Raw genomic sequence first — 72,089 nt, 5'->3', positions numbered from 1 at the left:
CTTACTTTTGGGTTAATGACAGGACACAAACACCCCATAAATAATATTCAGGAAGGATCGATGAGTTTCAATGACTGCGAAGAGTAAATATAAGCACTTCTTAACAATTTAACTTACAAACATGCAAATATTATGAATTAATTTTGTATTCAGGACTTTAAGTAAACTATGCATACTGTAAACTGTGAATTTATGCTGAGTCATCATATCTAAGGCCCAGGATTCTATCAATCTTCATGAAATATTTATAAAACTTCATATTTGAGTTAATTTCTTTAAAATCTGTGAGATAAAGAAAATTTGGTTAAATTCTGAATGTTCTCTTTTTTCACCCTATATACACACATTTATTCAAATAGGAAACTCTCTAAAATCAGTTTTTCTCACATTAATACTCAATTATCAGAATTATAGCCTGAAAGAAATCACTGTGTATACTCTAAGTTTTTTTTTACTGAACATTTTATACCCCTCCCCTGTTTCAATTTTTAAAAGAATTTGAAAACAAGACTTTAATTATTGCCAGCTTACCCTATTTGCATATTTTCTGATATAAAATGCCTAGAACCTGTTTAAAACTGTTTTGATAACATATTGAAAGCATATCAGAATACTATAAATGTTATGTTTAGCAGTCAATCATTAAAACATTCAAGATTATATAAAATATCCAATCCTGCCTCTGTCTCCAGTCCACATCTTACTGTATGCCTATTTGTCAATTAAAGTTCACATTTTCTACCTCAAATGGTCAATTTGGAATTCTTGTCACAACAGTATCATATGTAACCATTTATCTGACACAATTTACCTAATAAATATACTAGAAGTGTTCAAACAAAGCCATATTTGCAATAGTTGTATGTATGCAGATACCAGTCTGAGATATAAATTCACTTAAAATGTTATAGAGATGACTGCTAACATCTGATTTTTGCATAACTTCCAAGCATAGTTATTGTTTTCTATATCAAGAACTTAAAAATCATAAAATCATAGCATTTACAGGTTAAATTATCTGTTTTATGACCCAGGGGGTAGGCAATTTTCTATGTTTTTTGCCCCTGGGGCCTCAAATTTCCTAAATTATTCTGCTGTTTCTAGTAATTTGGAATATTTAGTACATATTCAGGATAGAACACACTATTGTAAGTTTTGTTGAGATATTTTTGTATTTCTAGCTTGTATTTTTTATGCCGTGGTGACAAAAAAGCAGATTTAGGTGTTACGGCTTACTTTTGGGTTAATGACAGGACACAAACACCCCATAAATAATATTCAGGAAGGATCGATGAGTTTCAATGACTGCGAAGAGTAAATATAAGCACTTCTTAACAATTTAACTTACAAACATGCAAATATTATGAATTAATTTTGTATTCAGGACTTTAAGTAAACTATGCATACTGTAAACTGTGAATTTATGCTGAGTCATCATATCTAAGGCCCAGGATTCTATCAATCTTCATGAAATATTTATAAAACTTCATATTTGAGTTAATTTCTTTAAAATCTGTGAGATAAAGAAAATTTGGTTAAATTCTGAATGTTCTCTTTTTTCACCCTATATAGGTTGCATTTCTGTAAATATTGGCAATGCAATTTTCCATAGGAACTCCTTTTACGGCTAAAACTGTACCACTTTTACTATGAAGTTTTGAACAAAATCTTATCCTACAATTGAAAGTTCATATGCACTACAATTTTTTTCAAAGGTCAAAATATAGGGCTGTGCGGCATATTTTCAACGTTTATATGCCCTGAACTTTTCAGAGTTTAAACTAACACTAATTTTCTTAACTACCCCTACCTCGAATGAAGGGTTACCACAGATTTCAATGTAAACAATATGCACATGTATATTTACTGGTAACATTCCCAAGTTATGTCTCTATGAGATGGAACACAGAGAGCATAACTGGGAACCAGTATGTAAACAAAATTAATTTTCTATGAATATTCTAAATCTCCCCAAAAGAGGCGTGGTTTGAGAAACAGCTGTATTTACAAAGTGCAACCTATACACACATTTATTCAAATAGGAAACTCTCTAAAATCAGTTTTTCTCACATTAATACTCAATTATCAGAATTATAGCCTGAAAGAAATCACTGTGTATACTCTAAGTTTTTTTTTACTGAACATTTTATACCCCTCCCCTGTTTCAATTTTTAAAAGAATTTGAAAACAAGACTTTAATTATTGCCAGCTTACCCTATTTGCATATTTTCTGATATAAAATGCCTAGAACCTGTTTAAAACTGTTTTGATAACATATTGAAAGCATATCAGAATACTATAAATGTTATGTTTAGCAGTCAATCATTAAAACATTCAAGATTATATAAAATATCCAATCCTGCCTCTGTCTCCAGTCCACATCTTACTGTATGCCTATTTGTCAATTAAAGTTCACATTTTCTACCTCAAATGGTCAATTTGGAATTCTTGTCACAACAGTATCATATGTAACCATTTATCTGACACAATTTACCTAATAAATATACTAGAAGTGTTCAAACAAAGCCATATTTGCAATAGTTGTATGTATGCAGATACCAGTCTGAGATATAAATTCACTTAAAATGTTATAGAGATGACTGCTAACATCTGATTTTTGCATAACTTCCAAGCATAGTTATTGTTTTCTATATCAAGAACTTAAAAATCATAAAATCATAGCATTTACAGGTTAAATTATCTGTTTTATGACCCAGGGGGTAGGCAATTTTCTATGTTTTTTGCCCCTGGGGCCTCAAATTTCCTAAATTATTCTGCTGTTTCTAGTAATTTGGAATATTTAGTACATATTCAGGATAGAACACACTATTGTAAGTTTTGTTGAGATATTTTTGTATTTCTAGCTTGTATTTTTTATGCCGTGGTGACAAAAAAGCAGATTTAGGTGTTACGGCTTACTTTTGGGTTAATGACAGGACACAAACACCCCATAAATAATATTCAGGAAGGATCGATGAGTTTCAATGACTGCGAAGAGTAAATATAAGCACTTCTTAACAATTTAACTTACAAACATGCAAATATTATGAATTAATTTTGTATTCAGGACTTTAAGTAAACTATGCATACTGTAAACTGTGAATTTATGCTGAGTCATCATATCTAAGGCCCAGGATTCTATCAATCTTCATGAAATATTTATAAAACTTCATATTTGAGTTAATTTCTTTAAAATCTGTGAGATAAAGAAAATTTGGTTAAATTCTGAATGTTCTCTTTTTTCACCCTATATAGGTTGCATTTCTGTAAATATTGGCAATGCAATTTTCCATAGGAACTCCTTTTACGGCTAAAACTGTACCACTTTTACTATGAAGTTTTGAACAAAATCTTATCCTACAATTGAAAGTTCATATGCACTACAATTTTTTTCAAAGGTCAAAATATAGGGCTGTGCGGCATATTTTCAACGTTTATATGCCCTGAACTTTTCAGAGTTTAAACTAACACTAATTTTCTTAACTACCCCTACCTCGAATGAAGGGTTACCACAGATTTCAATGTAAACAATATGCACATGTATATTTACTGGTAACATTCCCAAGTTATGTCTCTATGAGATGGAACACAGAGAGCATAACTGGGAACCAGTATGTAAACAAAATTAATTTTCTATGAATATTCTAAATCTCCCCAAAAGAGGCGTGGTTTGAGAAACAGCTGTATTTACAAAGTGCAACCTATACACACATTTATTCAAATAGGAAACTCTCTAAAATCAGTTTTTCTCACATTAATACTCAATTATCAGAATTATAGCCTGAAAGAAATCACTGTGTATACTCTAAGTTTTTTTTTACTGAACATTTTATACCCCTCCCCTGTTTCAATTTTTAAAAGAATTTGAAAACAAGACTTTAATTATTGCCAGCTTACCCTATTTGCATATTTTCTGATATAAAATGCCTAGAACCTGTTTAAAACTGTTTTGATAACATATTGAAAGCATATCAGAATACTATAAATGTTATGTTTAGCAGTCAATCATTAAAACATTCAAGATTATATAAAATATCCAATCCTGCCTCTGTCTCCAGTCCACATCTTACTGTATGCCTATTTGTCAATTAAAGTTCACATTTTCTACCTCAAATGGTCAATTTGGAATTCTTGTCACAACAGTATCATATGTAACCATTTATCTGACACAATTTACCTAATAAATATACTAGAAGTGTTCAAACAAAGCCATATTTGCAATAGTTGTATGTATGCAGATACCAGTCTGAGATATAAATTCACTTAAAATGTTATAGAGATGACTGCTAACATCTGATTTTTGCATAACTTCCAAGCATAGTTATTGTTTTCTATATCAAGAACTTAAAAATCATAAAATCATAGCATTTACAGGTTAAATTATCTGTTTTATGACCCAGGGGGTAGGCAATTTTCTATGTTTTTTGCCCCTGGGGCCTCAAATTTCCTAAATTATTCTGCTGTTTCTAGTAATTTGGAATATTTAGTACATATTCAGGATAGAACACACTATTGTAAGTTTTGTTGAGATATTTTTGTATTTCTAGCTTGTATTTTTTATGCCGTGGTGACAAAAAAGCAGATTTAGGTGTTACGGCTTACTTTTGGGTTAATGACAGGACACAAACACCCCATAAATAATATTCAGGAAGGATCGATGAGTTTCAATGACTGCGAAGAGTAAATATAAGCACTTCTTAACAATTTAACTTACAAACATGCAAATATTATGAATTAATTTTGTATTCAGGACTTTAAGTAAACTATGCATACTGTAAACTGTGAATTTATGCTGAGTCATCATATCTAAGGCCCAGGATTCTATCAATCTTCATGAAATATTTATAAAACTTCATATTTGAGTTAATTTCTTTAAAATCTGTGAGATAAAGAAAATTTGGTTAAATTCTGAATGTTCTCTTTTTTCACCCTATATAGGTTGCATTTCTGTAAATATTGGCAATGCAATTTTCCATAGGAACTCCTTTTACGGCTAAAACTGTACCACTTTTACTATGAAGTTTTGAACAAAATCTTATCCTACAATTGAAAGTTCATATGCACTACAATTTTTTTCAAAGGTCAAAATATAGGGCTGTGCGGCATATTTTCAACGTTTATATGCCCTGAACTTTTCAGAGTTTAAACTAACACTAATTTTCTTAACTACCCCTACCTCGAATGAAGGGTTACCACAGATTTCAATGTAAACAATATGCACATGTATATTTACTGGTAACATTCCCAAGTTATGTCTCTATGAGATGGAACACAGAGAGCATAACTGGGAACCAGTATGTAAACAAAATTAATTTTCTATGAATATTCTAAATCTCCCCAAAAGAGGCGTGGTTTGAGAAACAGCTGTATTTACAAAGTGCAACCTATACACACATTTATTCAAATAGGAAACTCTCTAAAATCAGTTTTTCTCACATTAATACTCAATTATCAGAATTATAGCCTGAAAGAAATCACTGTGTATACTCTAAGTTTTTTTTTACTGAACATTTTATACCCCTCCCCTGTTTCAATTTTTAAAAGAATTTGAAAACAAGACTTTAATTATTGCCAGCTTACCCTGTTTGCATATTTTCTGATATAAAATGCCTAGAACCTGTTTAAAACTGTTTTGATAACATACTGAAAGCATATCAGAATACTATAAATGTTATGTTTAGCAGTCAATCATTAAAACATTCAAGATTATATAAAATATCCAATCCTGCCTCTGTCTCCAGTCCACATCTTACTGTATGCCTATTTGTCAATTAAAGTTCACATTTTCTACCTCAAATGGTCAATTTGGAATTCTTGTCACAACAGTATCATATGTAACCATTTATCTGACACAATTTACCTAATAAATATACTAGAAGTGTTCAAACAAAGCCATATTTGCAATAGTTGTATGTATGCAGATACCAGTCTGAGATATAAATTCACTTAAAATGTTATAGAGATGACTGCTAACATCTGATTTTTGCATAACTTCCAAGCATAGTTATTGTTTTCTATATCAAGAACTTAAAAATCATAAAATCATAGCATTTACAGGTTAAATTATCTGTTTTATGACCCAGGGGGTAGGCAATTTTCTATGTTTTTTGCCCCTGGGGCCTCAAATTTCCTAAATTATTCTGCTGTTTCTAGTAATTTGGAATATTTAGTACATATTCAGGATAGAACACACTATTGTAAGTTTTGTTGAGATATTTTTGTATTTCTAGCTTGTATTTTTTATGCCGTGGTGACAAAAAAGCAGATTTAGGTGTTACGGCTTACTTTTGGGTTAATGACAGGACACAAACACCCCATAAATAATATTCAGGAAGGATCGATGAGTTTCAATGACTGCGAAGAGTAAATATAAGCACTTCTTAACAATTTAACTTACAAACATGCAAATATTATGAATTAATTTTGTATTCAGGACTTTAAGTAAACTATGCATACTGTAAACTGTGAATTTATGCTGAGTCATCATATCTAAGGCCCAGGATTCTATCAATCTTCATGAAATATTTATAAAACTTCATATTTGAGTTAATTTCTTTAAAATCTGTGAGATAAAGAAAATTTGGTTAAATTCTGAATGTTCTCTTTTTTCACCCTATATAGGTTGCATTTCTGTAAATATTGGCAATGCAATTTTCCATAGGAACTCCTTTTACGGCTAAAACTGTACCACTTTTACTATGAAGTTTTGAACAAAATCTTATCCTACAATTGAAAGTTCATATGCACTACAATTTTTTTCAAAGGTCAAAATATAGGGCTGTGCGGCATATTTTCAACGTTTATATGCCCTGAACTTTTCAGAGTTTAAACTAACACTAATTTTCTTAACTACCCCTACCTCGAATGAAGGGTTACCACAGATTTCAATGTAAACAATATGCACATGTATATTTACTGGTAACATTCCCAAGTTATGTCTCTATGAGATGGAACACAGAGAGCATAACTGGGAACCAGTATGTAAACAAAATTAATTTTCTATGAATATTCTAAATCTCCCCAAAAGAGGCGTGGTTTGAGAAACAGCTGTATTTACAAAGTGCAACCTATACACACATTTATTCAAATAGGAAACTCTCTAAAATCAGTTTTTCTCACATTAATACTCAATTATCAGAATTATAGCCTGAAAGAAATCACTGTGTATACTCTAAGTTTTTTTTTACTGAACATTTTATACCCCTCCCCTGTTTCAATTTTTAAAAGAATTTGAAAACAAGACTTTAATTATTGCCAGCTTACCCTATTTGCATATTTTCTGATATAAAATGCCTAGAACCTGTTTAAAACTGTTTTGATAACATATTGAAAGCATATCAGAATACTATAAATGTTATGTTTAGCAGTCAATCATTAAAACATTCAAGATTATATAAAATATCCAATCCTGCCTCTGTCTCCAGTCCACATCTTACTGTATGCCTATTTGTCAATTAAAGTTCACATTTTCTACCTCAAATGGTCAATTTGGAATTCTTGTCACAACAGTATCATATGTAACCATTTATCTGACACAATTTACCTAATAAATATACTAGAAGTGTTCAAACAAAGCCATATTTGCAATAGTTGTATGTATGCAGATACCAGTCTGAGATATAAATTCACTTAAAATGTTATAGAGATGACTGCTAACATCTGATTTTTGCATAACTTCCAAGCATAGTTATTGTTTTCTATATCAAGAACTTAAAAATCATAAAATCATAGCATTTACAGGTTAAATTATCTGTTTTATGACCCAGGGGGTAGGCAATTTTCTATGTTTTTTGCCCCTGGGGCCTCAAATTTCCTAAATTATTCTGCTGTTTCTAGTAATTTGGAATATTTAGTACATATTCAGGATAGAACACACTATTGTAAGTTTTGTTGAGATATTTTTGTATTTCTAGCTTGTATTTTTTATGCCGTGGTGACAAAAAAGCAGATTTAGGTGTTACGGCTTACTTTTGGGTTAATGACAGGACACAAACACCCCATAAATAATATTCAGGAAGGATCGATGAGTTTCAATGACTGCGAAGAGTAAATATAAGCACTTCTTAACAATTTAACTTACAAACATGCAAATATTATGAATTAATTTTGTATTCAGGACTTTAAGTAAACTATGCATACTGTAAACTGTGAATTTATGCTGAGTCATCATATCTAAGGCCCAGGATTCTATCAATCTTCATGAAATATTTATAAAACTTCATATTTGAGTTAATTTCTTTAAAATCTGTGAGATAAAGAAAATTTGGTTAAATTCTGAATGTTCTCTTTTTTCACCCTATATAGGTTGCATTTCTGTAAATATTGGCAATGCAATTTTCCATAGGAACTCCTTTTACGGCTAAAACTGTACCACTTTTACTATGAAGTTTTGAACAAAATCTTATCCTACAATTGAAAGTTCATATGCACTACAATTTTTTTCAAAGGTCAAAATATAGGGCTGTGCGGCATATTTTCAACGTTTATATGCCCTGAACTTTTCAGAGTTTAAACTAACACTAATTTTCTTAACTACCCCTACCTCGAATGAAGGGTTACCACAGATTTCAATGTAAACAATATGCACATGTATATTTACTGGTAACATTCCCAAGTTATGTCTCTATGAGATGGAACACAGAGAGCATAACTGGGAACCAGTATGTAAACAAAATTAATTTTCTATGAATATTCTAAATCTCCCCAAAAGAGGCGTGGTTTGAGAAACAGCTGTATTTACAAAGTGCAACCTATACACACATTTATTCAAATAGGAAACTCTCTAAAATCAGTTTTTCTCACATTAATACTCAATTATCAGAATTATAGCCTGAAAGAAATCACTGTGTATACTCTAAGTTTTTTTTTACTGAACATTTTATACCCCTCCCCTGTTTCAATTTTTAAAAGAATTTGAAAACAAGACTTTAATTATTGCCAGCTTACCCTATTTGCATATTTTCTGATATAAAATGCCTAGAACCTGTTTAAAACTGTTTTGATAACATATTGAAAGCATATCAGAATACTATAAATGTTATGTTTAGCAGTCAATCATTAAAACATTCAAGATTATATAAAATATCCAATCCTGCCTCTGTCTCCAGTCCACATCTTACTGTATGCCTATTTGTCAATTAAAGTTCACATTTTCTACCTCAAATGGTCAATTTGGAATTCTTGTCACAACAGTATCATATGTAACCATTTATCTGACACAATTTACCTAATAAATATACTAGAAGTGTTCAAACAAAGCCATATTTGCAATAGTTGTATGTATGCAGATACCAGTCTGAGATATAAATTCACTTAAAATGTTATAGAGATGACTGCTAACATCTGATTTTTGCATAACTTCCAAGCATAGTTATTGTTTTCTATATCAAGAACTTAAAAATCATAAAATCATAGCATTTACAGGTTAAATTATCTGTTTTATGACCCAGGGGGTAGGCAATTTTCTATGTTTTTTGCCCCTGGGGCCTCAAATTTCCTAAATTATTCTGCTGTTTCTAGTAATTTGGAATATTTAGTACATATTCAGGATAGAACACACTATTGTAAGTTTTGTTGAGATATTTTTGTATTTCTAGCTTGTATTTTTTATGCCGTGGTGACAAAAAAGCAGATTTAGGTGTTACGGCTTACTTTTGGGTTAATGACAGGACACAAACACCCCATAAATAATATTCAGGAAGGATCGATGAGTTTCAATGACTGCGAAGAGTAAATATAAGCACTTCTTAACAATTTAACTTACAAACATGCAAATATTATGAATTAATTTTGTATTCAGGACTTTAAGTAAACTATGCATACTGTAAACTGTGAATTTATGCTGAGTCATCATATCTAAGGCCCAGGATTCTATCAATCTTCATGAAATATTTATAAAACTTCATATTTGAGTTAATTTCTTTAAAATCTGTGAGATAAAGAAAATTTGGTTAAATTCTGAATGTTCTCTTTTTTCACCCTATATAGGTTGCATTTCTGTAAATATTGGCAATGCAATTTTCCATAGGAACTCCTTTTACGGCTAAAACTGTACCACTTTTACTATGAAGTTTTGAACAAAATCTTATCCTACAATTGAAAGTTCATATGCACTACAATTTTTTTCAAAGGTCAAAATATAGGGCTGTGCGGCATATTTTCAACGTTTATATGCCCTGAACTTTTCAGAGTTTAAACTAACACTAATTTTCTTAACTACCCCTACCTCGAATGAAGGGTTACCACAGATTTCAATGTAAACAATATGCACATGTATATTTACTGGTAACATTCCCAAGTTATGTCTCTATGAGATGGAACACAGAGAGCATAACTGGGAACCAGTATGTAAACAAAATTAATTTTCTATGAATATTCTAAATCTCCCCAAAAGAGGCGTGGTTTGAGAAACAGCTGTATTTACAAAGTGCAACCTATACACACATTTATTCAAATAGGAAACTCTCTAAAATCAGTTTTTCTCACATTAATACTCAATTATCAGAATTATAGCCTGAAAGAAATCACTGTGTATACTCTAAGTTTTTTTTTACTGAACATTTTATACCCCTCCCCTGTTTCAATTTTTAAAAGAATTTGAAAACAAGACTTTAATTATTGCCAGCTTACCCTATTTGCATATTTTCTGATATAAAATGCCTAGAACCTGTTTAAAACTGTTTTGATAACATATTGAAAGCATATCAGAATACTATAAATGTTATGTTTAGCAGTCAATCATTAAAACATTCAAGATTATATAAAATATCCAATCCTGCCTCTGTCTCCAGTCCACATCTTACTGTATGCCTATTTGTCAATTAAAGTTCACATTTTCTACCTCAAATGGTCAATTTGGAATTCTTGTCACAACAGTATCATATGTAACCATTTATCTGACACAATTTACCTAATAAATATACTAGAAGTGTTCAAACAAAGCCATATTTGCAATAGTTGTATGTATGCAGATACCAGTCTGAGATATAAATTCACTTAAAATGTTATAGAGATGACTGCTAACATCTGATTTTTGCATAACTTCCAAGCATAGTTATTGTTTTCTATATCAAGAACTTAAAAATCATAAAATCATAGCATTTACAGGTTAAATTATCTGTTTTATGACCCAGGGGGTAGGCAATTTTCTATGTTTTTTGCCCCTGGGGCCTCAAATTTCCTAAATTATTCTGCTGTTTCTAGTAATTTGGAATATTTAGTACATATTCAGGATAGAACACACTATTGTAAGTTTTGTTGAGATATTTTTGTATTTCTAGCTTGTATTTTTTATGCCGTGGTGACAAAAAAGCAGATTTAGGTGTTACGGCTTACTTTTGGGTTAATGACAGGACACAAACACCCCATAAATAATATTCAGGAAGGATCGATGAGTTTCAATGACTGCGAAGAGTAAATATAAGCACTTCTTAACAATTTAACTTACAAACATGCAAATATTATGAATTAATTTTGTATTCAGGACTTTAAGTAAACTATGCATACTGTAAACTGTGAATTTATGCTGAGTCATCATATCTAAGGCCCAGGATTCTATCAATCTTCATGAAATATTTATAAAACTTCATATTTGAGTTAATTTCTTTAAAATCTGTGAGATAAAGAAAATTTGGTTAAATTCTGAATGTTCTCTTTTTTCACCCTATATAGGTTGCATTTCTGTAAATATTGGCAATGCAATTTTCCATAGGAACTCCTTTTACGGCAAAAACTGTACCACTTTTACTATGAAGTTTTGAACAAAATCTTATCCTACAATTGAAAGTTCATATGCACTACAATTTTTTTCAAAGGTCAAAATATAGGGCTGTGCGGCATATTTTCAACGTTTATATGCCCTGAACTTTTCAGAGTTTAAACTAACACTAATTTTCTTAACTACCCCTACCTCGAATGAAGGGTTACCACAGATTTCAATGTAAACAATATGCACATGTATATTTACTGGTAACATTCCCAAGTTATGTCTCTATGAGATGGAACACAGAGAGCATAACTGGGAACCAGTATGTAAACAAAATTAATTTTCTATGAATATTCTAAATCTCCCCAAAAGAGGCGTGGTTTGAGAAACAGCTGTATTTACAAAGTGCAACCTATACACACATTTATTCAAATAGGAAACTCTCTAAAATCAGTTTTTCTCACATTAATACTCAATTATCAGAATTATAGCCTGAAAGAAATCACTGTGTATACTCTAAGTTTTTTTTTACTGAACATTTTATACCCCTCCCCTGTTTCAATTTTTAAAAGAATTTGAAAACAAGACTTTAATTATTGCCAGCTTACCCTATTTGCATATTTTCTGATATAAAATGCCTAGAACCTGTTTAAAACTGTTTTGATAACATATTGAAAGCATATCAGAATACTATAAATGTTATGTTTAGCAGTCAATCATTAAAACATTCAAGATTATATAAAATATCCAATCCTGCCTCTGTCTCCAGTCCACATCTTACTGTATGCCTATTTGTCAATTAAAGTTCACATTTTCTACCTCAAATGGTCAATTTGGAATTCTTGTCACAACAGTATCATATGTAACCATTTATCTGACACAATTTACCTAATAAATATACTAGAAGTGTTCAAACAAAGCCATATTTGCAATAGTTGTATGTATGCAGATACCAGTCTGAGATATAAATTCACTTAAAATGTTATAGAGATGACTGCTAACATCTGATTTTTGCATAACTTCCAAGCATAGTTATTGTTTTCTATATCAAGAACTTAAAAATCATAAAATCATAGCATTTACAGGTTAAATTATCTGTTTTATGACCCAGGGGGTAGGCAATTTTCTATGTTTTTTGCCCCTGGGGCCTCAAATTTCCTAAATTATTCTGCTGTTTCTAGTAATTTGGAATATTTAGTACATATTCAGGATAGAACACACTATTGTAAGTTTTGTTGAGATATTTTTGTATTTCTAGCTTGTATTTTTTATGCCGTGGTGACAAAAAAGCAGATTTAGGTGTTACGGCTTACTTTTGGGTTAATGACAGGACACAAACACCCCATAAATAATATTCAGGAAGGATCGATGAGTTTCAATGACTGCGAAGAGTAAATATAAGCACTTCTTAACAATTTAACTTACAAACATGCAAATATTATGAATTAATTTTGTATTCAGGACTTTAAGTAAACTATGCATACTGTAAACTGTGAATTTATGCTGAGTCATCATATCTAAGGCCCAGGATTCTATCAATCTTCATGAAATATTTATAAAACTTCATATTTGAGTTAATTTCTTTAAAATCTGTGAGATAAAGAAAATTTGGTTAAATTCTGAATGTTCTCTTTTTTCACCCTATATACACACATTTATTCAAATAGGAAACTCTCTAAAATCAGTTTTTCTCACATTAATACTCAATTATCAGAATTATAGCCTGAAAGAAATCACTGTGTATACTCTAAGTTTTTTTTTACTGAACATTTTATACCCCTCCCCTGTTTCAATTTTTAAAAGAATTTGAAAACAAGACTTTAATTATTGCCAGCTTACCCTATTTGCATATTTTCTGATATAAAATGCCTAGAACCTGTTTAAAACTGTTTTGATAACATATTGAAAGCATATCAGAATACTATAAATGTTATGTTTAGCAGTCAATCATTAAAACATTCAAGATTATATAAAATATCCAATCCTGCCTCTGTCTCCAGTCCACATCTTACTGTATGCCTATTTGTCAATTAAAGTTCACATTTTCTACCTCAAATGGTCAATTTGGAATTCTTGTCACAACAGTATCATATGTAACCATTTATCTGACACAATTTACCTAATAAATATACTAGAAGTGTTCAAACAAAGCCATATTTGCAATAGTTGTATGTATGCAGATACCAGTCTGAGATATAAATTCACTTAAAATGTTATAGAGATGACTGCTAACATCTGATTTTTGCATAACTTCCAAGCATAGTTATTGTTTTCTATATCAAGAACTTAAAAATCATAAAATCATAGCATTTACAGGTTAAATTATCTGTTTTATGACCCAGGGGGTAGGCAATTTTCTATGTTTTTTGCCCCTGGGGCCTCAAATTTCCTAAATTATTCTGCTGTTTCTAGTAATTTGGAATATTTAGTACATATTCAGGATAGAACACACTATTGTAAGTTTTGTTGAGATATTTTTGTATTTCTAGCTTGTATTTTTTATGCCGTGGTGACAAAAAAGCAGATTTAGGTGTTACGGCTTACTTTTGGGTTAATGACAGGACACAAACACCCCATAAATAATATTCAGGAAGGATCGATGAGTTTCAATGACTGCGAAGAGTAAATATAAGCACTTCTTAACAATTTAACTTACAAACATGCAAATATTATGAATTAATTTTGTATTCAGGACTTTAAGTAAACTATGCATACTGTAAACTGTGAATTTATGCTGAGTCATCATATCTAAGGCCCAGGATTCTATCAATCTTCATGAAATATTTATAAAACTTCATATTTGAGTTAATTTCTTTAAAATCTGTGAGATAAAGAAAATTTGGTTAAATTCTGAATGTTCTCTTTTTTCACCCTATATAGGTTGCATTTCTGTAAATATTGGCAATGCAATTTTCCATAGGAACTCCTTTTACGGCAAAAACTGTACCACTTTTACTATGAAGTTTTGAACAAAATCTTATCCTACAATTGAAAGTTCATATGCACTACAATTTTTTTCAAAGGTCAAAATATAGGGCTGTGCGGCATATTTTCAACGTTTATATGCCCTGAACTTTTCAGAGTTTAAACTAACACTAATTTTCTTAACTACCCCTACCTCGAATGAAGGGTTACCACAGATTTCAATGTAAACAATATGCACATGTATATTTACTGGTAACATTCCCAAGTTATGTCTCTATGAGATGGAACACAGAGAGCATAACTGGGAACCAGTATGTAAACAAAATTAATTTTCTATGAATATTCTAAATCTCCCCAAAAGAGGCGTGGTTTGAGAAACAGCTGTATTTACAAAGTGCAACCTATACACACATTTATTCAAATAGGAAACTCTCTAAAATCAGTTTTTCTCACATTAATACTCAATTATCAGAATTATAGCCTGAAAGAAATCACTGTGTATACTCTAAGTTTTTTTTTACTGAACATTTTATACCCCTCCCCTGTTTCAATTTTTAAAAGAATTTGAAAACAAGACTTTAATTATTGCCAGCTTACCCTATTTGCATATTTTCTGATATAAAATGCCTAGAACCTGTTTAAAACTGTTTTGATAACATATTGAAAGCATATCAGAATACTATAAATGTTATGTTTAGCAGTCAATCATTAAAACATTCAAGATTATATAAAATATCCAATCCTGCCTCTGTCTCCAGTCCACATCTTACTGTATGCCTATTTGTCAATTAAAGTTCACATTTTCTACCTCAAATGGTCAATTTGGAATTCTTGTCACAACAGTATCATATGTAACCATTTATCTGACACAATTTACCTAATAAATATACTAGAAGTGTTCAAACAAAGCCATATTTGCAATAGTTGTATGTATGCAGATACCAGTCTGAGATATAAATTCACTTAAAATGTTATAGAGATGACTGCTAACATCTGATTTTTGCATAACTTCCAAGCATAGTTATTGTTTTCTATATCAAGAACTTAAAAATCATAAAATCATAGCATTTACAGGTTAAATTATCTGTTTTATGACCCAGGGGGTAGGCAATTTTCTATGTTTTTTGCCCCTGGGGCCTCAAATTTCCTAAATTATTCTGCTGTTTCTAGTAATTTGGAATATTTAGTACATATTCAGGATAGAACACACTATTGTAAGTTTTGTTGAGATATTTTTGTATTTCTAGCTTGTATTTTTTATGCCGTGGTGACAAAAAAGCAGATTTAGGTGTTACGGCTTACTTTTGGGTTAATGACAGGACACAAACACCCCATAAATAATATTCAGGAAGGATCGATGAGTTTCAATGACTGCGAAGAGTAAATATAAGCACTTCTTAACAATTTAACTTACAAACATGCAAATATTATGAATTAATTTTGTATTCAGGACTTTAAGTAAACTATGCATACTGTAAACTGTGAATTTATGCTGAGTCATCATATCTAAGGCCCAGGATTCTATCAATCTTCATGAAATATTTATAAAACTTCATATTTGAGTTAATTTCTTTAAAATCTGTGAGATAAAGAAAATTTGGTTAAATTCTGAATGTTCTCTTTTTTCACCCTATATACACACATTTATTCAAATAGGAAACTCTCTAAAATCAGTTTTTCTCACATTAATACTCAATTATCAGAATTATAGCCTGAAAGAAATCACTGTGTATACTCTAAGTTTTTTTTTACTGAACATTTTATACCCCTCCCCTGTTTCAATTTTTAAAAGAATTTGAAAACAAGACTTTAATTATTGCCAGCTTACCCTATTTGCATATTTTCTGATATAAAATGCCTAGAACCTGTTTAAAACTGTTTTGATAACATATTGAAAGCATATCAGAATACTATAAATGTTATGTTTAGCAGTCAATCATTAAAACATTCAAGATTATATAAAATATCCAATCCTGCCTCTGTCTCCAGTCCACATCTTACTGTATGCCTATTTGTCAATTAAAGTTCACATTTTCTACCTCAAATGGTCAATTTGGAATTCTTGTCACAACAGTATCATATGTAACCATTTATCTGACACAATTTACCTAATAAATATACTAGAAGTGTTCAAACAAAGCCATATTTGCAATAGTTGTATGTATGCAGATACCAGTCTGAGATATAAATTCACTTAAAATGTTATAGAGATGACTGCTAACATCTGATTTTTGCATAACTTCCAAGCATAGTTATTGTTTTCTATATCAAGAACTTAAAAATCATAAAATCATAGCATTTACAGGTTAAATTATCTGTTTTATGACCCAGGGGGTAGGCAATTTTCTATGTTTTTTGCCCCTGGGGCCTCAAATTTCCTAAATTATTCTGCTGTTTCTAGTAATTTGGAATATTTAGTACATATTCAGGATAGAACACACTATTGTAAGTTTTGTTGAGATATTTTTGTATTTCTAGCTTGTATTTTTTATGCCGTGGTGACAAAAAAGCAGATTTAGGTGTTACGGCTTACTTTTGGGTTAATGACAGGACACAAACACCCCATAAATAATATTCAGGAAGGATCGATGAGTTTCAATGACTGCGAAGAGTAAATATAAGCACTTCTTAACAATTTAACTTACAAACATGCAAATATTATGAATTAATTTTGTATTCAGGACTTTAAGTAAACTATGCATACTGTAAACTGTGAATTTATGCTGAGTCATCATATCTAAGGCCCAGGATTCTATCAATCTTCATGAAATATTTATAAAACTTCATATTTGAGTTAATTTCTTTAAAATCTGTGAGATAAAGAAAATTTGGTTAAATTCTGAATGTTCTCTTTTTTCACCCTATATAGGTTGCATTTCTGTAAATATTGGCAATGCAATTTTCCATAGGAACTCCTTTTACGGCTAAAACTGTACCACTTTTACTATGAAGTTTTGAACAAAATCTTATCCTACAATTGAAAGTTCATATGCACTACAATTTTTTTCAAAGGTCAAAATATAGGGCTGTGCGGCATATTTTCAACGTTTATATGCCCTGAACTTTTCAGAGTTTAAACTAACACTAATTTTCTTAACTACCCCTACCTCGAATGAAGGGTTACCACAGATTTCAATGTAAACAATATGCACATGTATATTTACTGGTAACATTCCCAAGTTATGTCTCTATGAGATGGAACACAGAGAGCATAACTGGGAACCAGTATGTAAACAAAATTAATTTTCTATGAATATTCTAAATCTCCCCAAAAGAGGCGTGGTTTGAGAAACAGCTGTATTTACAAAGTGCAACCTATACACACATTTATTCAAATAGGAAACTCTCTAAAATCAGTTTTTCTCACATTAATACTCAATTATCAGAATTATAGCCTGAAAGAAATCACTGTGTATACTCTAAGTTTTTTTTTACTGAACATTTTATACCCCTCCCCTGTTTCAATTTTTAAAAGAATTTGAAAACAAGACTTTAATTATTGCCAGCTTACCCTATTTGCATATTTTCTGATATAAAATGCCTAGAACCTGTTTAAAACTGTTTTGATAACATATTGAAAGCATATCAGAATACTATAAATGTTATGTTTAGCAGTCAATCATTAAAACATTCAAGATTATATAAAATATCCAATCCTGCCTCTGTCTCCAGTCCACATCTTACTGTATGCCTATTTGTCAATTAAAGTTCACATTTTCTACCTCAAATGGTCAATTTGGAATTCTTGTCACAACAGTATCATATGTAACCATTTATCTGACACAATTTACCTAATAAATATACTAGAAGTGTTCAAACAAAGCCATATTTGCAATAGTTGTATGTATGCAGATACCAGTCTGAGATATAAATTCACTTAAAATGTTATAGAGATGACTGCTAACATCTGATTTTTGCATAACTTCCAAGCATAGTTATTGTTTTCTATATCAAGAACTTAAAAATCATAAAATCATAGCATTTACAGGTTAAATTATCTGTTTTATGACCCAGGGGGTAGGCAATTTTCTATGTTTTTTGCCCCTGGGGCCTCAAATTTCCTAAATTATTCTGCTGTTTCTAGTAATTTGGAATATTTAGTACATATTCAGGATAGAACACACTATTGTAAGTTTTGTTGAGATATTTTTGTATTTCTAGCTTGTATTTTTTATGCCGTGGTGACAAAAAAGCAGATTTAGGTGTTACGGCTTACTTTTGGGTTAATGACAGGACACAAACACCCCATAAATAATATTCAGGAAGGATCGATGAGTTTCAATGACTGCGAAGAGTAAATATAAGCACTTCTTAACAATTTAACTTACAAACATGCAAATATTATGAATTAATTTTGTATTCAGGACTTTAAGTAAACTATGCATACTGTAAACTGTGAATTTATGCTGAGTCATCATATCTAAGGCCCAGGATTCTATCAATCTTCATGAAATATTTATAAAACTTCATATTTGAGTTAATTTCTTTAAAATCTGTGAGATAAAGAAAATTTGGTTAAATTCTGAATGTTCTCTTTTTTCACCCTATATAGGTTGCATTTCTGTAAATATTGGCAATGCAATTTTCCATAGGAACTCCTTTTACGGCTAAAACTGTACCACTTTTACTATGAAGTTTTGAACAAAATCTTATCCTACAATTGAAAGTTCATATGCACTACAATTTTTTTCAAAGGTCAAAATATAGGGCTGTGCGGCATATTTTCAACGTTTATATGCCCTGAACTTTTCAGAGTTTAAACTAACACTAATTTTCTTAACTACCCCTACCTCGAATGAAGGGTTACCACAGATTTCAATGTAAACAATATGCACATGTATATTTACTGGTAACATTCCCAAGTTATGTCTCTATGAGATGGAACACAGAGAGCATAACTGGGAACCAGTATGTAAACAAAATTAATTTTCTATGAATATTCTAAATCTCCCCAAAAGAGGCGTGGTTTGAGAAACAGCTGTATTTACAAAGTGCAACCTATACACACATTTATTCAAATAGGAAACTCTCTAAAATCAGTTTTTCTCACATTAATACTCAATTATCAGAATTATAGCCTGAAAGAAATCACTGTGTATACTCTAAGTTTTTTTTTACTGAACATTTTATACCCCTCCCCTGTTTCAATTTTTAAAAGAATTTGAAAACAAGACTTTAATTATTGCCAGCTTACCCTATTTGCATATTTTCTGATATAAAATGCCTAGAACCTGTTTAAAACTGTTTTGATAACATATTGAAAGCATATCAGAATACTATAAATGTTATGTTTAGCAGTCAATCATTAAAACATTCAAGATTATATAAAATATCCAATCCTGCCTCTGTCTCCAGTCCACATCTTACTGTATGCCTATTTGTCAATTAAAGTTCACATTTTCTACCTCAAATGGTCAATTTGGAATTCTTGTCACAACAGTATCATATGTAACCATTTATCTGACACAATTTACCTAATAAATATACTAGAAGTGTTCAAACAAAGCCATATTTGCAATAGTTGTATGTATGCAGATACCAGTCTGAGATATAAATTCACTTAAAATGTTATAGAGATGACTGCTAACATCTGATTTTTGCATAACTTCCAAGCATAGTTATTGTTTTCTATATCAAGAACTTAAAAATCATAAAATCATAGCATTTACAGGTTAAATTATCTGTTTTATGACCCAGGGGGTAGGCAATTTTCTATGTTTTTTGCCCCTGGGGCCTCAAATTTCCTAAATTATTCTGCTGTTTCTAGTAATTTGGAATATTTAGTACATATTCAGGATAGAACACACTATTGTAAGTTTTGTTGAGATATTTTTGTATTTCTAGCTTGTATTTTTTATGCCGTGGTGACAAAAAAGCAGATTTAGGTGTTACGGCTTACTTTTGGGTTAATGACAGGACACAAACACCCCATAAATAATATTCAGGAAGGATCGATGAGTTTCAATGACTGCGAAGAGTAAATATAAGCACTTCTTAACAATTTAACTTACAAACATGCAAATATTATGAATTAATTTTGTATTCAGGACTTTAAGTAAACTATGCATACTGTAAACTGTGAATTTATGCTGAGTCATCATATCTAAGGCCCAGGATTCTATCAATCTTCATGAAATATTTATAAAACTTCATATTTGAGTTAATTTCTTTAAAATCTGTGAGATAAAGAAAATTTGGTTAAATTCTGAATGTTCTCTTTTTTCACCCTATATAGGTTGCATTTCTGTAAATATTGGCAATGCAATTTTCCATAGGAACTCCTTTTACGGCTAAAACTGTACCACTTTTACTATGAAGTTTTGAACAAAATCTTATCCTACAATTGAAAGTTCATATGCACTACAATTTTTTTCAAAGGTCAAAATATAGGGCTGTGCGGCATATTTTCAACGTTTATATGCCCTGAACTTTTCAGAGTTTAAACTAACACTAATTTTCTTAACTACCCCTACCTCGAATGAAGGGTTACCACAGATTTCAATGTAAACAATATGCACATGTATATTTACTGGTAACATTCCCAAGTTATGTCTCTATGAGATGGAACACAGAGAGCATAACTGGGAACCAGTATGTAAACAAAATTAATTTTCTATGAATATTCTAAATCTCCCCAAAAGAGGCGTGGTTTGAGAAACAGCTGTATTTACAAAGTGCAACCTATACACACATTTATTCAAATAGGAAACTCTCTAAAATCAGTTTTTCTCACATTAATACTCAATTATCAGAATTATAGCCTGAAAGAAATCACTGTGTATACTCTAAGTTTTTTTTTACTGAACATTTTATACCCCTCCCCTGTTTCAATTTTTAAAAGAATTTGAAAACAAGACTTTAATTATTGCCAGCTTACCCTATTTGCATATTTTCTGATATAAAATGCCTAGAACCTGTTTAAAACTGTTTTGATAACATATTGAAAGCATATCAGAATACTATAAATGTTATGTTTAGCAGTCAATCATTAAAACATTCAAGATTATATAAAATATCCAATCCTGCCTCTGTCTCCAGTCCACATCTTACTGTATGCCTATTTGTCAATTAAAGTTCACATTTTCTACCTCAAATGGTCAATTTGGAATTCTTGTCACAACAGTATCATATGTAACCATTTATCTGACACAATTTACCTAATAAATATACTAGAAGTGTTCAAACAAAGCCATATTTGCAATAGTTGTATGTATGCAGATACCAGTCTGAGATATAAATTCACTTAAAATGTTATAGAGATGACTGCTAACATCTGATTTTTGCATAACTTCCAAGCATAGTTATTGTTTTCTATATCAAGAACTTAAAAATCATAAAATCATAGCATTTACAGGTTAAATTATCTGTTTTATGACCCAGGGGGTAGGCAATTTTCTATGTTTTTTGCCCCTGGGGCCTCAAATTTCCTAAATTATTCTGCTGTTTCTAGTAATTTGGAATATTTAGTACATATTCAGGATAGAACACACTATTGTAAGTTTTGTTGAGATATTTTTGTATTTCTAGCTTGTATTTTTTATGCCGTGGTGACAAAAAAGCAGATTTAGGTGTTACGGCTTACTTTTGGGTTAATGACAGGACACAAACACCCCATAAATAATATTCAGGAAGGATCGATGAGTTTCAATGACTGCGAAGAGTAAATATAAGCACTTCTTAACAATTTAACTTACAAACATGCAAATATTATGAATTAATTTTGTATTCAGGACTTTAAGTAAACTATGCATACTGTAAACTGTGAATTTATGCTGAGTCATCATATCTAAGGCCCAGGATTCTATCAATCTTCATGAAATATTTATAAAACTTCATATTTGAGTTAATTTCTTTAAAATCTGTGAGATAAAGAAAATTTGGTTAAATTCTGAATGTTCTCTTTTTTCACCCTATATAGGTTGCATTTCTGTAAATATTGGCAATGCAATTTTCCATAGGAACTCCTTTTACGGCTAAAACTGTACCACTTTTACTATGAAGTTTTGAACAAAATCTTATCCTACAATTGAAAGTTCATATGCACTACAATTTTTTTCAAAGGTCAAAATATAGGGCTGTGCGGCATATTTTCAACGTTTATATGCCCTGAACTTTTCAGAGTTTAAACTAACACTAATTTTCTTAACTACCCCTACCTCGAATGAAGGGTTACCACAGATTTCAATGTAAACAATATGCACATGTATATTTACTGGTAACATTCCCAAGTTATGTCTCTATGAGATGGAACACAGAGAGCATAACTGGGAACCAGTATGTAAACAAAATTAATTTTCTATGAATATTCTAAATCTCCCCAAAAGAGGCGTGGTTTGAGAAACAGCTGTATTTACAAAGTGCAACCTATACACACATTTATTCAAATAGGAAACTCTCTAAAATCAGTTTTTCTCACATTAATACTCAATTATCAGAATTATAGCCTGAAAGAAATCACTGTGTATACTCTAAGTTTTTTTTTACTGAACATTTTATACCCCTCCCCTGTTTCAATTTTTAAAAGAATTTGAAAACAAGACTTTAATTATTGCCAGCTTACCCTATTTGCATATTTTCTGATATAAAATGCCTAGAACCTGTTTAAAACTGTTTTGATAACATATTGAAAGCATATCAGAATACTATAAATGTTATGTTTAGCAGTCAATCATTAAAACATTCAAGATTATATAAAATATCCAATCCTGCCTCTGTCTCCAGTCCACATCTTACTGTATGCCTATTTGTCAATTAAAGTTCACATTTTCTACCTCAAATGGTCAATTTGGAATTCTTGTCACAACAGTATCATATGTAACCATTTATCTGACACAATTTACCTAATAAATATACTAGAAGTGTTCAAACAAAGCCATATTTGCAATAGTTGTATGTATGCAGATACCAGTCTGAGATATAAATTCACTTAAAATGTTATAGAGATGACTGCTAACATCTGATTTTTGCATAACTTCCAAGCATAGTTATTGTTTTCTATATCAAGAACTTAAAAATCATAAAATCATAGCATTTACAGGTTAAATTATCTGTTTTATGACCCAGGGGGTAGGCAATTTTCTATGTTTTTTGCCCCTGGGGCCTCAAATTTCCTAAATTATTCTGCTGTTTCTAGTAATTTGGAATATTTAGTACATATTCAGGATAGAACACACTATTGTAAGTTTTGTTGAGATATTTTTGTATTTCTAGCTTGTATTTTTTATGCCGTGGTGACAAAAAAGCAGATTTAGGTGTTACGGCTTACTTTTGGGTTAATGACAGGACACAAACACCCCATAAATAATATTCAGGAAGGATCGATGAGTTTCAATGACTGCGAAGAGTAAATATAAGCACTTCTTAACAATTTAACTTACAAACATGCAAATATTATGAATTAATTTTGTATTCAGGACTTTAAGTAAACTATGCATACTGTAAACTGTGAATTTATGCTGAGTCATCATATCTAAGGCCCAGGATTCTATCAATCTTCATGAAATATTTATAAAACTTCATATTTGAGTTAATTTCTTTAAAATCTGTGAGATAAAGAAAATTTGGTTAAATTCTGAATGTTCTCTTTTTTCACCCTATATAGGTTGCATTTCTGTAAATATTGGCAATGCAATTTTCCATAGGAACTCCTTTTACGGCTAAAACTGTACCACTTTTACTATGAAGTTTTGAACAAAATCTTATCCTACAATTGAAAGTTCATATGCACTACAATTTTTTTCAAAGGTCAAAATATAGGGCTGTGCGGCATATTTTCAACGTTTATATGCCCTGAACTTTTCAGAGTTTAAACTAACACTAATTTTCTTAACTACCCCTACCTCGAATGAAGGGTTACCACAGATTTCAATGTAAACAATATGCACATGTATATTTACTGGTAACATTCCCAAGTTATGTCTCTATGAGATGGAACACAGAGAGCATAACTGGGAACCAGTATGTAAACAAAATTAATTTTCTATGAATATTCTAAATCTCCCCAAAAGAGGCGTGGTTTGAGAAACAGCTGTATTTACAAAGTGCAACCTTTAAGATAGATCCAGTGCTAGCAGCGGATACTTTACAACCAGTATTCCAGAAAATATGGGAACAATCTATTATTCCTAAAAGTTGGTCTGAGGGAAACATAATAACAATACCAAAATCAGGAGACTTAACTAATTGTAACAACTGGAGAGGAATCACCTTACTATCCGTTCCAAGTAAGATCTTCTGCATAATTTTGATATCAAGAATCATAGACGCTGTGGATAAGAAACTACGACAAGAACAAGCTGGTTTCAGAAAAGGTAGAGGTTGCACAGATCACATATTTGTCCTACGAAAAATCTTAGAACAGTGCCATGAGTGGCAGAGAAAACTATTTGTAAATTTTGTGGACTTCGAAAAAGCCTTTGACAGCTTACACCGAGAAAGTCTTTGGGAAATTTTGAGAAGCTATGGAATACCGAGTAAGATAGTACAACTCATCAAGCAGTTCTATACAAACTTCTCATGTACCATCAACTCTGAAGCTGACACTAGTTTCCTTGTAAAATGAGGAGTAAGGCAAGGATGTGTTATGTCATCTGTGCTTTTTATAATTGCCATTGATTGTGTAATGAGAACAACCCTAGCAGAAAGTAACACCGGACTGAGATGGACACTATGTACCACGCTTGAGGACACAGACTTTGCTGATGATTTGGCACTTTTATCGCATACCGAAGATCGTATGCAGGAGAAGACCAAAAAGCTAGAAGAAAATGCTAAAATGATTGGACTTAAGATCAATGCCAAAAAGACGAAGTTAATGTACCTCAACGCAGAGAGACACCCTGTCATATTTGTAGAAGGGAAACAGCTGGAAACAGTAGACTCATTTAATTACCTAGGAAGTTGTATAACAACAGAAGGTGGTGCTGAAAGAGATATAAAGATCAGAATAGGAAAAGCTAGATCAGCATTCACTAGATTAGGCAACATCTGGAAAACAACAGCCTTTTCAAAGAAGACCAAGCTCAGACTATATGACAACTGTGTATTATCTGTACTCCTATATGGCTCAGAGTGCTGGAGAATGACTGATAAAGACATCAACAGACTCTCCAGCTTCCATAACACATGTCTGAGGAAGATTATGAAAATATTCTGGCCTAACAAAATCTCCAACAAAGACTTACATGAGATTACCAACACCAAGGACATGGAGACTTTGCTGATACAAAAGAGATGGAGGTGGCTTGGTCATGTTCTACGCAAACCATCTGAAGACATGACCAAGATGGACACCAGAAGGAAAAAGAAAAAGAGGAAGACCTAAAACAACATGGAGACGCACTATAGAAAATGAATTAAAGGAAAGAGGATATACCTGGGGCACAGTGGAAAAAAAGCAAACAACAGAGAAGAGTGGAGGAAACTTGCCCTTGTCCTATGTGCCATAAGGCATAGCAAGGACTAAGTAAGTAAGTAAGTAAGTCCCGTCAGAAGCCCTTAGTTCAGTGGTTGTCGTTGGTTCATGTCTGTCATATTTGTTTTTCGTAAATTGTTTTGTTATAAGTTAGGTCGTTAGTTTTCTAGATTGAAATGTTTCATATCTTTCATGTCGGGGCCTTTTATAGCCGACTATTTTCTCATTGTTGAAGGCCAATACGGTTGCCTATAATTGATTACATCTACTTTATTTGAACTTTGGTGGATAGTTGTCCATTTGTCAATCATACCACATCTTCTTGTTTTTATAATACATTTCATTCTTTTTTGTAGGTATATTAAGATTGGATTGTCAACATGTCGTTTAACCTGACACCAGATGACACTGCGTCTTTAGTAAACAATTCTAGCAGCTTACCACTGGCGTTACCTACATTATTAACAGTTTTCCTCACTCTACAGCAAATTGTGTTCGTGATTGCATGTACCGGCAACTTCTTTGTTATCTACGTGGTATTGAGACACATGAGTCTCAAGGACAACTCAAACGTCTTTGTATTGAATCTTGCAATAGCAGATTTCTTCACAGGAATGTCCTCAGGGGTTCAGATTCTCTACGTTTTTTACCGTCATTTGAATCAGAACGTAGTCTCCTGCCTATTACGTTTTCAGGTAGTAGGTTGTATGACCATCGCATCACATGTCACCGTATTCCTCCTGTCAATTGATCGTTACATTGCTATCTGTCAACAAGATCTATATAAACAAATCCTTACGAAAAAATTATCCAGTGTTATTGTTACTTTACCATGGCTTATTTCAATGTCATTATCACTCCCGCCATTTTTCGGATGGAACGAATGGGATACTGCACCTAGTTGTAGCTTTAGTCTTGTTTACTCTCCCGAGTTTTTCTGGACAACTTCTACTATTGTTTGTTCATTGAATGGCCTTTCATTCGTTGCACACTTTCTCATCTTCTTCAAGATAAGAAAATTCTACAAAAGAACAAGACCACTATATGAAATGGAAACTGGGGACAAAAAACTTCATAAAAATATACGAGGGGCGAAGGTCATGTTGATTATAACAATAGCTTTTACAATATGCTGGACACCATTCATGTTTTTTTCGTTTGCATTTGCCAATGGTTATTCGACAGATTTCAATCTTCAAGAAACATCACACTGGCTCGTATTCCTTGGAATGCTGAACAGCGTCATTAACCCAGTTATATATGCATGGTACAAGCAAGATTTCCGTAAAGCCTGTCAGAAAACATGTCTTAGAAGTTCTATACAGCAGTAGTCCAACTTAACGAATTCGAGATGCAAATACATGAAAGTAGCATGTCCTTCGTTTGAGACCATCAAGTATGGTAGAAACTTACTATTTGTGAATTTGTGTCGTGTTGTTGCTGTCAGATTGGTGTTACCTTGGTGTTACCTTGCAGCTCAATATTTCAAAAAATCTAAGATGTACGAACACATATCAACATTCCTGGAAGTGAATTTGATGGGAATACTTTTTTCACAAATATAACAAAATAGTTTCATTTTTACAAGTTACATTGACATTCTTTTTATTTAAACGCTAACTCCCTTATCTTATGCGATAAGTTTTAGAAAATAATCGTGGGTATTTCTCAGAGATGTACGTGATTGTGTGTAATCATTTACGTTCAGGAATGGTTAATTGACTTTAAATCAAAATGAAGATAATTGCACTGCAGAAAAGGTGCATTTGAAATTATATTCTACAAATATATTCTTTCTGTTTACAAGTACAATCCGATTAAAATACCTACCCTGTGTTCACCCTTGGACTTACACCTAGAAATTGACATAGATGGTCGGTTGAAAACAAAACTTTATAATATAATATAATATAAATTTTCAGAAGGTTACACAGTCAACAAAACAGTTAATCCGTCCCGTGGCCATCTAATCTACATATAAAAAAAAAATTACATAAACAAAAGGGTAATAAAGCAAAAACATACCACACTGCATACAAGAGCACATATATAGTACAGGTAGATAAATATCATTGATTTAAATAAAAACTTTACGACAAAAGAGATGATTTCAGCTTCCCAATTGTGCACTTTCCATTTTTATGTAGTAACATTCAAGCAGCGCCTGCATACGGAGTGTATGTCTACCAGTTGATACGGTATTCCAGAGCTTGTATTCCCTATCATGATTTCCTTGACAGAGGGTTGCTGCTCACAAAGAAGCTATTAAACCAAGAGTTCCAAGTGGTGAAGTTGAAATTGTCCCTTCGTAAATTTTACGGACGCCATCACGAGTTGGTTGACCGTTATGGAATATCCGTTTCACAGATAACAACGGATATCTTCCAATTGTCGTAACTACAATCCCTTCCCTTTTTCCCCGAAAGTGACCTACCGAATTAGACTGTCAACGGGTTTGTACTAACATGAGCAACACGACGGGTGCCACATGTGGAGCAGGGTCTGCTTACCCTTCCGGAGAACCTGTGATCATCCCAGTTTTTGGTGGGGTTCGTGTTGCTGAGTCTTTGGTTTTCTCTATTTTGTGTTTTTGTTTAATGTTGTTTATCTGTTTGTCATTTTCTTTTTTAGCCATGGCGTTGTCAATTTATTTTCACTTATGAGTTTGAATGTCCCTTTGGTATCCTTCGCCTCTCGTTTTCTAACCTTGTTTGCGCCCATGTTCTTGTCCCTTGAGCTACTGTAATTTGTACACATGTCTTATGAACACGTACTCTTCGTATAAATGTATCTCAAGTTCCTGTTGCTGGTACAAATGACCTTTGAGCACTAGCTCTTGGTACGAATGTCCTTTGAGCTTCCGCTCTTGTGAAAATTGTCCTTTGAACACCTGTTCTTGGTACACACGACTCTTGCAGTATTCCAGCTTGAATCTCAGGGCAGAAGGGTGCTAGTTGTCTGAAAGGGCACTTTCTCGCAATCAACCAGATAATTAGGGCACTGTAGATTACCTTGAATATTGCAAGGCTCAACTGGAAGACACTAGTTGTATTTTAAGCATATTTAGAAATGATTGTGTTGTTGATGGTGGTTCCAGTAAGATTTTCTTACCACATTATCATACCATAAAGCAAAACATATTATTTTATTTCAATCTAAACATACTTGTACATTTGGTAAAGAAAATAATCATTAGAAATTTCAATGTTTTATTACTGAAACCAGTCTATAAAATTAAACAAGTAGATTTGAAAGATGGAGGTGTACATGCAAAATTGAATTGGCAATGAAATAAAATTATTCACATTTAAATTATTTGTTCTAGCATTAAGTAATTGTTTTTGACAGTTAATTATTCTCTTCTGTGCCTGCTGTTCTCGCAATTTTTCTGTTTCTTGGTCTTGGATAAAGGAAATTTATATATCAAGACAATACATGATGTACATAATTAATATTTAGAGAAACAAAACTTTATGTCCCCTCAAAATAAAACCAGATTGCACACGCTGAAATGTCTCGCCTACTCAATTTATTATATCTGAATAATATTTTGAGATTTTTTTAAAGCAGGTCTAGAAAACTTATATAAACGTTAATTAGTTCAAGGTACGTGAACCCTGCACATGTTTCAATCAGTCCATGCAACAACTATACTTGACCTATTGCTAAAAGTATCTAAGAAACATACAAAACCACTTAAACTTAACGTTGACCAATGTACCACGAAAATGAGACCAAGGTCATATAAACCCTGTCAATCTGACATGTACAAAACAATCATTCCATACACCAAATATAGTTGGCCTCTCGCTAATAGTAAACAGACAAAACTCCAAAACTTAACTTTTACCACTAAACCATGAAAATGAGGTCAAGGTCTTATGAACCCTGCCAGACAGACATGTACACACTACAGTCCTTCCATACGACAAATATAGTTGTTGACCAACTCCTTATAAAAACTTAAATATACATAGAAATCTAACCTTGATCACTGGTTCAGTAAATAAGGTCACGGTGAACTGTGACTCACAAAAAGGTAGACCTTGCAAGGATTCCATATACCAAATTTACTTACCCTATTGTGCATAACGAGTGAGAAATTCAGGTTTAAAAAGAATATAGTTTTTAACGCACTCGTCTAATCATGAATATGAGACATATGACCGATGGAACCTTGTAATGTAAGGCATCTGTATACAAAAAATGAAGTATCCAGGTCGTCTAGCCTTTAAAATTTAGGATTTACAATTAGTTACTACTAATTGGGTACTGTTTACACTTTCAACAGTAATATCAACCACAAATTGAGCAATGTTAACACTTTCAACGGTTATAGCAACCTTCTTCGCAGTAATGTTAAGATTTTTAACAGTTATGACAACCACCTATGGAGCCTGGTTTACACTTTAAACAGTTATGTTCACCACCTTTGGAATAATGTTAACACTTTCAACAATTATGATAACCATCTTAACAGTAATGCCATGTAAAGATCTTTTACAATAATGTCGAACTACCTCTGTAGTAATATCATTTTTTATATATATTATTATCTTGGCTTAGTTGTACTACTGTGTTATTAATATTTGTTTTGAATATAGAAAATCCCTATCATCTATTGATTGATTGTAATAGAGATGACCTTGGCTTAGTTGTACTACTGTGTTATCAATATTTCTTTTGAATATTCAAAATACCTACTGTAAATTTTTGACTGATTCACTTAACATTACAAAAAAGTAAAATAACAAAAATACCGAACTCCAAGTAAAATTCAAAACGGAAGTCCCTTATTAAAATGAGATTGACCTTCGTAGAAATGGCCTGGTTGTCTTTAGTTCATGTCTGTAATATTTGTTTTTTTTCAATTATTAGGCCATTAGTTTTCTCAATTGAATTGCTTCAAATTTTTCATGTTGGGGCCTTTTAAAGCCGACTTTACGGTATAGATTTTTTTCTCATTGTTGAAGGCCGTACGTTTGCTTATAATTGCTTACATCCACTTTATTGGAACTTTGGTGGATAGTTGTCTAATTGGCAATCATACCACATATCCTTATTTTTATATTGGGTTTGTTTTAAAATAAATTTCAGATTGATTCCAGTGGCAGATCCAGAAATTTTCATAATGGGGGCCCACTGACTGCCACAAGAGGGGGCCCGCTCCAGTGATTCCCTAAATAATCAACCAAATTTTTCCCACAAAAGGGGGGCCCGGGCTCCCTAGCCCCCCCCCCCCCCCCCCCAAAAAAAAATCCGCCTCTGAATTCATTAATCACTACACTCTATGTATGAATGGCCATTGCTTAGATGTACTATAATTTTCAGACTGATTCACTCGACATCACAAGAAAAATTCACTTTTGTACAAATGACCTTGGCTAAGTGTTATACTATAAATTTCAGACTGATAACACAATATCACTAAAAACAATGACCTTTTTAGATATGACCTTGACTTATGTGTACTTTAAATGTTTATCAACTCACTTAACATTACAAGAAATATTGACCTTTGTAGAAATGACCTTGGCTTAGATAAAATATAAATTTCAGACTGATTCACTTGACATAACAAGAAATATTCATTTTTGTTGAAATGAACTTGAAGTCACAATTTTACAGAAACTTCAGAAATGTCTAGCAATGGAAGAAAATTAGATATAAGGTCTATAGTTTTTGGTGCTTTTTTTAAGAAATAGACTCAATAAATTTCAAGCATAAAGACAATATACTTCATACAGTGCTTAAAACCAGGGCTGTGATCCAATTAATTCTGTATGTATATCTGTGACAATATTACAATTCTGTTACTGTTTATCTGTTATCACATTGGATTAGTTAACTAATTTCTCTACAAATGTTTTGATTTGATCATCATCCTGTAGTCCAATAAACTGGTCAAGAACTTTCCCATTTCTAATTCCTAAAACTGTTGGAACTGACTGCACCTGTAATCAGAAGAAGTAAATTTTAATAATGAAATCCTGAAATATCTATGTCTACTTAAATCTTACATTTTACTCCATAGCTATTTCTTCATTGATATCTATGTCTACTTTAATCTTACATTGTACTCCATAGCTATTACAGTATAAGTAACAGCATAGTCAATTACATCTACATAAATCTTACATTTTACTCCATAGCTATTTCTTCAGGGGGTCTAATTAGGGGGTTCTGATCCCGCTTACACTATGTACGTAAGCAATTCTCATTTTTTTGTAATTTCCTGTGTCCCACTAGACTTTATTTCCCGTTTTCACAGCACAATAATTTTACTTTCACATGTCACGCTTACAAAAAATCAGCAATCCCAGGTCACACTTAGACCCCAATGAGACCCACTCTTCATTGTTATCTATGTCTTCTTAAATCTTACATTGTACACCATAGCTATTTCTTCATTGTTATCTATGTCTATTTAAATCTTACATTGTACTCCATAGCTATTTCTTCATTGTTATCTATGTCTACTTAAATCTTACATTGTACTCCATAGCTATTTAGTAATTGTTATCTATGTTTACTTAAATCTTACATTTTACTCCATAGCTATTACAGTATAAGTAACAGCATTGTCAATTACATCTACATAAATCTTACATTTTACTCCATAGCTATTTCTTCATTGTTATCTATGTCTACTTAAATCTTACATTGTAATCCATAGCTATTTCAGCATTGTCAATAACATCCCCATAAATCTTACATTTTACTCCATAGCTATTTCTTCGTTGTTATCTATGTCTATTCAAATCTTACATTGTACTCCATAGCAATTTCTTCATTGTTATCTATGTCTACTTAAATCTTACATTGTACTCCATAGCTATTAGTTAGGCAAACTTAAGTTAGAGAACGGAAACTAAAAATTTTGCAATTTTTCCATTTATAAAGGGGCATAACTCTAGAACTGTAAAGTGACGCCACCAAAATTAAAACTTGATCTGTGTTTTGGGGTAATAAGCATTGTGTATAGGTTTCATAACGTTTGGTTGAGGCAAACTCAAGTTAGAGAACGGAAACCAATTTTAGGACGTACGTATGTACGTACGTACAGACGGACAAGGGTAAAACTAAATGCCCCCTCCGCTACGGCGGGGGCATAAAAAACCAATACCCACTTAATTACATATGTATGTAAATATGTTTTTCTAACAATTAACAATAATCTTAGCCTCAGGTTATTCCTTTCAATAACTAATTATGAAGTACAAGTATGTCCCATGATTAAAATGCCAAAGGCAATTCTTATTTTAAACCATCTTATTTATATGTTAAAATCTGTTCAGATGGAGATGGATATTATTTGAACACTTTCTACAAAATGTTGAATACAGCAGTCAATACGTGCAAGAATGGAGTCCAAAATACTTGACAATTTTGACTTGCAAATTTAAGACAAGTCTGGAAAATGATACCATTGCTTTAAATCTAAATTAACATTTTTAGTAGAAACATGAAATTTTAAGATATCTTTATGATTTTTTCCCCATAAAATTGAGAAATGCAATAAAATAATCAGCATTTCAAATCTAATGGTGATTAAATGTAACAATGACATTAGAAATTTGAAACTTAAAACAAATCTTTTACAAATTGATGTTTTCACTGTTGTGAAGTCCACGTATATTTAAAAGTTTCATTCTGTTTTAGCCTGTTGCCATTTTTATGATTTTATTCAAAATGATATAGCTCTTACATGTCTTTGGACAAAAGTAATTGAAATGTAACTAGTTACATTGGCAATGTAATTGTAATGTAATTAATTACATTTGAAAATCAATGAAATTGTGATGTAATTAATTACATTTAAAAATCAATGTAATTGAAATGTAATTAATTACTTTGGCATGTAATTGACCCCAGGTCTGTTATCTATGTCTACTTAAATCTTACATTGTACTCCATAGCTATTTCTTCATTGTTATCTATGTCTATTCAAATCTTACATTGTACTCCATAGCTATTTCTTCATTGTTATCTATGTCTATTTAAATCTTACATTGTACTCCATAGCTATTTCTTCATTGTTATCTATGTCTACTTATAATTAAATCTTACATTGTACTCCATAGCTATTTAGTCATTGTTATCTATGTCTACTTAAATCTTACATTGTACTCCATAGCTATTTCTTCATTGTTATCTATGTCTATTCAAATCTTACATTGTACTACATAGCTATTTCTTCATTGTTATCTATGTCTACTTATAATTAAATCTTACATTTTACTCCATAAATATTTCTTCATTGTTATCTATGTCTACTTAAATCTTACATTGTACTCCATATAAATATAAGGAGATGTGGTATGATTGCCAATGAGACACCTATCCACCAAAGGATGTAAGCAATTATAGGCAACCGTACGGCCTTCAACAATGAGAAAAACCCATACTGTATGGTCAGCTTAAAAGGCCCAGACATGAAAAATATGAAACAATTCAATTGAGAAAACTAACGGCCTAATTTATAACAAAACAATTTACGAAAAAAAAATATTACAGACATGAACCAACAACAACCACTGAACTACAGGCTCCTGACTTGGGACAGGCACATAAAGAATGTGGCGGGGTTAAACATGTTTGTGAGGGCTCAACCATCCCCTAACCTTGGACAGTGGTGTAACAGTACAACATTAGAACAAACTATAAAAATCAGTTGAAAAAGGCATAACTCATCAGATGGATACAAATAGAAATACATCTAACAGAAACACAGAGTGTATTACAGCAAGGTCAATTACATCTACATCAATCTTACATTATACTCAAATGCTATTTCTCCATTTTCATTGAAATCAACTTACTTTATATTCCATAACTATTTCTCCATTGTCACTGACATCAACTTACTTCATCACTGTGTATCATCGCCACCGGAAATTGGGTACTAACGAAGCGGAGAGAAATGGAAAAAAAAGTAAACAAGGTAAGAATTCATTCAATTTAAAGCATTTCTACTGATTTGACGAGGGTACCGCTTAAGAAATGATTTTCTGATATATAATTCTTTAAATTATTAGGCCGATAAGTACAAAATTAAGACAATATTGTGTGTTATACTCCAAAGCTTGCCACTTAGTACCTGAAAATTTCGAGGTAGATTGTCCTCTGTCGCCCCATTGGCAAGATATTCAACTGTTTTTCATTATTTTTCTAGACACGTTTTTAGATTATGATAGTGTGACATCATATTGACTGAAATCTGTTGTCATAAAGATGTTTTTAAAGAATTTGGACCAAAACATTGTTTGTTTATTGTACGGCGAATTGCAGGACGTTGTACGGCGAATTGCAAAATAACAACTTTTGTCTGTACGGCGTCTTGCAATATATTGTAATTTAAAGATGAAATTAATCACTGTTTAGAAATATCAAGTGACAAAATTTTGGCTGTATCAAAGCTTTACCGGCTTACAAATATACAAAATAAACTACTTATCAAATATTATAAAATATATGCCGTTAATTTCGTTCAGAAGTCGTCGTTGCGTACCTCTATTTGACTTTTTGTTTTTAAAGACAAAAAGGTTTTTTTCAACCATATTATCCTAAATACATTCATATATCGTTATAATACTAACGACTGTTGTCTTATTTGTTGTCAGGGTGAAATTTTGTAAGTTCAATAAAAAAAAACAACCATTCATCTTTTGTTGGCGCTGTTTTTTTTTAAAATATAAACAGTGGAGATGTTGTATGATTGCAAATAAGATAACTATCCACCAGGGTCAAATAAAGTGTATGTAAGCAATTATATGCTATCGTTTGGCCTTCAACAACCAAAAATCGTACCTTACAGTCGGCTATAAAAAGCCCCGACATGAAAATTGTGGAAGGATTCAACAAGAAAACTAACGGCCTAACTCATAACAAAACAATTAACGAAAAATAACAAATATGATAGAGATGAACCAACGACAACCACCAAACTACAGGCTCGTGGCTTCGGACAGACACATAAAGAATGTGCTGGGTTAAATAAATATAGGAAGATATGGTATGAGTGCCAATGAGACAACTCTCCATCCAAGTCACAATTTATAAAAGTAAACCATTATAGATCAAGGTACGGTCTTCAACATTGTTTATTGTTTATTTTTTCAATTTCTGAAATGAATAATTTGTGAAAAGAAAAGTGAAGAAAATACTTTGTTTTCATTGAAAATTGGGAGAAATAAATCATGAATTGTGTTTCGAATTAATGTTCTTGTTTCTTATTGAAAATAAGATTGTATTTTTTTTTAGTTTAAGTAAATTCAATCAATCTTTTTATTTACAGGGAAAAAATAATAAAAGACTGTTGCTAAGGCTGTTTTACCTAACCTTAAATGAGTTGATGGAGGGGTAGTGAAAAGGAGTGTATTCGTCCGAATTTTCATTGTTACAGTAGTACATTTTCATGATTACTATGTATAATATTTCTCAGTAAATTTTAATGTGATATTGTGCCAATTAAAATTATATAATTAATACAAATAAGACTTGCATTTGCCTTAAAAGATATAGCAGTACGTGATTATTTGTTTTCAAACACACCTTCTCTGTTTTGAAACTTATAAAGGTATGAATCTGTTTGGTTGAATATAAATGTGAATTTTCAAAATCAACAGTAAGCCCTATTTTTGTGTGTGTGTAAATAATCTAATCTTTAGATAGATGCTAAAATTAAAATCATTTTTCTTAATAAGACGAAAAAAGTGCAACTTAAGCACGCCTGAATGTAAAAAGGTGTACTCGACTTATTCGTTCGCTTTTGTGAATTGTATTAATAAGTATATAATATTAAGATGACAACCAAAAAAAAACTTCATACAAGGTCATCTTTATTCTTAAGTAGAAAGTTTATATGAATAGTTCATGCCGTAGCCACAGCCGGATTTGTATCCCTTGTATCGGATTCTTCTTTCATTCTTTCCAAAAATGATTAATCTAATGTTAATATTTTTTTTTAATTTAAACAGTGTTAGCCATCGAGCTTGTTCATTTCTTACTATATAGAGATGAAGTTTTTTTTTAGAAAATTAATGTTCTTTATTCTAATATATTGGCTGTATCTGCCTTTTACAAATAAGACAATAACATTAATTGAAAAAGGAGACGTGGAATGGTTTTCACTGAGAGGACTTTCAAACAAAGTCCAAATGAAATAGATTTGACCAACTATTGGTTACTATACACTTCACAATGAACAAAACCCATACCGTATCAAAATTGCCTGATTTATGACAAAATCATAAACAAATATGTCAGGCAGCAACTTCCGACAGCCGCTATATTACATGTTCCTGACCAGGAACAGACACATATATATTGAGGCGGGCTTAAACATGTTTGTGAGCACTCAAACCTCCCTTAACATGGTGCCGTGGTGTAGCAATACAACATTTTTTTTTGCAGAGAATGAGAATTCTTTCATATTTCATTTTATCTGAAAGTTGAAAGAGAATTCATTCACTTATTGGTTCTAAATATTCAATGCGGAAAAATTCTCCTGCTATTACCTCCTTCCTTCCCTCCACCCACAACCCATCCCCGAAATGTTCATCACTTATATGCAAATGCTGACTAATGTTGTCTGGTTAAAATATTTGGTTGAGGCAATCTAAAGTTTGAGAACAGAAACGACAGCTTTAGCTTTTTTTCATTTATAAAAGGGCATAACTCAAAAACGGTAACAGTGACGCTACCCAATTTATAACTTGATCTGTGTTTTGTGGTGATAAGCATTTCGTGTAAGTTTTAAAACATTTGGTTAAGGCATACTAAAGTTAGAGAATGGAAACCAATTATTGGGACTTTCTGGACGGACGGGAGAGACGGGTCGGACGGATATGGGTAACATTTAACGCTACGTCAGGGCAGAACAACAGGTCAGTAAAACAGTGACATGCCTTTTCGAAAGTTACAACATTTGCCAGCTTTTGTATATGCCGTATTCATATTGCATACATCAGGTATGTAAAAGATGTAATAGGACTGTGTTCAAGCCTTATATTGTGTATACATCTTAAATGGTGTCAAGCGAATTGTATTTTTATCAAATGCATAATTAGATATTTGAACCTAATACTTTATTTTCTTTAAAAAGACGGCAAATAAATATTTTGAAATTAGCAAGTTGCCATACAGTTGAAAACAAGTTGCCATACAGTAAATTTGTCAACATGAGCAAGTTGCCGTACCCTAGACTTTATTTTTTATGGTCTATATTCTTTAAAAACGTTCATTTTGACAACAAATTTCAGTAAATATGATGCCACACTATAATAATCTAAAAAAGTGTCTGGAAAAATAATGAAAAACAGTTGAATATCTTGCCAATGGGGCTACAGAGGACGATCGACCTCGAAATTTTCAGGTACTAAGTGGCAAGTTCTTGAGTATAACACAAAATCTTGTCTTAATTTTGTACTTATCGGCCTAATAATTTAAAGAATTATATATCAAAAAATCATTTCTTAAGCGGTACCCTCGTCAAATCAGTAGAAATGCTTTAAATTGAATGAATTCTTACCTTGTTTACTTTTTTTTCCATTTCTCTCCGCTTCGTTAGTACCCAATTTCCGGTGGCGATGATACACAGTGTTCATATTCCATAGCTATTTCTGCATTGTCATCGACATCAACTTACTTTATATTCCAAAGTTATTTCTCCATTGTCATCCACATCTACTTACTTTTTATTCCATAACTATTTCTCCATTGTCACTGACATCAACTTACTTTATATTCCATAGCTATTTATCCATTAACATTGACATCAACTTACTTTAAATTCCATAGCTATTTATCCATTAACATTGACATCAACTTACTTTATAATCCATAGCTATTTCTGCATTGTCATCAACATCTACTTTGGCTAAATGCACTTTTCCTGCACTAGATGCTATAATGGACTCAAGCCTAGGACCTAACAATTTACAGGGTCCACACCAACTAAAAATAGAAAAATGGAACATGAAAATTGCTCTATGTAGATGATGTATACAAAAGGAAGTATGATGGTATATACACCCTTGTTCATAATAGTTAACACTTTTCTATCTATAAATACAATAATAACATGTGAATTGATGTACAAATGTAGTTTTAATTCCAGGATTCACACCTCATATATATATTAATACACACTACAACTTGGAATAACTGTGTATCTCAGATAATTATATTTGATGGAAATCTACTATTATTGTTTTAGAACTTTCCTGTACTGGATCACATCCATCATTATAATTGATATCATTATTCAATTGCATTCACAATCTGTTTATATGTTCTGTAATCGTGAGAGAACAAATATATCTATATTAACACATATATTTTTCACAGAGTGACCTTGCTATCAGAGTAAAAGTAGAAGAAACATTCAGCATGGAAATCTACTATTACTGGTGCACAACTTTCCAGAACTCTGTGTTTAAGATACTTACGTTGCATGGAAATCTACTATTACTGGTGTACAACTTTATAGAACTCTGTGTTTAAGATACTTACTCAGCATGGAAATCTACTATTACTGGTGTCGAACTTTCCAGAACTCTGTGTTTAAGATACTTACGTTGCATGGAAATCTACTATTACTGGTGTCGAACTTTCCAGAACTCTGTGTTTAAGATACTTACATGGCATGGAAATCTACTATTACTGGTGTAGAACTTTCCAGAACTCTGTGTTTAAGATACTTACTCAGCATGGAAATCTACTATTACTGGTGTACAACTTTCCAGAACTCTGTGTTTAAGATACTTACGTTGCATGGAAATCTACTATTACTGGTGTAAACTTTCCAGAACTCTGTGTTTAAGATATTTACGTTGCATGGAAATCTGCTATTACTGGTGTACAACTTTCCAGAACTCTGTGTTTAAGATACTTACGTGGCATGGAAATCTACTATGACTGGTGTAGAACTTTACAGAACTCTGTGTTTAAGATACTTACGTTGCATGGAAATCTACTATTACTGGTGTAGAACTTTCCAGAACTCTGTGTTTAAGATACTTACGTGGCATGGAAATCTACTATTACTGGTGTACAACTTTCCAGAACTCTGTATTTAAGATACTTACGTGGCATGGAAATCTACTATCACTGGTGTCGAACTTTACAGAACTCAGTGTTTAAGATACTTTTGTGGCATGGAAATCTACTATTACTGGTGTCGAACTTTCCAGAACTCTGTGTTTAAGATACTTACTCAGCATGGAAATCTACTATTACTGGTGTACAACTTTCCAGAACTCTGTGTTTAAGATACTTATGTGGCATGGAAATCTACTATGACTGGTGTCGAACTTTCCAGAACTCTGTATTTAAGATACTTACGTTACATGGAAATCTACTATTACTGGTGTACAACTTTCCAGAACTCTGTGTTTAAGATACTTACGTGGCATGGAAATCTACTATCACTGGTGTCTAACTTTACAGAACTCTGTGTTTAAGATACTTTTGTGGCATGGAAATCTACTATTACTGGTGTCGAACTTTCCAGAACTCTGTGTTTAAGATACTTACGTTGCATGGAAATCTACTATTACTGGTGTACAACTTTCCAGAACTCTGTGTTTAAGATACTTACGTGGCATGGAAATCTACTATTACTGGTGTACAACTTTTCAGAACTCTGTGTTTAAGATACTTACGTTGCATGGAAATCTACTATTACTGGTGTACAACTTTCCAGAACTCTATGTTTAAGATACTTACGTTGCATGGAAATCTACTATTACTGGTGTAAACTTTCCAGAACTCTGTGTTTAAGATATTTACGTTGCATGGAAATCTGCTATTACTGGTGTACAACTTTCCAGAACTCTGTGTTTAAGATACTTACGTGGCATGGAAATCTACTATGACTGGTGTAGAACTTTACAGAACTCTGTGTTTAAGATACTTACGTTGCATGGAAATCTACTATTACTGGTGTAGAACTTTCCAGAACTCTGTGTTTAAGATACTTACGTGGCATGGAAATCTACTATGACTGGTGTACAACTTTCCAGAACTCTGTGTTTAAGATACTTACGTGGCATGGAAATCTACTATCACTGGTGTCGAACTTTACAGAACTCAGTGTTTAAGATACTTTTGTGGCATGGAAATCTACTATTACTGGTGTCGAACTTTCCAGAACTCTGTGTTTAAGATACTTACGTGGCATGGAAATCTACTATTACTGGTGTACAACTTTCCAGAACTCTGTGTTTAAGATACTTGTGTGGCATGGAAATCTACTATTACTGGTGTAGAACTTTCCAGAACTCTGTGTTTAAGATACTTACGTTGTATGGAAATCTACTATTACTGGTGTACAACTTTCCAGAACTCTGTGTTTAAGATACTTACGTGGCATGGAAATCTACTATGACTGGTGTCAAACTTTCCAGAAATCTTTGTTTAAGATACTTACGTTGCATGGAATTCTACTATTACTGGTGTACAACTTTCCAGAACTCTGTGTTTAAGATACTTACGTGGCATGGAAATCTACTATCACTGGTGTCGAACTTTACAGAACTCTGTGTTTAAGATACTTTTGTGGCATGGAAATCTACTATAACTGGTGTCGAACTTTCCAGAACTCTGTGTTTAAGATACTTACGTTGCATGGAAATCTACTATTACTGGTGTCGAACTTTCCAGAACTCTGTGTTTAAGATACTTACGTGGCATGGACATCTACTATTACTGGTGTAGAACTTTCCAGAACTCTGTGTTTAAGATACTTATGTTGTATGGAAATCTACTATTACTGGTGTACAACTTTCCAGAACTCTGTGTTTAAGATACTTACTCAGCATGGAAATCTACTATCACTGGTGTAGAACTTTACAGAACTCTGTGTTTAACATACTTACGTTACATGGAAATCTACTATTACTGGTGTACAACTTTCCAGAACTCTGTGTTTAAGATACTTACGTTGCATGGAAATCTACTATTACTGGTGTACAACTTTCCAGAACTCTGTGTTTAAGATACTTACTCAGCATGGAAATCTACTATTACTGGTGTACAACTTTCCAGAACTGGTGTAGAACTTTCCAGAACTCTGTGTTTAAGATACTTATGTTGTATGGAAATCTACTATTACTGGTGTACAACTTTCCAGAACTCTGTGTTTAAGATACTTACTCAGCATGGAAATCTACTATTACTGGTGTACAACTTTCCAGAACTGGTGTAGAACTTTCCAGAACTCTGTGTTTAAGATACTTACGTGGCATGGAAATCTACTATTACTGGTGTACAACTTTACAGAACTCTGTGTTTAAGATACTTACTCAGCATGGAAATCTACTATTACTGGTGTACAACTTTCCAGAACTCTGTGTTTAAGAAACTTACGTAGCATGGAAATCTACTATTACTGGTGTCGAACTTTACAGAACTCTGTGTTTAAGATACTTACGTTGCATGGAAATCTACTATTACTGGTGTAGAACTTTCCCGAACTCTGTGTTTAAGATACTTACATGGCATGGAAATCTACTATGACTGGTGTAGAACTTTACAGAACTCTGTGTTTAAGATACTTATGTGGCATGGAAATCTACTATGACTGGTGTCGAACTTTCCAGAACTCTGTGGTTAAGATACTTAGTTGGCATGGAAATCTACTATCACTGGTGTAGAACTTTACAGAACTCTGTGTTTAAGATACTTACGTGGCATGGAAATCTACTATCACTGGTGTAGAACTTTACAGAACTCTGTGTTTAAGATACTTACGTGGCATGGAAATTCACTATCACTGGTGTCGAACTTTACAGAACTCTGTGTTTAAGATACTTTTGTGGCATGGAAATCTACTATTACTGGTGTCGAACTTTCCAGAACTCTGTGTTTAAGATACTTACATTACATGGAAATCTACTATGACTGGTGTCGAACTTTCCAGAACTCTGTGTTTAAGATACTTACGTGGCATGGAAATCTACTATCACTGGTGTCGAACTTTCCAGAACTCTGTGTTTAAGATACTTACGTGGCATGGAAATCTACTATCACTGGTGTCGAACTTTACAGAACTCTGTGTTTAAGATACTTAAGTGGCATGGAAATCTACTATCACTGGTGTAGAACTTTACAGAACTCTGTGTTTAAGATACTTACGTGGCATGGAAATCTACTATCACTGGTTTAGAACTTTACAGAACTCTGTGTTTAAGATACTTACTCAGCATGGAAATCTACCATTACTGGTGTAGAACTTTCCAGAACTCTGTGTTTAAGATACTTACGTTGCATGGAAATCTACTATTACTGGTGTAGAACTTTCCAGAACTCTGTGTTTAAAATCATCTGTATCCTGTACATTAAATGCTTCAAACTTTGGTTCTGTTGACATATGTCGTGAAAAATCTAGAAATGCACATTGTGATGACTTTTGAACTGTTTCTGACATCTGAAATAATTTCACTTTTTGTGAACAATAACTGATCTGTCTGTTCAGCGATACAATTGAACGTCCAAGTCGCAGAGCATGGCGTCTCAATACTTGATTGGTCATATTCCTGAAAAAGAAAGTTATGAAATTGAATTGATTGATTGATTGCTATTTGCTGTATGTCCAGTGGCAAATGGTTCATGCGTATTTAGGGGGAGAACAAATTAACAATAAATTCAATATAGAAGAGAATTTTGATGACCTTTATAGTATATTTTTCTTTACTTTTAATTTGGCAAATATAAGTATTATAAAAGAATTATTTTTGCGGATTTTGTCCCCTTCAAAGGTAATGCCTGCCTCATATTAGGGCTTGATAAACGATTTTGAGGGCAGCCAATAAAGAAAATAGTTCCAGACATAGAATTCCAACAGGGAATACGCAAGTTGGATACATGTCAACTTGTACCTTCGCCAACTCGTACTCAACCAACTTGTACTTCTACCAACTTGTACCCAATATTTTATTATAATTTATATACATTAAAGTTGTTATTTTCTTTCATATATCATGATAATATAGCAGCATTAGACTGTATAACGTTTTTATCAAATTGATATGCTATGAGATTTTTGGTCTTTCATTTATTTTACAGCATAGTTTAAAAATCTGAGATTTTATTCTTATGCATACATGTAGCATTAGACTGATTTTAGAAGAAATTTCAACTACATGTTTTGATATGATTTCATTGCTACAAATGGATGCTCAATAGTTTTTATTTTTATTCCTTTTTACAAATTCTTATTTTCACTTGGACTAATAAATGATTTAAATGATTATATGTATCTGAAATATTTTGACATTTATCTTATTCAACTATATATCGAATAATAATTTGATTCTTTTATGTTGACAATGCACATTTTCGTAGTATTTTTCACAAGTAAATATTAAAATTCACTCTTTACAAAGAACCGGCAAAATAACAAATTCACTATATTGCTGGCGCCGGCAAAATAGTCATTGCTATCGAAATATGCTATTTTGCTTGTTTTAATTAAGATATTTTAATCAAAGACAACAAAATAGCATATTTTCTATTTTGCCGGCAGCGGCAAAAGAGCCACTGCCTAGTTTAAAAAACTCAAAAAATTTGACAGAATACTCATTCTCAGTTGTCCATTGTGGACAATTTCATTTAGCGATTTAGCTATATACAATTAAATCTATCTGACTTTTGCATGTTTCTATCAATTACGTTTTAAAAGAACAAATACTTTTATTATTTTATGATTCGTGTTCTGGTTAAAGGGGCATTAGCTAAGAGATATAGAAAAAAAAAGATTTTTTTGTTCAATCATTAATGGAAGTGAAATAGTGAAATAATAATTCGCTTTTAGCAGCAAGTTTGGTTCATTTTTGTCAAAATAAGCAAAGAAACATCGCTAATGAATTATTCACTTGCAAGTGGATAATTCGACCTCATTAAATCCGTATCCATGTGAAGTTCAATCTGCTGGATGTATAATTTTACAGAAAAAAACTACGGCTCTAATTTAAAACTGTCATATTTTTGTTTGCATAGCACAGACCGGGCTAATTATTACAAAATAACGTGGAAATGAACTTTAAAATAATTTGCAAATTCATAATTTTTATTTCCACCAATTTGTCTTGTTTTCTAATAAAAACAGTTATGAGGAGGTATCTATACATGTTTAAAAACCCTTGACAGATCGGCGGTTAACGAAGCTTCGCTAAAAACAAAGACTTGTTATTCCATTTTCTTCTTTTTTGTTTGTTATAAATAAGAAAATAATAAATTATAGAATTTATTCTATTTATAGCAATTGTACAATTTCTCGGTACAGTTATTTCGTCACAGAATCACCTCGGAAATGGTGGCGTTGAATCAGGATTTGCTTGTTAGCAAAAGTTTAAATTTTCGATGTGGCCACAGGCCTCGACCACGCTAAATAATGTTGCAAACTGAGTCAAAGTGTCAAACAATCAAAATAAGAGTAAAATTACTTTGGTCGAGGCCTGTGGCCAATGCGAAATTCAACCAGGAAGTGTGAAATTCTTTCAGAATTTGGACATTTTGAGCATTCCGGTTTGATACCGGGTATTATTTCAGAAAAATATGATTTTATACTATAATAACAAATAACGATATACGTATTTATGTCTTAGCTATAAGGGATCCACCTTATTTCACTTTTATTTTTTGTCACACCACAGGGCCAATATCGGCACTTCGTGGCCATACTCCATTTATTCTTTTAATTTGCATTAACATTTTATCATAGTTTCTAATTTTTATCATGTTTTCTTTTACAGGGGCTGTACACTTTTATTCCTTCAGTGTGCATCTAATTTGCAATGTTTATTATGTATTATTATCTAATAAATACAAATGGAAAATATTGTTTGCCGTTCTCTTCACTGAATATTCACAAAATCCCCAAATTACCGATAATTTCCGTGTATATTTCACATTTCATTCACGATCCCATGACATTTTATTATAAAACGGGATGCGGGGACATGTAGCCTACAAATGCCAATTTGACTACTCGTCCCCGCATGCGAGGTCGTGCAGACACTGCCTTTGTAAAGCAAACTATTGTCCACCAAGACAATATTTCATGACTATGTATCATGAAATATTGTCGTCATCTATGAAATTATGTCCAGAGAAGGACATAATTTCATTGTGAAATTTTGTCTGTATATAGACAATATTTCACAGATGAAAACTATGAAATTTTGTCCTGGTAAAGGGAGGTTATTTTTGTGTGTATTGAGACAATATTTCATAGACAGATTGTCATAAACTTTGTCTCATGAAGGGGAGGTTATCAAGTGAAATACAAGTATTGGACAAGGGCATTCCAATTATTCCTGTACCTCCAAAATGCTGTTGAAAAAGATCCGCCAATCTAGTATATACAAATACTACAAGTACATTCAATTTTTGATTGTCAGTACATTACTTATATCTATACAGTATAATGTTGTACAATGGAACATATGTTAGACAATTCTTTAATCTATAAAAAATTTATTAAGTATCTATGGAAATTTGAATCTGGCTTATATAAAAATAAATATTAGTTTGAGATGAAAAGTACTTGCTTTACAAAATGATTTCCGTTATAAATCTAAAATTTGCATTCTGCATGCTCAAGTGTACTGTTTTTATTTTTTAATAATTTGATTAAGAAATTTTCATGGACAGTATGTCACAGTGAACATATATATTGTCCCCCATGAAATATTGTCCGTCAGACAAAATTTCATATAAAATATTGTCCACGGACACTATTTCATAGTGCAATATTGTCATGGACAGAATTTCATAGTGAAATATTGTCCAGAAGGTCAGGTGACAAAATTTCATGGACAAGGACACTATTTCATAATGAAATATTGTCCTGGACAGTATTTCATTATAAAATAGTGTCCATGGCGATATTTTATATGAAATTTTGTCTGACAGACAATATTTCATGGGGGACAATATTTTATGTTACACCTTTAACATTTAAAACATTAGGCCAAAAAAAATATATGTCTGTTTAAGGTTACATCCTTTAAAAAAATAGGGTAGGTAGGTAGGTATTTCCCTTTTTTTTTTTTTTTATCATTTTTTTTTTTGGCGAGATGTGTGATGTTGTTACATGTTGTTTTAACTAATATTAAGTGACTATATTAACTTTTTACTGTCATATAAACTGAAAATAAATTGTTTTGTCCTTTCTATTATATAGGTTTATTAATGTACATGTATGCAGGCATATATGCAGAAATAAATTCATTATACTGTACTGGTGTATGAACAATCAATATATAAAACAAGAAGACCCATCAGAAACGAGGAAAGATGACAAAACCTGATTTATACATATGAACGTACTGGTTCAAGTTTTGGGGTTGTACCAACTCCTTGTATTAAAGAATGTTTCTTTCACTGTTGCAAATTTGATGCATTAAACTTTTAATAAATTAAATTCTTTTATACCATAATAAATAACCTTCCCAGGAACATTGCTCACAAGTTTGGTGCTGTGTTTTTTTAGAAGAAATAAAGAGTAGACAACTGAAGCGTTAGTCAAAAAGGACAAAAAGACAAACCTGGGAATAGATAAGAAACACGATGACAAATGAACTTTAATGCGACCACACTTGCTGCCTCAGCCTGTTGGGCCATGCATGCTGCCATTGAGATCTAGATCGTAAAAACACTTCAATATCAAGTACGCGATTTTAAAATTAAAGCGCTCAGATGATCACGCACCTTCTTTCACTTTTGTTTTAAACTGAAAGTAGGTGTTTCTGGCTTTGTACTTTCACTTTCGATGTCATTTTTGAATAAAATGACATTGGGTCGGCACCCCAAAATAGGGACGGTCGGGTAACCGTAAACAGACATATATTTTTTTTTGGCCTTGAGAAAAATCAAATCAGTAGATCAAAATAAAATTAACAATAAAATTTTCAATATAACCTAATTAATGAAACACAATCATGCTAAAGCGCATTGGTAAAAATAGGGCACGAGTTGGCGAAGGTACGAGTGTACCCCGCAAGTTCACACTCAGCTTTTTGTTTGAGTTGGTGTAGCTCTAGTCCAAATAATTATGACGTCTTCAAAGGCTATTAATATTTTTCTGGGACGCCTTCATACGTCGGACTATACACCTTATCGCTATTTAGTCCAATCCGGAAAAAACAGTCATTTAGACAACTTCCTGTTTGGGTCAACAGGCCGCAAACAAAGGTCATCAGTAACGAGCTGAGGGAGGGAAAAATTTAGAAAGCGATCAATAGGAAACTTTGATAGATTATGATCCACTTTTTCCAAACTCAAATTAAAGTCAAAAAAATATTGTGTTTGAAGTATTTACGATGTTTTAAACAGGTCTCATTAAAAAGTATCATGCATGGTGCATTGTTTAAACAGGGTCCCAGATAGCTTCAACTGGATGAAAAAGTTGTGTAATTTTAGAACTTATCCGGAATGGAATAAATAGCGATTAGGTGTATAGTGTAGCTCATTTATTAATTTTCTATGTAGTGTTTTTTGAAACGTTGTTATCCTTTTTATGTTACTTCTATTTGTCTTTTGTTTTCTGTATTTCTTAGACTTTTGATTTTTAATTGCTCCTTCTTAGGTCAGCATTACCATATCTTATTTTTATGCATGAAGAAGAGAGGTGAAAGATTCCAAAAGGACATTCAAAGAGTTCGAAAGTAATATTTCGTGTTAAAACCGAGTGTGAAATATATAAAAAGGGTGATTATTCGAGGTTGTTGTAATTTTCTCATCAAATTAACTTTGTGCCTCTTACTTATTAAAATTATTTTCGTTTGAAGAATCTGTTTAGTGTCTTCTTTTTTGACCGGAAAGAGTTTTACGTACATTTTTTAGGGTACGCATGTTCTCGTGACGTTTATAACAACAGTGTCCGAGTATTGGCGGAAATTATCGAACAACGATATTTTAAAACCACGCCCCTAGCAACGAGTTTCGCGTAGAAAGGTCGGAAGTTGATTATTGTTGATAGAGAAAGGAATATTATGTAATTGACAATAAGGTAATGTTTTGCTTTTTTATCGTTATAAACAGTCTGTAATAAATTAATTATTTCAGTTTACCCATTAGTGTTAGTAGTTGTGACTGAAAAGCTAGGGTACTATATACTGATACAGATTACGGCCGGATCAGCTGTTCAGTGTAAATTTGTATCTGTTGTGACATTCATGAAAAAGGTGCTAATCCGGAAGGGGACAGGGTGACTCTCGTTCCCATTTTGACATATAACTGTGTTTCTTTGTATATTTTGATTTTTTTTTTCATGCCGCCCCCTTTTTATGCAAAATTTATCATTGGTCCCTCCCCCTTTTAATAAATTATCCTTATCTCAGATTCGGCGAACGATCTGAATACTTCCCAATGACTAAATAATCATGTTTCATCCCAAAAGCATCTCTTGGTTTGTATCTCTTTCTGTCAATTCTTGTAAAAAATCGAGATCATTTTTTCATTTTGGAATCACTGATTCTGACTGTTTACTCTCGCCGTGAAAACAATACCTGACGCAATGTTGTAACTGCACAAGCGAAATAAAATTTTCATCAAATAATAATTATATCATGCTATATATGCTATTAGGACTTATGTTTGCGGGTTTTTTCATATTTGCTAGCAACTGTTTTTGACCAGTGAACTTCCAAGTCAAATTGCTTAGTGACGGTGAAAGCCATTTAAATGCCGAAAAAAAAAATAGCTCTCAGATTTTCACTGGTGTTTTACTTTACTAATATCCACTACTTGTAATAAAAAAGCGGGGTTGGGTTCAACTATTGGTTTCAATTTCTTCACCTTTCATATTGTTAAGTTTCTACACTGAATCCGTCGATTATTTGCAAACAATACACGAAGATATGGTTGTCCAAATATGTTTTATGAATTGGTATTAAGTCTAAGGATGTGTCTAAATCGGCCGAGATGATTTGTTTGTCTTTGGTATTAAAACCTAGGATATGACACGCTTATTTGGTATATTACGCTGCAAAGTATTTTTCTGTGCAAATATATTATGTTGAATTGTTTAATGTCTATCACACTTTTTGTTTCACAGCGATAAAGGTTCCTTATGCCGTGTATCTGTTACAGTGAATTTGTATAATCAGTGATTATGTAGAATCCCTAAAATTTTCAGAGATTATGTAGAATCACTGGTCAGTTTAGGGATTATATATAATCACTAAAGTTTTCAGGGATTATGTATAATCACTTGAAAAAATGTCAGGGATTATATATAATAACTGAAATGATGAATTAGTTTTATTTATATAGAAAATGAATAAAAGTTATATAATTCATTATATAAAATCATATTAAAACATCATTATAAACATAAATTGTAAAATGTTCAGCACAATATATCAAAATGTTAACCTCAATACATTAAAATGTTAGGAACAATAGACTTAAAAAAATATTAAGCAAAATATATTAAAATGTTTTTAAAAGAACAATATTTCAAAATCAATCATCTATTTTTACAAACTTAATTTGGATGACATTAACTATTGCACATTTGCCCTGCTTTTCTACAGGCACATATATTTGATTCACATCTGTTTATTCCACAACATCCACATCTTAAAAAGCCCTTCACATATCGAATCAGATTTTACTACACATATAAGAGAAACAAAGTTTTCAATACAATCATCTGAGGTACCACAATTAATTAAAGGCTCTTATAAGAGCCTGTGTCCCGCCCACCTAATTTTACTTTGTTTTTGGGATCATGTAAAAAATGATTAAAATCATAACAGATACTGCCAATTATTCGTTCTGCCTGTTTTTCTATACATAAAAAAAATAGTTGCATCAGTTTTCTCAGTTATATTTTCTTCTTCATTTGAACACAAAATACACAAACAGATGTTCCATAACCTTCTTCACCATTTTTTTTACCAAAAATAACATGCACTGTGGATTTACACTTAGAAAATTTTTGTCATATAATGTTGGAGGGGCCTCGGTGGCCCAGTGGTCTAAGTAGTTACTACTGTAATCACTAGCCAGTCAACACTGATGTTGTGAGTTCGAACCCCGCTCGTGCGGGTGCACTCGACTCCAATCTTAATTGACTATGATTGTCAGTTTTCCTATCGAAGGTAGGTGGTTTTCTCCGGGCACTCCGGCTTCATCCACCAATAAAAACTGGCCGCCACAAAATAGCCCAAAAGCGGTGCTTAAAAGTGGCGTTAAAACACCAAAAATCAAAATCAAATCATATAATATTGGACTTAAAATTTCAAATCAACTAAATTGAATTGTCTACGTGCATTAAATTCTTTGCTAACAATAGGTTTAACAACAAGTCCCAAACCTAATCAAAACAATAGTATACTAATGAGACGCTAATCGTAGAATTGTGCATATGATAAATATTACTTTTATTTCTGTATATCTAGTTTTTATTACTTTTGCTTTTCACAAAACAGTTTTTTCAACAGATCTTTCAGATTTATTATTTTTCTAGATCCATGCCCACCAGCCCCCATCCTATGTTAATGAAAAATGATGAAATAGTGTAACCTGTATGGAAAATAAGAGACAGAGCCTTTAAACAATTTAAATCATGACTAAGTGTTATACACTTTCAAGGAATAAGAAAAAAACAAATGATAATTTGTCTATAATTTTTATCAAACAAAGGATCTTTGAATTATTGATAATCCCTAAAACCATTTCAGGGAATTTGTAGAATAATCATTAAAATGTTCAGTGATTTTGTAAAATCACTGGTCATTTCCAGGGATTATATAGAATCACTAATGACTTTAGTAATTCTACATAATCCCTGAAAAATCAGGGATTCTACATAATCCCTGATTATACAAATTCACTGTAACATATCCATATCTGAGTATTGTTGTTTTTATTGTAGTTATTGTTTATTTTGCTTCCGTTGTCTTAATGATGGTTGCATATAGCGTTGGTTCGATCTGGCGTTTGTTGCTTCTTCGCCAAACACGCGAAAATTAGTAGTAAAAGCACAATCTGGTTGTCTTGGAGTTAGAATATTGTGTCTGTGTAGTGGTGTGTCTTCATGTGGATAGTACAGAATATTGTGTCTGTGTAGTGGTGTGTCTTCATGTGGATAGTACAGAATATTGTGTCTGTGTAGTGGTGTGTCTTCATGTGGATAGTACAGAATATTGTGTCTGTGTAGTGGTGTGTCTTCATGTGGACAGTACTATGTAAGCTAGCACGTCAAAAATCTGACATGGATGTAAGGTAGACGCCAATTAATCCACCCAACTCAAACTTCATTTTTAATATTGATTAAAAAAGTTCGTGATTTAGAAATTCAGAGAGGAAGACCGCAGGAAACAATCTAATGCAATACAGTTCCTAAATCATTAGAATTAATCAAGAAACAAAATGTTCATAGCAAAGAGTTAGACAAACGGCCAATCATTAATATTTGTTAAATAAAAAAAGTAAGGAAAAAGCAAAATTGATATGAATGCCGTTAAAATCACGTGACCAAAAATGTAAAAATTATATTGATAAATTTAATGCCACGAGGTCTCAATTTGGTATTGGTTTGGTTCAAATTTGTATTTGGTGTTATAATCTTCATTCGGTTAGGATGTTTACAACCATGACGTCAATTAGAGAAGGTAGGAATTGGACTTCGATTTACGAAAACTAAAAGGAATTAGAGAGAACCAAAGTTTTTTATAATTCTTGTTTTATTATGACGTCAGATTGGATTCCGATTTGAGGAACGGACGTCGATCTTAGTCTATCTTATATACTATATTATTGCCCCTTGGTGTCTTCTCCGTCTTTTTTCTCTATTAGAAGATTTGAGAATTTCTTTTTATTTGCGAAGGCATGATTTTTAGAACTATTTGTTGATTAAAGATCTTACAGTTTCTGGAGGTGCTTTTGTATGAATTCTTAATGACGGCAATTAAGTTATTTTTAAGCTGTTGGTACTTAACGTTCAGCGGGAAATGTCACACGAGATGACATGTTATTAAAAACACTGCATTGTACAACAATGACAGGCTAAGCTGGATCCATAACATGCAACAAGGAGGTGTGGGATGATTGCCATAGACCCAAAGACATGGATGTAACCAAGAACAGATCACTTAGTTAACAAAGTAGTGGTTTGCCGGAGAACAAGTTATCACACAGGACATATTCCTACACCGGTTCGATCATTCTTTGTTTTTACCCTCAATTGATACGTTCTTAGTGGAGAAAAAACCAACATTTATCTGAAATATTTTGGGTTGACACGACCGGGGATCAGACATTTTTTCCTTGTACCTCTGAATGTCATATTGTTTTATGTGCACGCAAATCTCTGTAGTATTGTTGTTTGTCACAGGTTTGATATTTAAATTATAAATTTTCACGTCTTGGGCATCATCTTCTATATCGTCTTATAGCCATAATAGACATTGTTATCGTTATCGTCATGATCACCATCATCTTCCATGTCGTCTTAAAGCCATAGCCGACATTGTTATCGTTATCGTTAGGATCATAATCGTCTTCTGTATCGTCGCTTTGCCATAATCGACATTGTCATTGTTATCGGCATGATCCCCATCATCGTTTGTATCGTCTCATCGCCATCATTGGCAGTGGCCAGTGTCTTTCTTATCGTCAGGATCAACACTATCTTCTGTATCATCTCATTGCTATAATCGACATTGACATTCTTATCGTCTGGATCACTATCGTCTTCTGTATCGTCATATCGCCAAAATAGACATTATTATTGTTATCGTCAGGATTAGAATCGTCTCCTGTTTCGTCTCATTACCATAATCGGCATTGTCATTCTTATTGTCAGGATTACCATCATCTTCTGTAGCAACTCATTGCCATAATAGACATTGTTGTTGTAATCGTCAGGATCACCATCATCTTCTGTAGCGAATCATCGCCATAATCGACATTGTCATTCCTAGGGTTAGAATCACCATGATCTTCTGAATCGTCTCATCGCCATAATCGACATTTTCATTCTTATCGTCTGGATCACCTTCGTTTATCTGAATCGTCTCATCGCCATAATCGATATTTTCATTCTTATCGTCTGGATCACCTTCGTCTTCCGTATCGTCTCATCGCCATCATCTGTAATGTCATTCTTATCTTCGGGATCACCATTATCTTCTGTATCGTCTCATCGCCATAATCGACATTGTCATTCCTGTCGTCGGGGTCACCATCATCTTCTGTATCGTCTCATCGCTATAATCGGCATTGTCATTCTTATAGTCAGGATCATCATTGTTTTCTTCATATCGTTTCATATTTATATCAATTAAAGGAGTTTTGGGGCATACACCACTGAGGTTCACGATGAGGCTGTTTAGGGTTCATATCCATAAAGAGAATACCACAATTACACAATGAAATAGTGTAATTGTGATCCAGATATCTAGTGTACAAGTTATGTGAATTTAGGCAGGAAACTCAATTGTTTTCTTTGACAAGTTTATAAATAGATGATAACATAAAATATGTTTCTGTTAATAATCGCTGATATATAAGACTGAAATGAAAGTGCAGTGCATAAGCGGTTTTACGTTAAGGCCATAATGGTATTCATTAATGATTAAATGTGATGATCTATAATATCTCAGTGTGGAAGTCTGTTGCAATTTCAGTTGTCCCACTATGGCGGCGGTAGCTGTTGATCAACAAGCGATTGACGATCCATGGAGGAATGCAGCTGCAAAACGGACTGCAGCCATGCCGAAACATTCATTATTTGGAACAGCATTAGAAGTTTATGACCAGGAAGATATTGAGAGTATTAAAAGAATCGATCCAAAAGAACACCAAAAACTTTTATTGGAGCGAAGAAAGAAGGATAAACTTAAATTACCGGACTCCCTCCGATCACAATTATTGTCAGGTAATTTATAACATGGATATCTTATATCATATAATTAAGTCATACGGTAAGAGTGTGTGGTTGATTGATTGGTTGTTGGTTTCTTAACGCTCAGTCGAAAATAGTTCATGCTGAATCAGGATGAGGCTTTTTGAAGATGGAAGACTGGTGTGAAAATATTTCATGCTGATTCAGGATGATGCTGTTTTTAGGGGGTATATAAGACTCAGGGGCGGATCCAGCCATTTTTAAAAGGGGGTTCCCAACCCAGGATAAAGGGGGGGGGGGGTCCAACTATATGTCCCCATTCAAATGCATTGATCGTCAAGAAAAAAGGGGGGGTTCCAACCCCCGGAACCCCCCCCTCTGGATCCGCCACTGAGACTGAAGTGAAAGTGCAGTGCTTAAGCGTTTTGACGTTAAGGCCATAATGGTATTCCTTTTTGAGCGCCAAATTATATTGAAATTTTCAGAATTTAAAAAAAATATCGGTCTTTCAGAATAGAAGACAAAAGTTTTCTTTCCGTGTTACTAACAATAGTTGTTGGTTTGATTTGGTAAATAAAGAAAACCTTTGTAATCCTATTGTCAGATTAAAACTGAATTTTTATCCGAATTTTCCTTTTTTAATTAAAATCTGTTCCCGTATTTGAAAATATTACATCATCAAAATTAGTGTATTGTTTCATATATAATCGTTAACTTAAGCAAACAATTATTCTAAAATAGAAATCGTAGTGAATTGTCATTTAAAACTTAGTAAAGTAATATCTATACAAATTAAATGGTACTGGAAATATTGATTGTCTATTGCGACCAAACACCGTTAATCAATCTATTATGTATACCGTGACAATTAAAGACCATTCAAGTTTAAGGATTAATATACATAACAATTAAATATTTAATCTGTATTCCTTGTGAGGACGGGGTAACCACATTCATAGATTGTTAGGTTGTTATGCAGTTTTCATATTAGCCATACATCATAGAAGGTAAGCATACAATACATCAGTTCATTATGATCCATATCATTTTATTTCAAATGACATAAAAGAATAATTACTTTACTTGTATTGTTGTCAGAACAAATCAGCACGCGATAGCTGTTAAATGATGAATAGGTTGAAACAATCGACGAAAACATATCTTTACTCTTTATTTTAAAAACTGGACAGAATACTTATTGTACAGGACATTAGTTAGGTATTTGTTACATATCGTCCAGTAGCAAATTATACTGGAATATTCAGATCGAAATGCACAGTTCGTGATTTATAAATGTTTTGTCTGTCAGGCGAGTTTTCCCATCCTTAACCGAGACGCATCATATCGCTGATTTATTTCAATGTAGTGTTTATCCAGAAAGGCACAAATTTATTAATGTCTCGTATGTCAAACGAGTTGTCCCACTCTTAAGTGAGACGCATCATATCGCTGATTCATGTCAATGGGTTTTTTATATCCAGGATGGTACTGATTTATTAATGTCTTATATGACAAGCAAGTAGTCCCATTCTTATCTTAGACACATCATATCGTTGATTCATTTCAATTGTTTTTTTTTATATCCAGGATGGTACTGATTTATTAATGTCTTGTATGACAAGCAAGTAGTCTCATTCTTTTCTTAGACACATCATATCGCTGAATTATTTCAATATGTCTTGTTTATCCAGGAGGGCACTGGTTTATAAATGTCTTGTATGTCCAGCGAGTTGTCCTAACCTTATCTGCGGCACACAATTCCACTGATTTAATAATGTCTTGTATATCAAGGAAGATATCTCAGCCTTAGCAGAGGCACATACTTTGACTATATGGACTTCTTCCTTTCGTTTAACTGTGGGAGATCCATATATACTCAAACACTTGTTGCTTTATGAGAAAAAAAAAACTTGTTTGATGAATTTCCGACTCATTGCACGTAAAAGATCTCAATCAATAGCTTCTTGGAAGTTCCGTACTTAGTTCCTGTCGTATTGCAAAATTTGATATCCTATAATATTACACATTTGGTTTCAAGTGTCTTAAGCGAACACCAATCAATCCTTCACACAACGATTGGCGTTCATTGAATGATTACCCAGAACAAGTAAAGATTTGGTTTTCAAAATTCGTATGTGTTCCGAAAAACTTCATAGTGTAATTTTATAGTGTGTCTTTCTATGTTGTGATGTTACACTATTGTTTCAGATAAGGGTGAAGGTTTGGTACCATCAAAACGTTTAAACCCGCTGCAATTGTTTGTACCTGTCCTAAGTCAGGAATCTGATGTTCAGTAGTTGTCGTTTGTTGATGTGGTTCATAAGTGTTTCTCGTTTCTCGTTTTTTACATAGATTAGACCGTTGGTTTTCCCGTTTGAATGGTTTTACACTAGTAATTTTTGGGGCCCTTTATAGCTTGCTGTTCGGTGTGAGCCAAGGCTCCGTGTTGAAGACCGTACTTTGACCTATAATGGTTTACTTTTATAAATTTTGACTTGGATGGAGAGTTGTCTCATTGGCACTCATACCACATCATCTTATATCTATATACAAAGGTAGTAAGCCAGTCCACAGGAAAATATATGCTGTTAGTATAAAATAAAATAAATATATTTTCTTTTCAGGATCGGATGAGTATGTTGCAAAGAACCGAGCTGAATACGAAAAATTAAAAGCTCTGTTTAACAAAACAGATAATTCCATCAGAGAGGCTGAACGAGACGCACTGTCATTCAGAGGAAACCAAACATATACTAATAAAAGCAGTCGTCTTTCCGAGGAAGCAGCACAACTTGCTAGGCGAATGAATAGAGTCGGCCTAAACGAGAGAAGTAGCTATAACTATGATAAATATGGTAAAGAGAGAAAACTGCCAGCTCATCAGTACAGTCTTATAGGGGATATTCTCCGACCAGGGAATGATTTCGCTGCTCGTAGAGAAAAGACCGACATTCCTATTAGATCTCAAAACACAAACAATAACATGCTTCAAACGTGCATAGGGAGACAACCTTCAGCAAGGGGTGAAAATAGTCCAAGAGCCGCAATCGACATCCCGCCAAATATTAAACATCAATACGGTACTAGAGTATGTGACAATTTATTATCTGATGAAAAAGTAGTCAAACAAACTTTAGAAGAACAGGCTAAAAGTAGAGCCTCTGGTAAGAAGAAAGACCGGGTGTCCATTACTGCTTTAGAAAAACAATTAAAACCAGAATATGAACAACTCGGAAACTTTATGCGTCAAAATGTGTTCCCCGGTTATACCATAGACCACCATACGTCCACAACCAAATCCGTATATACAGACGATGTGCATTTAAATCGAAACCCAGACCCGGATAAATGGAGGTATCAGAGAGACGAACTAAGTAAGTTAGAAACAATCTGTTTGCGATTGGTCAATCTGTAAAATTAGCAAATGTGGAAAATACATAAGATATACAAGACAGTCACCAAATACAAACAAACAAACAAAAAAAACCCAACAAAAAACACACACATATGCACCATCAAATTAGACTGTCAATATTGATAACAGCAGTGAGAAACTGTATACATTTTATGAATAATTATATGAAATACAGAATCTATAAAACTAGAGGAAATGAGGAAGTCTGGAAAGGTCGACATATCCGTTTGCATCAGTTATTGGGTTGTTCACTAACCTTGTGGATCGATTATTTCTTGGTCCCCGAATAACAAAGTGAAGCAAAAAATGCATTTAACCATTTGATTTTAAAATTTGAGCTCGTGGTATTTCTAGCTATGAACGAGATTCACCATAATGTTTCCCGGGGAAAATGATTTTTATTTCTTCCGATGCTTATAATCATTATTTCAAACTGAAAATTATCGATATATTACCTACTGCATGCTAATGAATTTGGAAAAAAACTGGTTAACGAAGAGACACCGAGAAAATTCAAGGCGAAAAATGATGACTCATTATATCAAATAACTTTATATTTGTACTTAAATAATAACAGCGAGGTTCCTTAAAACAAGTTTTATTAGAGTCATATCTATACGAATAATAAAAAATCCACACAGCATACACATACATATAGAATGATGACATTTTTGTTTTTGAAACTGACTTTATCACCAAGAATATCAAGCGAGCCCGCTAAGGCGAGCTGATATTCGAGCTGATGAAGTCAGTATAAAAAAAAACATTATTCTTTTTATCGGCAATTTGTTTTAACTGGATGTCTTATTTTTGGTTGAGAATATGAAGTAAAATGATATAGTAAGTAAAACTACTTCTATGCGTACAAAAAGTTGGACTAGACTTGTTCGGTTGTATTCGTGAATGAAATCGATGCGGATGGATTTGAGCACGTGACGTTGCTGCACTGATACATGACGGCATTGTCTAGTATTTTCGAGTATCAAGTCCTGTCCATGTTCTTAAAAATATTAGGCAGTATAAGATCAAAGGGAAAATGTACAAATTGCCGATAAATACATTAAATATGCCATTCTGATACTACAGATAATGGTATTATTTGTTTTTTTTTAACATACAAACATTATAATACGGTAACTTTATTTCGGTTTTTATTCCTTTTAACTTACCTGTAGTTGAAACTACTTTTAATATTCAATTATCTATACTTTTATATTTATACTGATCGGTAGTGGTTGCATGATGTATAGACGTTTCAGGCATTGCATGTATCTCTACATTTCCTCTATCAACTATATTCTCCTCAATTTTTAACATGTTAACTTTGCTACTTGCAGATGTCCATCATAAGACGCATTCGACAAGTTTGAAGATACAGTTTTCATTAATTGTTCAAAAGTTTATTTCTTTGTCATTTTTCGGCCACTAAACCTCCAAATTTATTTAATATTTTCAAGTCTGATAACAAATGAGATTGTTCGTTGTCCACCAATCCTGATCTTGTGCTAGTAATCACATGTTCTTTAAGCTAAAGTACAGAACACGATATGTATGATCATGTAAGATGTACTGTTCCAGTTTTGTTAATATTTTCTCTGGTTATTCTTTATTTTTTTAGTATACATTCCGATTAACATCTTTTCAATGAACGCTCTTTATTTTTTCTTTTCTTAATTCATATGTTTTCTTCAAGATAAAAAATATCATTGTCATTCATTAATTGCTAACTTCGGTTTTGGAAAAGGATTACACGAGGAACGGGGAAGTTTTGAAGAAATTAGAAAATATAAATAATTGAGTATTTTTAAACTCTGTACCTTCAATTACTCTTTCTCTTTATTCATGCTGACCTAATACTTTGACATATATTTCAAATGGGAAGTCGGTGTGTTGAGACAAATGTAAATTCGCTACCGATTTCTGGTGTTGTATGTCTCTAGCTAGATAGTCTGGTATAATAAAAATATGCACACAGTTCTCTCATTCAGCCATTATGGAAGTCGTTTTTCCCGACTTACTGTTAAATCATGTACGTTCTGACTTGCCAGTTACTATTTTACAACTCTGTCATATCCAAGATTGGATCCAGGAGTCATATTTGATTGTATTCTGTGACTTATTCTGAATTGATGTCGATGGGTTTAAATTTTATAACTTACAAAAATAATGTTTTCATAATCATTCTGTTTTAAGAAGATGATTATTTATAAATCGAACAAAAGGGGGAAGTGGGGGTATGTATATGTTTAACATTCAACAGGAATTGACAAAAAAGACATAATGGTTTCTATATCGTGCAAAACTCCACTTAAAATATAAATCAGTTTCCCGAATAATGTCCTCAATAATTCTTAAACGTCCACAAAAAAAAACATTGGGAGGTATACTGTTCTCCAGTTTTCATACGAATGGTCTGCGTTTTATAACATTGGGAGGTATACTGTTCTCCAGTTTTCATACGAGTGGTCTGCGTTTTATAACATTGGGTGGTATACTGTTCTCCAGTTTTCATACGAATGGTCTGCGTTTTATGGCATTGGGAGGTATACTGTTCTCCAGTATTCATACGAGTGGTCTGCGTTTTATAACATTGGGAGGTATACTGTTCTCCAGTTTTCATACGAGTGGTCTGCGTTTTATAACATTGGGAGGTATATTGCTCTCCAGTTTTCATACGAGTGGTCTGCGTTTTATAACATTGGGAGGTGTATTGCTCTCCAGTTTTCATACGAGTGGTCTGCGTTTTATAACATTGGGAGGTATGCTGTTCTCCAGTTTTCATACGAGTGGTCTGCGTTTTATAACATTGGGAGGTATAATGTTCTCCAGTTTTCATACGAGTGGTCTGCGTTTTATAACATTGGGAGGTATACTGTTCTCCAGTTTTTATACGAGTGGTCTGCGTTTTATAACATTGGGAGGTATACTGTTCTCCAGTTTTCATACGAGTGGTCTGCGTTTTATAACATTGGGAGGTATACTGTTCTCAAGTTTTCATACGAGTGGTCTGCGTTTTATAACATTGGGAGGTATACTGTTCTCCAGTTTTCATACGAGTGGTCTGCGTTTTATAACATTGGGAGGTATATTGCTCTCCAGTTTTCATACGAGTGGTCTGCGTTTTATAACTTGAGTAATCCAAGTTTTTGACAACTACTTGGTTCTGTGTTTTCGGACCACTAGGAATTAGTTTCATTATAGAGTAGAATCCTGTTAAAGCCCTTACTTGCAGCGGACTCGATTAGATTTGTTTTCGTCAATCAAAACTTTGATTTAAACTCGGTATCACCCTCCCACCCCCCGCGACTCTCAGACCCCATGGAACAAACATGGCGATGCCCTTAAGGGGAAATCATAAGATTAGTATGTACTTAGTTCGTAAGTTTGAAGGTACAAAATTTTCAGAGTCACATTTGGTAAGCACTTTCTACTCTTGGATCCATTCTTGATACATGTAGATACTAATATCCTGCTTTGTATATTGTAACCTTGGCTTTCTTTTAGGTACATGGGCAGAGCACAATGTCATCAATACCCGGATGAAGAAAGCTTGGGAAGCTTACTTCGTGGAGACGGTTGCAAACAAGAAGAAAGCTTAAGAACAGTATTAAACTTAGTAGCACTTTTGTAGTTTAGCTTTATTATGTATTTATACTCTGAACATTTATTTATTGGACAATTGGATTGTTTGATGTTAAGTCCATATTTCACTCCATCATACAGGTTCCTGGTCTGAACACAACATTCTGAGAGATCGAATGAAGAAGAGTTGGGAACAGTATCTAGGATCACAACCAAAAGCTCAAGTTAACTGGGATAGGAATGCCAAAGCGCCACCTAAGCCGATTCTAAAGGACCCTGAAAAACCAAAGAAACCACCACAAAAGCCAAAGAATACTAAACCAAAAGAAAATAAGCCGAAAGATTCAGAATTTGCAGACATTAAGTTTGTTACTCCCCCTGTTACCCCTCCTCCTGAAAAAGTAAAACTGGCGCCTAAAACTGGCAAGGATAGTGAATTCTGGGATTATTATGAAAAGGGCGGGAAGCAATAATGAACAGAAAAACTATGGATTCTAAATTGAACAAGCAGTATTTTATAAAGTGGGGTCAAACTAAGATATGGCATTTTATTTAGACAATATTTTTTTCAAATGTCAAATCATGCGAATTAAATTTCTACATTCATCATATTATAAATTATCGACTAATGCTTGTTAGATTATGTACTTGTAATGTGACTGCATTAAATTAAAAAAATCAGTTTCATTCTTTTTCTTTAAACACTAATAAAAGCGTCACAAGTTACTTGGAGAAATGATCAGTGTTGCATTTGATTAAAAGTGTCCTTGGACATAGAAATTATTTCTTGATTGGAAATAGTTATAAAGGTATGTTGTTGAAAATCTGTAGGTTCTTTTTTGAAAAAATATCATTAGAATATGTCGTTGTTTTATGTGGATATAAGATTGTGTATTACTTTAAGACATGCTGTCGCCCAAGAAACATGAGGTGTTGTCACCCTAAAACATGAGGTGTTGTCACTCTAGAATCAAGAGCTGCTGTCACTCTAGATACATGAGGTGTTATCACTTTAGAAACAAGAAGTGTTGTCACTCTAGAAACATGAGGTGTTGTCACTCTATAATCATGAGTTGTCACTCTAGAATCGTGAGGTGTTGCCACTCTAGAATCGTGAGGTGTTGTTGAGTATTATAAAGAAATCTCTTCTAGGGACATGAAGTATTGTTCAGTATTGTTAGGCAATGTCGCCCTAGGGACATGAGGTGTTGTTCAATGTCATGAAGAGACGTTGTCGCCCTAGGAAAGTGAGGTGCTTCTCAGTATTATGAAGAGGTGCTGTCGACATTGGGACACGAGGTGTTATGCAGTATTATGCGATTTCGACCTATGAACATAAGAGGTTGTTGAGTTCCATTAAGATATGTCGTCTTAGGGATATGAGGTATTGTTCAGTATCATAAAGAGCTTTCTTTTGTCGTCCTATGGTCATGAGTTTTTGTTCAGAGTACTGAAGAGATCCTTCTAGGGATATAAAGTATTATTCCGACATAAATTAAAATGATATGTACACACTATTTAGCTGAACTGTTGCTTAAGTTAACATATCTGAAAACAAAATTTAACGTTAATGGCCAGATCAGTGTACTAGGAAATGAGGCCAGGGTTATATGAATCATGTCTGACGCATACACAAACTCCATCACATACTTCACAACATACCATTTGTAATTATTCAATATCCAATATACTGTTGTGTGCATGTCCGTCTAGCAGGTTTTGGTCGACATTTAGCTCATAATTAAAATTAAGTTTTCGTAATGCGCTTCTTTTCTCAGATACTATAACCAATAAGTCAACTGTAGTTAGTGTATGAAATTGTTGTAAGGTGTTCATAGCCGTGTGACAGGGTTCATCTGACCTTGATCTCATTTGCATTGATAGAACTAATAAGAGGAAGAAGATACATAGGGGACAATAAAAACACACCTTTGCCAAAAAATGAAATCGATAAAAAGAACAAGTCATTAAAACACTACACAATAAAACTAGACTGAGAAACACGATCCCCAAACACAAGAAAACTGTTGACAGAGAGATATGTCTCGCCTATCGGCAGAGAGACATCAAAACACTACACAATAAAACTAGACTGAGCAACACGATCCCCAAACACAAGTAAACTGTTGACACAGAGATATGTCTCGCCTGTCGGCAGAGAGTCATCAATTCAAAGTCGCTGGACGATGATCTAAACTAGGGGACAGGGCCTCGAAATAGTCGACAAACTGAGATGTAGTGATAGTAATGCAACTTTATAGAAACTATCATTGTCTATCATCAGTAGTTCTTATCGAACTAACTCAAGCGGAAAACATTCAAATTGGTAATTAATTTAAAATCGCTGGGCCATGACATACGGGAACAGGGCATTGAAATATTATTGATCTATCAAAAGTAGTTCCTATCAATCTGACTTAAGCAGAAAATAACGACGCCGTCGTCGCCGGAAAAGCAACACCTATGTATCGCCTTCAACAACTTTCGTCGCAAGCTAGACAACATGGAATAAAGATGAATTTATGTTATACATATAGCAGACCTTGATCTAACTTTGTAAGTTGTTCTAATCGTTTCTTCTTATAAAATTCATAAAACCAAAGTGGCAGAGTGTCATCTGTTTATTATACTGAGGAACAGATCTTATCTCGTTCACTTTTTTCACATCTTTTCATAACACTGAACAACAAACTATAGGACCCTAAGGACCAATCTCTTTTCATGATACGGAAGAACAACACCTCACGGGCCATAGACGACACCATTTCTTCATAATACTAAACAATACCTCGCGGGCCTCTGACGACACAATTTCTTCGTGATATTGAAAAACACCGCAATGGGCCTTTTACACCATTCCCTTATAATACTGAACAATATGTCGTTTATAAAGGAATACATCATCTCTTCATAATACTAGTAGTGAACATCTCATTTCCCTAGGTCGAAAACATATCTTTTTTCTAAGGTCGGGGCCTTTTATAGCTGACTATATGGTATGCGTTTTTCTCATTGTTGGAGCCCGAACAGTGACCTTTAATTGCTTATCCCCCTGTCATTTGAACTTTGGTACGAGTACACAGACTAACTCAATCACATACTAGTATTAGTACACTAGCGAACTAATTCACATACCAGTATAAGAACACTAACGAACTCATTCACATACCAGTATTAGTACACTAACGAACTCATTCACATACCAGTATTAGTACACTAACGAACTCATTCACATACCAGTATTAGTACACTAACGAACTCATTCACATACCAGTATTATTGAAATGACAATCTCCGTCTCATTTCTGTATAAGAAACCTGACAAATTCCAAAGTCCTACACATGCAAATAAGTATGAGTACCCCAACAAACTCCATGAACTATCAGTATAGGAAGCCTGACAAACCCCATCACATATCAGTATGAGTACTCCGACAAACTCCATGAACTATCAGTATAGGAAGCCTGACAAACCCCATCACATATCAGTATGAGTACCCCGACAAACTCCATGAACTATCAGTATAGGAAGCCTGACAAACCCCATCACATATCAGTATGAGTATCCCGACAAACTCCATGAACTTTCACTATAGGAAGCCTGACAAACCCCATCACATATCAGTATTAGTACCCCGACAAACTCCATGAACTATCAGTATAGGAAACCTGACAAACCCCATCACATATCAGTATGAGTACCCCGACAAACTCCATGAACTTTCAGTATAGGAAGCCTGACAAACCCCATCACATATCAGTATGAGTACCCCGACAAACTCCATGAACTATCAGTATAGGAAGCCTGACAAACCCCATCACATATCAGTATGAGTACTCCGACAAACTCCATGAACTTTCAGTATAGGAAGCCTGACAAACCCCATCACATTTCAGTATTAGTACCCCGACAAACTCCATGAACTATCAGTATAGGAAGCCTGACAAACCCCATCACATATCAGTATGAGTACCCCGACAAACTCCATGAACTTTCAGTATAGGAAGCCTGACAAACCCCATCACATATCAGTATTAGTACCCCGACAAACTCCATGAACTATCAGTATAGGAAGCCTGACAAACCCCATCACATATCAGTATGATTACCCCGACAAACTCCATGAACTATCAGTATAGGAAGCCTGACAAACCCCATCACATATCAGTATGAGTACCCCAACAAACTCCATGAACTTTCAGTATAGGAAGCCTGACAAACCCCATCACATATCAGTATGAGTACCCCGACAAACTCAGTGAACTTTCAGTATAGGAAGCCTGACAAACCCCATCACATATCAGTATTAGTACCTGACAAACTCCATGACATATCAGTATTAGTACACTGACAAACTTCACATATCAGTATGAGTAATCTGACAAACTCCATGACTTATCAGTATGAGTACCCTAACAAACTCCATTATATATCAGTATGAGTACACTGAAAAACTCCATCACATATCAGTAGATAAAGTACCCTAACAAACTCATTCACATATCAGTATGATATAAAAAGAAGATGTGGTATGATTGCCAATGAGACAACTCTCCACAATAAACCGAATGACACAGAAATTAACATCTATAGGTCATCGTACGGCCTTCAACAATGAGCAAAGCTCATACCGCATAGTCAGCTATAAGAGGCCCCGAAATGACAAATGTAAAACAATTCAAACGAGAAAACTAACGGCCTAATTTATGTACAAAATAATGAAAGAAAAACAAATTTGAAGCACAGCAACAAACGACAACCACTGAATTACAGGTTCCTGACTTGAGACAGGAACATACAGAATGTGGCGGGGTTAAACTAGTTTGAAGGCGCCAACCTTCCCTCTAACCTAGGACAGTGGTGTAACAGTACAACATAAGAACAAACAATAAAAATCAGTTGAAAAAGGCTTAGCTCATCAGATGGATACAAATAGAAATACATCCAACAAAAACACAAAGTGGACGTGGACGGGTACTTGTAAATCCCAACAACAAAAAGACACTTAGCACAGATCTGAGAGTACTCGCAGTTACTGGCAGCTAGTTCAAAGCCAAAAACAACAAATAAAAAAAAATCATGCATCTAAGACTAAATTATCAATCAGTACACATCCAACATCAAATGGATTTAGTGTAAAGACGTCATAAACAGTCAGAGAGAAACATGACCTTGTGCAATGCCAAATACAGGTATCGACAGATTGTAGAGCCATGAATGTGCATATGAATATAACAATAATATTTAGTTTGATTTTAATTTACTGATAACAAAATCAATATTAATACCAATAAAAACAATATTCAAAGATCTAATTACAGTTTTGAATTGGTAACCTTTTCGAATAAGTTTATTTAAAGGATCGATAAGTTTACCGGGATCGTTTCTAAAATTCCGGGCTCGGAAAACAAAATCTCCGTAAAAATCCTCGAGGATGTGCTATCCCGTTTGAAATAAGTTTTCTACAGGTACAACCAACCTCCAAATTAAATCTTTATATCTATGGAAGAAATTAGTAAAGGTTTTAAGTGATTTGTGGTAACGAAATCGCTGACTTAATAATTTAACAGTAATACATAGATTACGTTCATTAAAATCCAAAACGTAACAACAGACACGGGCATAGTGAACGAGTTGGGATATATAAACACCGTAAGATGGTGCCAAAGGAACATCACCATCCAAAAAAGGAAAATTAACAATAGGGAACGAAAAATCGTCCCTTTTGTCTTAAATTTTATTGTAGAGTATGATTACACTGACAAACTCCATGACATATCAGTATGAGTACCCTGATAAACTCCATGAACTATCAGTACAAGAACCTTGATCAACTCAATTACATATCAGTATGAGTACAATGACAAACTCCAAAACATATCGGTATGAGTACACTGTAAAACTCCATTACATACCAGTAGATAAAGTACCCTAACAAACTCATTCACATATCAGTATGAGTACACTGACAAACTCCATCACATATCAGTATGAGTAGCCTGACAAACTCCATGACATATCAGTAAAAGAACTCTGACAAACTCCAATACATATCAGTATGAGACCATTGACAAACTCCATCACATATCAATATAAGAAACCTAACAATCTCAATGACACCAGTATGGAAGCCTGGCAAGCTCACATAACATATCAGTATGAGTGCCCTGACAAACTCCCAAGACATATAAGGGAGCTACCATTTGATTTTTATAGGGGGCTAGGATGACATTTTAGTTGTAATCTCTGTCCTGCCTTTTTATTTTTCACTCTATTCGGTCCTGCCTTTTTTTTTTTATTAGTTCATCCTGACTTTTTTTACATAAATTGTAATCCTGGTTTTTTTTCCAAGTTACTCATCCTGCCTTTTTTTTAACTCAAAACTCCTGTCCTGCCTTTTTTCAAATTTCATCCTATCCCCCCATAAAAATCAAAGAGTAGCTCCCTAAGTAGAGGAATCCTGACAAACTCCTCACATCAGTAGGAGTACCATGAGAAACTCCTTCACATATCAGTATGAGTACCCTCACAAACTCCCATGACATATCAGTATAAGAAACCTAACAATCTCCATGACATGAGTATGGAAGCCTGACAATCTCCTATGACATATCAGTATGAGTACCCTGACAATCTCCCATGACATATAAGTTTAGGAACCCTGACAAACTCCTTCACATATCAGTACGAGTACCCTGACAAACTTCTTTATATATTAGTAGATTAAGAACCCTGACAAACTCTTTTACATATTAGTAGATTAAGAACCCTGACAAACTCCTTCTTATACCAGTAGATAAAGTACCCTGACAAACTCCTTTACATATTAGTAGATTAAGAACCCTGACAAACTCTTTTACATATAAGTAGATTAAGAACCCTGACAAACTCCTTCTTATACCAGTAGATAAAGTACCCTGACAAACTCCTTTACATATTAGTAGATTAAGAACCCTGACAAACTCTTTTACATATAAGTAGATTAAGAACCCTGACAAACTCCTTCTTATACCAGTAGATAAAGTACCCTGACAAACTCCTTTACATATTAGTAGATTAAGAACCCTGACAAACTCTTTTACATATTAGTAGATTAAGAACCCTGACAAACTCCTTCTTATACCAGTAGATAAAGTACCCTGACAAACTCCTTTACATATTAGTTGATTAAGAACCCTGACAAACTCTTTTACATATTAGTAGATTAAGAACCCTGACAAACTCCTTCTTATACCAGTAGATAAAGTACCCTGACAAACTCCTTTACATATTAGTAGATTAAGAACCCTGACAAACTCTTTTACATATTAGTAGATTAAGAACCCTGACAAACTCCTTCTTATACCAGTAGATAAAGTACCCTGACAAACTCCTTTACATATTAGTAGATTAAGAACCCTGACAAACTCTTTTACATATTAGTAGATTAAGAACCCTGACAAACTCCTTCTTATACCAGTAGATAAAGTACCCTGACAAACTCCTTTACATATTAGTAGATTAAGAACCCTGACAAACTCTTTTACATATTAGTAGATTAAGAACCCTGACAAACTCCTTCTTATACCAGTAGATAAAGTACCCTGACAAACTCCTTTACATATTAGTAGATTAAGAACCCTGACAAACTCTTTTACATATTAGTAGATTAAGAACCCTGACAAACTCCTTCTTATACCAGTAGATAAAGTATCCTGACAAACTCCTTTACATATTAGTAGATTAAGAACCCTGACAAACTCCTTTACATATTAGTAGATTAAGAACCCTGACAAACTCCTTCTTATACCAGTAGATAAAGTACCCTGACAAACTCCTTTACATATTAGTAGATTAAGAACCCTGACAAACTCCTTCTTATACCAGTAGATAAAGTACTGACAAACTCCTTTACATATTAGTAGATTAAGAACCCTGACAAACTCTTTTACATATTAGTAGATTAAGAACCCTGACAAACTCCTTCTTATACCAGTAGATAAAGTATCCTGACAAACTCCTTTACATATTAGTAGATTAAGAACCCTGACAAACTCCTTTACATATCAGTATGAGTATCCTTACCAAACTCCTTCACACATCAGTACAAATAAAAAATAAATTGGTCAGCCGAGCGCAGCTGGATACGACCGCAGATGTCCAACCCTGAACAGTTGGGGAAAAATGGACGCAATATTCGCGCTTGATACAGGTCTGAATTTGGATTGTAATTAAATATTTGACACATAAAAGGTGTCTGACACAGAATAACTGTAGTCAAAGAACTTAGAATTGGTTATATGATTTAAATTTATATTAAATTTTTTGCTTTTGTGCAATACACTTTGCTGTTGCGAATTGACCCCCCCCCTCCCCCCACAAAAAAAAATTAAAATTTTTTGCAGTCGTATAATAAATGGGGAATGTATCCATGGGACACAGATGATGCCCCCACTTGCATATAATGTTATAAAGGGACATAACTCAAGAACAGTAAAAGTGACACTATCCAAATTTGTACTTGATCTGAGTTTTGTGGTAATAAGCATTGTGCACAAGTTTCATAACATTTGATTGAGGCAAGGGCATAACTCTAGAACGGTGAAAGTGACGCCACCAAAATTCAAACTTGATCTGTGTTTTGTGGTAATAAGCAGTGTGTATAAGATTCATAACATTTGGTTGAGGCAAACTAAAGTGAGAGAACGGAAACGAAAAATTCCGCAATATTTCCATTTGGAAAGGTGGCATAACTCTAGAACGGTGAAAGTGACGCCATCAAAATTCAAACTTAATCTGTGTTTTGTGGTAATAAGCATTATGTATAAGCTTCATAACAATTGGTTGTGGCAAACTAAAGTTAGAGAACGGAAACCAATTTTGGACGTACGGACGTACAGACAGACAAGGGTAAAACTTAATGCCCCCTCCGCTATGGTGGGGGCATAAAAAGAAGATGTGGTATGATTGCCAATGAGACAACTCTCCACAAGAGACCAACTGACTCAGAAATTAACAACTATAGGTCACTGTACGGCCTTCATCAATGAGCAAAGCCCATAACGCATAGTCAGCTATAAAAGGCCCCTAAATGACAAATGTATAACAATAATGGCACCTATGTTTACTGCACCAGATGTGCATGTCAACAATTAATGTGTCTTTAGTGATGCTCAAAGCCTAATCCTTGAAAAATCCAAAACCTTATACAAAAGTGCATAGCTGATAATAACGGACTTATGTCTAGAGGCTCTAAAGAGCCTGTGTTGCTCACATTGGTCTATGTGCATATTCAACAAAGGAGAATAGAATTAATGACAAATGTTTTGTTGATCTTGTATAGCTGATCATGTAGTCTCTCCATCTTCTTTAGTTTTTGCTCAAAACACAAAAGAGGGTAAAAAAAAATCATCATTTAAGGTCAATCACTTCTATAAAGAGTGACAGTCTACTAACTATATTGGCAAAATTTGACTTGTTAGTAGATCTTGCTTTGCTGATAATTTTTGTGATTTAAAGTGTCTTTTTATCTATTATAATTTTTATCATATGACGCAAAACGCAAAAAAATGGTAAAAATCGTTTGAATTTTACCCTTATGTTCTATTTTTAGCCATTTCGGCCATCTTGGTTGGCAGGCGGGGTCATCAGGAAACATTTTTAAAACTAGACACCCCAACGATGATTGTGGCCAAGTTTGGTTAAATTTGGCCCAGTTGTTGAAGAGAAGATTTTTGTAAAAGTTAACAGACGACGACGGACGCCAAGTGATGAGAAAAGCTCAATTGCCCCTTTGGGCCAGGTGAGCTAAGAATGAAAAAAAAAAGTATAATTTGTCATTTAAATGCAATAACTCCTATAAGAAGTGTCTGACAGTTTTGATGTTACATTTTTGCTCCCCGTCAGATTTTCTCTATTTATAATGGTTTTCAAAATAATAGACAAAACTTGCATTTTACCCGTGTTCAGTTTTAGCCGTCGGCCATCTTGGTTAGCAGGCAGGGTCATCGGACATATTTTTTTAAACTAGATACTACAATGATGATTGTGGCCAAGTTTGGTTAAATTTGGCCCAGTCATTTCAGAGAAGATTTTTGTTTAAGTTAACAAACGACAAGGACTAAAAAGAACAGCCAAATCTGGACAAGGTATCACATGACTCTTATTTATATACCAGTCGGTAAAATTCACTGACAACATTTATTA

General features: G+C 33.2%; 2 protein-coding genes and 1 long non-coding RNA gene across 6 annotated transcripts; 2 read left to right on the top strand and 1 right to left on the bottom strand.

Moving 5' to 3' along the window:
- Positions 1-31,278: 31,278 nt before the first annotated feature.
- LOC127736254 (thioredoxin, mitochondrial-like) lies at positions 31,279-48,891 on the bottom strand. 2 transcript variants are annotated; one of them, XM_052246848.1, is made up of 4 exons: positions 48,814-48,891; positions 43,310-43,582; positions 38,876-38,999; positions 31,279-31,996 (listed from the first exon to the last, which is right to left on the bottom strand). In XM_052246848.1, the coding sequence occupies exons 2-4, from the start codon at positions 43,576-43,578 to the stop codon at positions 31,883-31,885; spliced, it is 507 nt and encodes a 168-aa protein (XP_052102808.1). In that variant the 5' UTR covers positions 43,579-43,582; positions 48,814-48,891; the 3' UTR covers positions 31,279-31,882. The 2 variants fall into 2 exon arrangements, with proteins under 2 accessions (XP_052102808.1, XP_052102809.1); XM_052246849.1 differs by lacking the exon at positions 48,814-48,891 and adding an exon at positions 48,575-48,605.
- A 70-nt stretch (positions 48,892-48,961) lies between these two features.
- LOC127736252 (uncharacterized) lies at positions 48,962-62,585 on the top strand. 2 transcript variants are annotated; one of them, XM_052246846.1, is made up of 4 exons: positions 48,962-49,059; positions 54,689-54,939; positions 57,531-58,280; positions 62,045-62,585. In XM_052246846.1, exons 2-4 carry the CDS (start codon positions 54,699-54,701, stop codon positions 62,374-62,376), a joined length of 1,323 nt encoding a protein of 440 aa, XP_052102806.1. In that variant the 5' UTR covers positions 48,962-49,059; positions 54,689-54,698; the 3' UTR covers positions 62,377-62,585. The 2 variants fall into 2 exon arrangements, with proteins under 2 accessions (XP_052102806.1, XP_052102807.1); XM_052246847.1 differs by having other exon boundaries at positions 61,826-62,585.
- LOC127736253 (uncharacterized) lies at positions 58,287-61,819 on the top strand. Of its 2 annotated transcripts, XR_007998886.1 has the most exons (4): positions 58,287-60,864; positions 60,919-60,972; positions 61,135-61,296; positions 61,351-61,819. It is a non-coding gene; the product is annotated as an uncharacterized LOC127736253 (long non-coding RNA). The 2 variants fall into 2 exon arrangements; XR_007998887.1 differs by having other exon boundaries at positions 60,851-60,972.
- Positions 62,586-72,089: the final 9,504 nt, after the last annotated feature.

Source organism: Mytilus californianus, unplaced genomic scaffold (genome assembly GCF_021869535.1).
Source record: "Mytilus californianus isolate M0D057914Y unplaced genomic scaffold, xbMytCali1.0.p SCAF_3, whole genome shotgun sequence".
NCBI classification, from domain to species: Eukaryota; Metazoa; Mollusca; class Bivalvia; order Mytilida; family Mytilidae; genus Mytilus; species Mytilus californianus.
The sequence above is the reverse complement of the archived record's forward strand: the minus strand, read 5'-3'. Positions and strand labels throughout refer to the sequence as shown.

Excerpts from the sequence above, each read along its gene's own strand:
- LOC127736254 (XM_052246848.1), bottom strand. The coding sequence starts at position 43,578 with ATGACCAATCAAGTATTGAGACGCCATGCTCTGCGACTTGGACGTTCA. Across the intron at positions 39,000-43,309 it reads ATAGTAGATTTCCATGCAAC|TTGGTGTGGACCCTGTAAAT; the intron begins GTAAGTATCTTA and ends TTCTATTTTTAG. Across the intron at positions 31,997-38,875 it reads AAATAGCTATGGATTATAAA|GTGCAGTCAGTTCCAACAGT; the intron begins GTAAGTTGATGT and ends TTCTGATTACAG.
- LOC127736252 (XM_052246846.1), top strand. The coding sequence starts at position 54,699 with ATGGCGGCGGTAGCTGTTGATCAACAAGCGATTGACGATCCATGGAGG. Across the intron at positions 54,940-57,530 it reads CCGATCACAATTATTGTCAG|GATCGGATGAGTATGTTGCA; the intron begins GTAATTTATAAC and ends TTTTCTTTTCAG. Across the intron at positions 58,281-62,044 it reads GTATCAGAGAGACGAACTAA|GTTCCTGGTCTGAACACAAC; the intron begins GTAAGTTAGAAA and ends TCCATCATACAG.